Here is a 72,089-nt window from a genome sequence, read left to right as displayed (position 1 = left end):
TGATGTATTTAGATGAACAAGATAGCAGACTTTGTGTTCCCTGTGAAATGAAAGCTACATGGTCATTATATATACTGCTGGCTTGAGATTTCTTACAAGTGTTAAGTTTTCCCCTCTTAGACCAGAGTATATAAACAAGTAAACAAAAGTAAGGGTAACTCTGGCAAAATTTAAATTGGCTCAAGACCTGTCACCTCCAAAATGATATTATGGTTATCTTCCAAGATCAAGTTTGGTTATTATTAGTGCCGTCTCAGCATAGCAAAGAGGTAAAACAAAAGGACAATTTGTCTCACCATGTACACTCTTAGATTACCTCTTCCCAACTGACCTACCCCCTCCCCCCACTTCACAACCCCCACCCACCTAACTACCATTGCTCAATGGACAATGAAGTGACATTTCACACCCATGCATTCACCTTATACAGATTCAAGAGTTTTAATTGTTCTTCACTGTGTTCAGAAACTTGTATAAAAATTTTGAATACACAGAATTTCACGGTGGAATGTGAGACCTCCCCCTGCGTTCAAAAGATTGTAGTTACACATCGGCAGGAACTATTTTTTTAACAGGTTGTTAAAGGATTGTGTACACATAGCTAGCTGCAGTCAGTTCTACAGCCCCTAACAAGCTTTACATTTTACATACACTGATAATGGTCGCTACGTTTACCTACATTCTAGTTACACATCAGTTATTTGAACTTATAGGATTTTAATTTTTCTGGCAAATATGTATAAGATTTAAAATATCCTTCTTTCTCCCACTCGCATATAGACTTTTCAATGACAGTATGTATGACAATTCAAAATTTTATCTCTTTAAAATGTCAGCTAGGCCTTTGATCATGCAGTCTTTTCTTTTATTTAAAAAAAAAAACCTCATAGACATAAAAACAAAAAGAGCACATTCAATAAACTATATATATAATTCTGAATTTCTTTCTCATTTGATCTCTGCAGTCTATTTTCAATAATTATCCTCAATGTAATAATATCTATGGGGGAAAATGCTGTGCTTTCACATCTCGAATCAAATATACATAATTATTCAAACCTGTATGCCTGCACATTTAAAGATAAAAAAAAATTGTTTGATTGAAAAAATTAAATGCAAATATGTCTTGTCATTATAATGCACATTACTTTTGATTTTTTCTACTGCATAAAGAACATGTTATTGAGTCAGAATGATGCGTCATTATACAGATTTACCTTGATGTCAAGTTCACCTCAACCACACATAACAGCTGGACCCAATACACCCCCCTTCCTCTACCTATTACACACTCTACAGATAATCTAAGTGACACTTACCCAGTAATGCAGATATACATGTCTACGGGAATCACAGGAAAAATCCACGGTCAGGACACCCTGGCATCCATTGGAACACGCGGGGAGAATATCCGACTTTATCCAGACACTGCAGCATCCCACGTTGGATTCGTCACTGGAGTTATTGATTCTTGTTGACACGAGTAAAATATATTATTGCACCGAATCAATCCGCAGAGAACGGATCAATTGAAGGCCTTCCTTAGGTGTATCCTGTATTATAACCTTAGAAATCTCCCTGTCTTCAATATACTCCCCTTGTAAATTATACATGGACTTGTAACGCTGGCAAGACAATTTTTTTTTTTTATCCACAAAATAAATACACCATTACACAGAGTCTGTCAAAATAAAGTTCTACGGAAAAAAGTCAGCACTGGGTTATTTTGGTTTCAGGAGATAAGAAGAAACTTAAAAATCCCTCATTCCATCAAGAAGCACTTTCATCCAAATCAATTTCAATAAATCAACTAAACCAGCCTCCTGACATTGAAGAGCTCTACTGTGTTACAGCAGTCTTACACAAGGGAGACAAACCATGTAACGAGATCTGCCCTGGGGGCACAGAATAAACACTCCGGCTGGGTTAGTTAATCAAGTGGAGACTGCAGTATGCAGGGAAAGCTTTCAAGCTGAATCCTCTAAGGGGAAAGTAGGACTCCTCACATAAATAAAACACAAAGTCTAAACATCATTCATTAAGGCCAAACAGGACCGACTCCATTTACATCTCTGATATTAATGGCTACTGCTCCCAGCTGTGACAAGTTGCCTCCCTTGTACAGGGAACTCTCCTGTAAACTGCGTCCTCCTTGTTACAGAGATGTTGTGTTTTTATTACAACAAACACTTATCACGGGATTGTTTTATGATAAAGAATTATAATCAGCTTGGACTTGGGAGGGTTTCAGATAATTCCCCGTCAATTTTTATTGTCCTGGTTCAAGATAAATCAGTAATCAGGCCCTTCACTGTATCCCTGACCCAGCACAAGATGACCCTGGCAACATTCCCAGCTTTCTGATGACACTTTCAATAATTCCACACTGCATTTATCTGTTATTCCATCTGTCTATCCCCCTGTAACTTTCTGTTTCTCTGACTGGCTGACTCGGGAGAACTGAGGACACTTTACACCGGACAATTAAACACTGAAGTCTCCTTCTTTGTTAAATCATCTGTTTATGTTTTTTCACCTTGTTATATTTGAGGAAACATCTGCCATTATTACCTGCCCCACACCTGCTCCTGAGGACTCCCCCCACTGCTCCTGTCACCAAGGTAAACAACACAGCCGGCCTGATCTTTACTCAGGGAGATATACCGCCAGTCTGGCCATTATCTACCAATCACAAAGCAGTTCTGACCATACAATGGTCCATTGTCACCTCATTTACTTACAGTCACCCAATACACAACACAGCGGACACAATAGGCGAGGGGGAGGGTCGCAAAAGCTGGCTTTCACAGATCAACAATGGCTAGATAAATGATGTTACAATGGACAGGGAGAGAAAGAATCAGAAATGGCTGGATAAATGATGTCTCTCTCTCTCTCTCTCTCTCTCTCCACTCACAGCTGAACACAGAAGAAAAGGTGTAAGAAATTGCTACATTCCTGACTTCACAGAGTCTGAGTGAGTCTGACTGGAGTCCAATGATGGATGTCAATTAGCTGCAGCCTTATCAGCTCCCTGGAGTTCACAAAGGTCTTTGTTTATTGTCCAGACACCTGGGACAGGAATTTGTTGCCCTCTCTCTCCACTCACACACTGACTTCCTCAACTTTCACTCCTTTCTCAACTTTCAATTCCCGTATGAAAGATCCCTTCTACCCTCCACTGAAGGCCAGTTCTTTGTCTCTGTTTTGTAAATTTTATCCCCAAAACATGTTACATGGGACCCTGAGAGTTTATGAAACTTTATATTTCAGATGTAAACACCCGTAAACAGAATCCCCAAATACAGACTAGAAATATCAACACACTGGGGTTTTTATGTCCGCCAGCTGACTGGAGAAAGGGAGGGGGGTCATTATCCTCACCCCCAGAGGAGGTGTCACTTTCTACAGATGCCTACTGTAGCATCCAACAGAAAATGTCTTCCTCACAGACACTAAAATTCCAAAGGTCCAAAGGTCCACTGACAATTCTTTTTATCACACAGTTTATCCCCGATGTCCCATCACACACAAATAGCTCTGGTCAGGTTTTTAAGATTGCCTCCACTAACTAGAATTAAATGACCCAGCTGATCTTTATAAATACTGTGTATATTTACCACTGGTCAACCACCAATGAAGTCTCAAAGGTCAGCCCCATTATCCATATTGCTGTTGGAATCAATGCATCAATTTCAACATCCACACCAGACTTCATTTATCACGGTAAAATACTGCTCCATATGTCATTTGCATGTGCATAAACCTTTGAATTACCAATTCAAAATACCTCACACTTAATTCTGTTCTTTGAATTAAATAAGATTTAAAGCTCCACACAATCAGCTGATCCTACCATCATCCTGCACCATAAACTGTCTTTTAATTCTTCTCTAATTAGATTCTGAATCTTTTGACAAGCTGGGAGGCATCACCCTGCTCTGTTTAATCTATATATGTCTCCTCCTCTATCCTTCCCCTGATTTACATACTAATTGTCCACCAGTTTATGCTTGCTCCACAATTTGAACATTAAGATATCCTCACAGTTTAAATTCACCTAAAAATTTTTATTCTTTATATTAGTCCTGAACTGGCAGAGTGACAATCTCCAGTAAAATCCACACACACAAATAAACACCTTTCTTTATATCATCTTCTGCTTCAAGTAGATTTGTAAATCCGAGCTCGATTGATTTACCTACACAATCATTAATACACCTCCGGTGATATGTCTGCATGTGTGTAAGTCTCCTTACCGATTTAAACGTAATGCAATAAAGTTTTCACTGTGTCATGTTGTGTTTCTAAACAGCTGATGCCACGACCGACAAGAAACTGCCGTGTCACCCTGAGGAGAACTCACCCCCCAAGTCTACGCGGTCACTGAGGCTGAGAGAGAATTTTCACTGATCAACCACAACTTTGACAAAAATTCTGCATGTATGGTGCAATGGAATGCTAATTACATACATTGGCAAAGTGTCCAGGTATTTAGTAATCAAATCTTTGGCAACTTTGATTCCTAAGCTGACTAAAAATTTTAAATTAAAAAAAAAATAAAATCAACTAAAGTATAATTAATAAAGAATCAAAAAATTTGAGAAAAACAAATTTGGTATTTGTAATTTGAGACTTCAAACAAACTCCAGGTGATTCTGTTTAGTATTTAAAATATGTGAAACAATTTAATCAATGAAAACTGGGCTGGATCATATAAACTTTGACAGTATCAAGAAATAAACTTTAAACTTTAATGTCATACAAAACTGCATTTAATAAAACAGACAGATTTGGAAACATGCGAAAATCTAGCATAGATCTAGCATAGCACAACTGGTTTATAAAAAAAAATGGACAAAATGATGGAAGTACCATTTAATTTGAATAATCCTTTCAGAGGTGAAATAAAATCAATGGAATATAATGGATACTGGAATCTAAACAGAAATGACAAACAGGAGAAACAAAAATTATTGATTATAAACCTGATCCTACACCACAGTCAATGGAACAATGAGCAGAAATCAGTGGTCCTTCCTGACAAATACCAAACACGCAAAAGTTATTTAAAATGGAAAGTAGGTTTAATACAAATTTCTTAGATGGGAATACTGATTTACTCCTTGAACATTGTGCAAGGACAATGGCAGTCAAGCCCTTATCAAAAGCTTTCATCTCTAGCATGCCTCTCTCATTTTCTTTGTTTATTGATTACTGGACGACTGTTTGTAATGATGACTCTGTATAAAGGGGAATAACTCCCAGAAAGCACACAGCCTTGAGCTCATTAACAATGCAGTTATTAGAAAGAAAGAAATTATAATGTACGGTTCATTCAGCAAATATAAAAACAAATGCACAAAAATTCTTGGTTTTTAATTGTCAATACAATGAAAAGAAGAAAGCAGAATTTGGCATGTTAAGGGATATCAACAATATAATAAGTTTTATCTGCAGTTGTGTCAAGGGGAGTAACTCTTATAAAGCTCTCCTGATCAGAGTCAGCACAAAACTTTGACATTTAGCATTCTCTCCTCACTGTCTGACGGTCACAATGATTTATTTGATGATACAGCAACTACATGTATAATAAAAGCTAAGCAAAAAAGATTACGTTTCCAATTTAAAGAGATGCAAAGTCAGGCTAGTACTGCTGTTTTGTCTATAGAAGAGAAATTCAAAGATGATGATGATTATGGAAATGTGTATTTTTGAAACTTAATTTATTTCCAAATCAATGTTTGATAAATAAATAATGTTCTGGTAAATACATTAACAAAAATTGATTAAATCATCCCCAAGTCTATGGGCCGTGAGCGGTATTTGCAGTAGCACTGAATTGACAGTCCCATCACACACATAAACATGAGGGTGTGCCTTTACACCTGACGATCAATACCTTGTTACCCTACCCTACACAACGTGTCAACGACTGCACAGACACAGGAAAGTCAGGGGACTAAGCTCATATTTCATGTTATCAAATATATGTTTGAACTCTTTTACAGGATAAACAAAGCTGTCCTGGCACCTTACATGTGACCTAAACTAGATTCCTGGGAAACCTCTAGATAGGGGTTCCTGTCCCAATACACAAATCCCCCCATCCGCTCTGTTTACTCTCTGACAATGTAACAATGGGGATTTTCCGCCGACAAAGAAGCCCTGCCTGGGTTATTGGATACTGTTTTCTTACAATGTACATAAGTAGTCGACATGTTGACAAAGATTAATTTAAACATTCAACAAAGAGCTGTCCTCAAATCTTCAATAAGCGGAGAGAAAATAGGATTAGCGTAGACCATTCGCTCGGAAATCTTGAAAAGATCGAAAGGCAGACAGAACCACTTCTAACACTACATAAGCAATAATGCTCCACGTACTTGGTTTTTAAATGAATTTCTCGTATAAATTTTAAATACGGTACAGTTCACATGTATCAAAATATTTAACTGTCAATCTTATTAAAATAGTCCACTTAAAAACATGGAATCAATCTCTCTCTCTCTCTCTCTCTCTCTCTCTCTCTCTCTCTCTCTCTCTCTCTCTCTCTCTCTCTCTCTCTCTCTCTCTCTAAAATATCTATACTTCACAGACTTTGGCAGGTGCCTGTGTTTTTTTTCTGCCATTACGTTTTAAATCAATGCGTTTAATTCTCAGAGACCCCTGACAATCAACTCAGGGAATCAATTAAATTCCACACAGCTTCTGTCAAATTCACATTAAAAAAAACACTTAAGGACTAATATTATGCAACCGTGTAAGTTTAACCAAGATTAAGACGTTTCAGATATACTGATACATTTGTTTGTTTTTAAGGAAGGGGGGGGGGGGTAGGTTTTTTATGGGGGGATTTAGGGGGAAGGTTGGAGGAGGGGGCGTTTATGGGGAACAACATTCAATGGTTTTAATGTTTTCTCCGCTGGGGTAAAAGTTTGTCCTTCAACAATATTTACCAACTTTCCACTAGCTTTTGATTTCTACATAAGCGGCACATATTTTGATAACTGGAGTGATGGAGATAGTTGTAGGTCTCTATGTTGTTGCTGAAGGGTCACTCTTAGCTTCTACAAATCAGCTACAGAGCCACACTTCACTGTTGCATCTGACTTATTAGGGGAGTTTTTTATGCTTTGAGTCATACCATTCATCTACCAGAGAACCCAATATCAGACACAGCAAACTTATCATCCTTTCTTTGGATTATTGCAGACGACTGCATCAGAGTTATTATACATGGATCTCAACAATACCATTATTGATTTTCTTATGGATAAACGTAAAGAAAAAAACTTGACTTCGTTACTGAGGGCTGGTGAAGGCCCAAGAAGAAGATGAGACTACGGATATGAGTGTCCGTTACTTACATCATTCAATCCTCAGGCGGACCCACTGACAGATAGTCAATGCTGCGGCTCACTCGCGGTTATAGGAGGGAACTGTAAAAAACTACTGCCCCGCTGAAGATTAAAGACTTATCAAGTTATTCTACTTCTGCTCAACTTTTTGGCAAAATAACAGGCATCAAACATCAATTTTTTTCTTGAATAAGGCATATTATCTGAAATATATATATCAACAGAGACATATATTGCCTCTCCTTAGGTTTGAACTTGGGTCCTTTGGCGTACAAATCCAGTGCTCTACCGACTGAGCTAAAAGATTAACCCACAAACAACAGGGCTATTAGGGATATCTGTTATCCGATTCAGCCACATATAGTTATATGAATAAATGAGACTTAATAATTTGATTATAATTTTATAGAGTCATAGCCAGGTAGCTAGATGTATAATTTTTGTACCATCTATATTGAAAATTTCAAGTGTTTTAAGTCAATAGACTTACGAGTCCTGCTCAGTATTTGGTAGCTATACAAATGGCCTCAGACTACCAAATTTTTTACTTAAAGCCTGCATTAATTAAGACTTAAAATGTTTAAAGTGTGTTTAACTGAAATAAAAGGTCTTCGAGGCATTTAATACTGCAGATTTATATGCACATTTAAAAGACTGCACAGACTGCAAACATCACGAATATGCTGAACAAAAGAAGGTCAGATTTCATCTGGATTGACGATTTAACAAATAAATAAACCCTCGGAACATGCCTTCGTTCAGCAGGTGACAGCGTCAAAGCTTCACCATTTAGAAAATGGCTCCATTCCACCGAAAAACAGCCCGAAGAAACGGCAACAAAAAACCTCCAGCGTAACACCGTCTCTGTTTGTTTACTTTTGTAAATGAACATTTAATCTTTCAATCTCTGTGGCGTACATAAGATACATGGACTTAAGTCTTCAAAGAATTTAATTCAATGTCAGCGGACTGTCAGACCAGATTTCATTAGAATTAAGAAATGTTCTGTAATTAAAACACTGGCTTTTATCTGCCTGTCAGAGTTCGGAGCGGTCCTGACATTAGCTCTGCTCTCTATCTGCATTGGAGGGGAACACTTTGACAGGGCTTTACAGATACTGTCATATATAAATGGTAGCTGTACTGAGTACACCTTTTTACAAATATTCTTGTAGGTCAGTCAAAATTCACCACCAAAACTTAGTAGAAAAATACTGATTTGCAGCACCTAAAATTATAAAATTCACCCCCTCCCTCTCCTACAAATTACTACTGGTCCACACCACCCAAATATTAAACTTCATCCCTCTCCCCCCTCCTGCACCCCACCCCCCGACACCACCTAGAAACTACTGGTCCATGCCACATTAATAAGAATTAAAGTAAGTAAGAATTCACCCCCACCCCCAGTAGAAACTACTGAATTGCACCACCCAAAATTTTTAAAATTTGTCCCCTTTCTACCTAAAAACTACTGATTTGAATTACCCAAAAGTAAGAATTCACCTCCACCCAAATAACACAGATTCTCTGACCCCCAAAAGAACAAAACACCGGGCAATGAGTCAATGACAAGGGTGGGGTTACCTGGGTAACATAAGCGGTTAACAATTTTTCAAACCTTACAAGCTGACTTCTAAATTAAGTCACTATCTGCATCCCTACAACAAGCGAAACACTGAGGTCTGATACGATTAAGATATTATAAAACTTGCTCTGTAATCGGGAGCTGCCCTGTTCTATTCCGATTAGTTCAGACACAGACTCATTTAGCGTAATCTCTGTACACTCAATCCAAGACGCCACCTTCTGGAGCATTCTGGGAGTGACCAAATTTTGAAAATTAACATTTTATATAATGAATCTGAATTAAAAACCAATCAGAATTGCATCTATCGATCATTTTAAATAATTACTCAGACCAAACAATCCTGAAAATGATTTTTTTTTCATTAAAAATTATTAATATTAATATGCAATCTACATAGATTATGATATTGATTTGCTATAATTAATTACATCGTGTCTTTCATATCTATCTTTATAAGTATCAATTTGCAGAGTTTCAAGGCAATATCAATTCTGATATCTATTATATAAAATATACATGTAAATTAATATATTTAATCACAACAATACATGTATTGTGATAATCAAACCAGGTGAATTTTGAAACTGAAGACAAAACTGGCAACAAACAAAGGATAGCAGTAACTGTAAAGCCTGACCAGGATTTTGTCGTTTGATCGCGAGGCGGCTTACGTCACCGTCAAGGAAATATGTGTACGTCATTATGTTGATCCTCTGATGTCGACTCTCACACGTACCTTGTTTACACGAATTATACAGACACTTGCATTTCACACTTTATACTAACTATTTACAAAAATAGACCAGCTAGGATGAATCAGAAATACATCAATCAAGACGCAAATGAAACAGAAATCAACAAGATAAACACAGTCTTTACTGATGGAATTCAACAAACAAGATGGAGTTCAACAATCCAGCAAGGGAAAATTGGGGGGGGGGGGGGGGGGAGTGATTGGAGGGTAGGGGGTGAAGAGGAATCAGAGGACAGATAAAAAAAAAAAGTTGTACACATATAACACTGTGTTAATTATTCTAGTATTTTAGACAACAATATTGTCCTATTGGTCTCAACATGCTTATTCTAAAAATTCATTTTTTTATCAAAATTGTGACTTTACATATTGTGACCTTGGAATCAGTGTATGGATAAACTGCATTAGTTGTTCTAGTATTTGGTGACAGTTCCAAAGTACATGTAATGGTTTTACCATGCTCAATCTTTACAAAGACTTACTATTGTTATGAAATTGCGACTTTGCAGAGAGTGGTATGGCGTCTGTACTTGACAGATTCAGGAGCTGAAATCTTGCTTCCTGGACTGACTTAGTGAGAACAAGTACCGTAGTTATGTCACGCGTTGTAGGTCAGCGTTTGATGACGACCAGGAATCAGCCAGAATTTACGTGGACATTCGATCACCACACGGCAATAACAACAAGGATATATATACTCGGTGTTTGTCTTAATACACAGTGATGTTCTTAACCATTTGATTCACCATCACTCTCTTTCATATGACACAAGATACTGTGTATTAAATTCATAGGCCTATATAGTTGACGCATGAATTTCCAATATGCGTCTTCCATTATTAAATTATTAATAATATATACATGTATTTAGAAAAAATATTTTACACAGACATTAACGTGCTAATGAGAGCCACGTTTGAAACCATGTGAAGCTAAAATGGTTCTTGTGACTAAATCAAAAGATTGTAATGAACATAGAAATTAATTTGGTGTAACTTTTTTCAACGGGCCATTACAGAGGCTGCCAGGGACATTTAATTCTTCACTTTCGTCCTCTGCTGTCAAGATAATTAAAAGTCCCTCGGTACAGTGGAGTGCATACATTATTGCAACAGACAGCCAATTAAGGAAACTTTTTTTTTTTTTTCACTTTGGGGTAAAATTATTTTATCTGGCCGTACAGTAGCAGAGGGTTTGTTGATACGAGTCTGTGTCTGTAGTTCTAATGAAGAAGATGTGCCCTGATAAGACTACAGGCTTTAATTGAACATATGTGCTCGACATCACAAAGTATTGTCAGTTTGAAACAAGATAAAAATCTGTTTGAGGAGGACTACAGTGGTTCCATACCATGTTAAACCAACATAACATCACACGCAGGAGCATTCCCAATACACCAATACACAAAAAGAAAAAATGTAGCTTTTTTTTAGGGGGGGGGGTTAAAGTGTGTTTGCCTTTTTTTTGCAAATCTCATAGAATATATAAACTGCACATGTGAAACTTTATCTATAGCTCTAAACCTAAATTCTGAAAGAGAAACATTTCAATATACGCAGGTGGGATGACTAACTAAAAACAGGGAATTCTTCCCACTCCTCTGTATACAGGTACATATAATGTGTCACCATAATGCCACTGGAGACCCAGGGCCATATCTTCATGTAACCATATACACAATCAAATCTAGCTTACCTGCCTTCCCCTGAGAGATGGATGCTGGCGTTCTGAAGAATGTCATCTTTCTCTTTCCTGAGATTTTCGACCTGGTCCGTCAAAGTTTGAATGACGGATCTCTGCTGTTGGATTTCACGGTCTCTCTCCTCAAGGAGAGCTATCAGTGCACCCTGGGACAGGTGCCCGTACCCCTCTGTGACGTCACACATTTCCCCACCTACCAACAGGGAACAAGGCTGGGAAATTTAGTCCTGGCTACCAAAATATTGACAGCCATGTTAAAATCCTCATGTACATTTCTCACTGAAGTCAAATCTAAACGTGCTCCAGTAAAACAGGATAAAATCGATGACACAATTCCTGGCTGGTTGTACACTCTCCCTAAGCACCGCACTTATCGCCAAATATTTTCCACATCTGCTTTTTGTGATAAAATCCCTGAATTTCGTTTTTTAAGCTATAAATGTTATACCTTCACGTTTAGCGAGTTTATCTTTCGATGTCCGGAAGTTGATACCTGGTGACGTCACGTAGTTTCAGAAATGGGGGTGGATCATAGATTTTCTTATTTTAATGAAATAAAGTCAAAAATGGAAACGTATTTAGACCTATACACGTGTGTTCCACTTGTTTTTCTTACATACCCGTTATAATGATTTTAATTTAGGGTGCAAAATAGGTCTGGTTGTTTGCATGTGTGTATGTGTGTGTGTGTGTGTGTGTGTGTGTTGGGGGGGGGGGGGGGTGTGACTTAAGGTCAAGATCTAGTCAATGAAAGGTGCCTACGGGTTTGTAAGATTTGAGATATAAATTCTTTCGCTGATGCCTCATAACAATAGCTTTGTTTGATAAGGTGTAAACTGTAATTTTCAATGAAATATGAAGGAAATAAGGAACAAACAGCGTTTTGTCCATTTTTGACTGATAAATGTATCTAGAATGCCTAGTCTCTCCAAAAACGGAATTAAATAAGATCTTGAAAAAAGCTTGACCTCCTCTTTAAAATGATGTTAAATTGAATATAGGTATTGGGATTACTTTTCATGTGATTTAATATAGAATGTCTAGAAATTGTTTACTTTTCTACATAACTCCTTTAAAGACGTATAGTACGGGGAAAAGATTCTTCAAATCAATAATGATCGACTTCATAATGGTTCCAGCACCAATAATACACTATGGAATCCTTTACTATATATAGATCTTGACCTTTTAAAATCGATTCTATGTAAGAATCACTGATTTATAAAAGGGTCTGGCCACGCATATAGTAACCGATTTTCTTTATATTTCATACATGGACACTCCTAGGTGTAAAATGCAAAAAGACACTAATAGTTGGGTGCTGGGGGTAACCGTTGCCATAGAAACTGAGGCTAAAGATGGAAAATAGCAAAACGTACCTACTTTAAAGCCATATTAGAAGGTTTTGCCCACTAATGTAAACTATCAAAGACATTAACAATCTTTGTCCAATTGTCAATTCTGATTTCATAGAAGAAAAAACTGATGGAGAAACCAATACTTTTAGAATGTTCCCATGGAAACCGAATTTTTTGAAATTGGTCTCTTGTGTTTTTTTATTAACTAAAATGGTAAATTATTTTTTTTTTCATATTCTTATCAATGCCCATGCAATATACATTTTATTTATGAAAATTGACACCCATTGCTATGGCAACAAGGCCAAGAAACAGAAAAAACTGAAAAGTTTTTTATCAAATAAAATGAAGAAATCATATTTTGAAATTTCTCTTTAGTTACCATGGAAACACTTTAAAAATATGCGTTTCTCTATAAATTTTTTTCTTTTTCTTGAAAAATGACAATTTTGTTTAATGATACACTGTATATCCTACCCTAGAGGCCCTAAGTTGTGCACATTACAATATGTTCTCAAATAAGCATTAAAATGTCATTTTTACACTATGTTAGAATGACAATAGGACAACATAGCAACAAATAAATGATGTTAACCTTTTTCATTCAACAAAGTCTTTCAAATTGTAAAGTATGAGGAAAATCCGTGACTATATGCGTGGCCACCGAATTTTGATTCTTAAATAGAATTGACCTTAATAGCTTTAATGGAGGAGGGGGTAACAGGGGTTTAATATGTAAAACTCATTTATAGGGCATGGTAGCGGTGGTGATGAAGTGGGAATGGGATTAAATTGTTTGGGGGGGGGGGGGGGTAATTGTTTTTTTGGGGGGCTGTTTTTGTTGTGTTTTGTTTTTGGTATTTTGGGGGTTGTGTTTGTTTGGGTTTGTTTTTATTGTTTTGGGGTTTTTTTTGGTGGGGGGGGGGGGGGGCAGGACGAGCACTGGACAGATATCGTATTTCTTTCACATTTTAGGAAACTAAATAAATATACATTAAAAGGTAAGAAACATCTGTATAAATATAAACACCGATTGGCTTATGCACGGATTTACAAATACATGTATATGTAGGATGGGGTCGGGGAGTCGGGATTTGGACCCTCCCGCCACCCCCGGAAAATTCACATGTAATTTGCTGATTACTAATTTTACTGAAAGCGGAATGATCATGTGGGCCGATCATCAGAATATGCCTACACATTTTTTTCTTTAAATTACCTTTAAATATTATACAATGGCGAGAATATGCTTTCTTAAATTTCTACAACTAGACCACTTTCATTCTACAAACACCATCTATTATTTAGATGATGACTGATGAGTTACTAGTATTAAGAAACCAATGATATTTATTGATTTTCAATTATATATTCTATTGTTCAAACGTTTGACCCCCCCCCCCCCCAAAAAAAAAAACAAAAAAAAAAAAACAAAAAAAAAACCAAAAAAACAACAACAACAGCAACAAACAAAAAACAAAAAAAAAACAAAAAAAAAACCCAAACTAAAAAAACTGACATATAATTTGTTATATATATATACTTATGTATAAACACAGTCAAACATATTAATAATGGACGACCCACCCATAATGTTACGATCATTTAATTGCTTTGAACACGTTGTATTGTATATACAAATTATTCAGGTACAAATTCACTCAACTTACGAGATTGTAACCCTAAAATCAAACATACTGAACTAAAGCTTACAAAAATTATTGTCAGAAAAAATGATTGTTTATTATATGTATACATTACACTAACATTGTATCTACGGTATGGCTATCCGTCTGTCTATATATATTTGTCTGTTTGTCCGTCCGTCCATCTGTTTGCCTGTCTGTTCATATATACCCTTCCAATACATCTGACCCAAAAGCATGGTTCAAGGTCACTGCAAAACACTTTATATAAAGTATGATCCAGATAGGGCCAGGTTAGAAGAATGGGTAGTCCTGACAAGAATTTTTAACGAGGGCCAATATGACCTAAATCTGTTTGACCTAGAAACTTAGGTCAAGGTCACTGCTCACCCTTTGACTAATGGCATTCATTCTGTTTTAAAGAACGAGCAAGATTTGGCCCAGGGGAGAGAGTATAATTATGATCTAACTAATGACTTAATTTACACACAATTCTGCTACAATGTGTGACCCTAACCTTCGACCTACAGACGTGGTTCAAGGTCACTGACTATCCTTTATCCAAGGACACTCTGGGTGAAGTATAAGCCAGGTAGGCTATAGGGAGACACACAGACTCGTATCTGCATGTGGGACGCTCACAGAGACGGACCCCGATAAACATGATAAATATGCAAAATTATGTTGACTAACAAATGAAATCTTAATTTAAATAGCATAGTACTACCAAAAATAAATCATTGAAAAACAAAATTTTATACCGAATTTTCTCTGTTTAGCTTAAAGTCCAATTTTATTCGAGCCTATCATTAAATTGCATAATATAGTAAAGATATCAAATGTTATGATTTATGTCAATAATTATTCATTTCATTGATACTTTTTGTGTTCAGAACAAATTTTATTAATGACATTGAACTTTATATAATAATTCGCATTTGAGAACCCAAACCCTGAGTAAAAAATGTCCTAAAGTATAACTCCGCCTTCTCTACATCATTGGTCAGCACAATTACATTTTAACGGCCAAACAATAAATCCCATCCCATGTTTAAAAATAAGGTTGGAATTCGAACACTTGGAAGGGTATATATAATGAAAGCAATCTACAATAGGTATATATGAGGAAAATCAGGTTGGTCCGTGCGGTTTGGAGTTGGACCACAATTGGATCTAGATCTGGGTCCAATTCACACAAAAAAAGAAAAAGTATTCTTAGCTTCAAGGAAACTGAAGCTGTCGTTTATGAATGACACTGAAGCAAGCCAATATTTATTTTAATCCATAACGCTATCATATCAGAGAGGGGGCGCCGTTTGAGGTTGAGTGTCTAGTTTAACATGGAAGAAATCATCTGATAAAAATTAAAATTATGAAGGCTGTATTGGAATGAAATTGACGACAATCTAGTGTGAAGATAATAAGGATGCGTGGGTTTATAATTTCGTGATCAATCGAAACTAGCTACATCACTGTACTTGAAAAGACGGAATTGAATGCACGCGTACAGACTACATGATGTCAGCCTTCTAAACCACAGACAGTACCTTATAAAAATGCATTAAAGAGAATCGATGAGTCGTGTAAATATATACATATAACAAGTGGTTTTTAGGGGGTGTGTTTCATGCGAATTTTTAAGGCAGCAATCATCTGAAGCAAGCTTTGTATATTTCATGGTTGATACATGTACCTTCATACCAGTATGAACCACTGTAGAAAGAGATATTATATATGTATTTTACATTGTACATGTATATGAATTTATTAAATGCTTATCAGTTCTCGTATTGAGTACAAAAAATTGTTTGGAAAGAGGATGAAAAAAATTCATTAAGAATTTTGAGACATATATATTTAATGAAAATGTGTAATCTACATTTCCATTGCATTTTATTTCATATATATGTATAGTTCAAATTAGTTAATTGTAGCAAGATACTTAGTCTAAAGATTCAGGTTAGCGATGTGGTCCATAAGCCTTTTCGAATTGACAAGAAATATACAGTCAACTAAATAAATAAACTCAGAAATTCAGACAAAGATATTTTAATATAAAATCGAAGAATTGAGTTTATTGAAAAAACTTAATATGTATTGAACTGAATATATTCAAAATATATTTGTAAAGGAGATGTGTATCTCTGTAAAATTAAGAGAACATTTAATGGAAATATTCTAAACGATTGAGAATATGTACAAAATTTTATTTGTCTTACTCCTGGGAACAGGGTACAATGTATTTACTCCAGTCGTTTTACAGTAATTAATGTATTTTGCCTCAAATTAAAATCAACATTAAATAGTTCATACACAGTATTATAATATCTGCAGCTTTATTGCGGGAAGGTTGACGCACCAATGGTGCAATGAGGGTTTTTTTCCCTGGTGTCTATTGACTGCAGTTCATGGTGATATGCAAGTTATCGCATATGTGACATTTCTTTAGAAAATTATATAATTTTTTATTTATTTTAGGGATGAACTGTAAATTTTTATTCTAGCCTTATCCTGATATTCCAGTTGGTAAATGAACAAACTTGAATTGATAATACTTTTTAAGAACAATATCTTAAAAATTTGGCTGGGAAAAAATTCCAATTTACAAGATTATTTTTATACCCTTCACCGAGTTTTTATCATTTTCTTATTATTATCAATATCTCCATCAGGTGGCCATGACTAGGTTTAACAAAAGTACTTACAACAAATCGTAAAGTTTTCCAGTCTACTGGCATGATCCCCAATGAACAAAATGTAAACAAAACTTTCAATAAGTATTTTTAATGAAATATGAATTTAGTTCAATCATTAGGCAGTGTCATGTACAAATTTTGATTCCCAATAATCTATTTTTTTTTGTAAAGGACAGATTATCGTGTCAAACATTTTACTTCTATTTATTTTCTTTTTCTTCTTAAGTTTAGTGTGATTTTAATCAAAATACTTTCTCATGGTTCGAATATGATTATTGTTAGGAAAGGCTTTTGTTAGGTTCAAATGTTGGTTAATCTCATTTACTCGTTTATCTAAATTCAAGATACTAAAAACGTCAAATGTTTTAGGGTTTTAGATAATTGAATTTCCTCACCCGCCATCTTTATTTTGCTAAAATCACTTACAAGTATTAAATTTTTCAAAGGGAATTAATTGGCTCTGTAATTTACTTAGGGATTAACTCAGGTGTCTTGGTCTGAGCTATTATTCATTTATCGTTTTAGACATGGTACATAATTTTTGTTTTATGTAAGGAATAAGGAATCATTCTTTGAGTATTATGAGGTGATAATTTCGGTCGGGGCGAGATCAAATCCAATAAAGCCCGAAGGGCTCTATGATAGATTTGATCACGCCCCGACCGAAATTATCACCTCATAATATTCAAAGAATTATTCCTTATTACTTATATTTATATAATTTTAAACCATCATACGATTATATTAAGCAAACCCCGCTGGCGCCTCAATTTGCCTTTATGAGTTATATAGTACAAAATCGATACGTAGTGTTATCACAGGCAAAGACACTGGAAAATGTAAATATATACGATTAAAATTAAAGTCGGAATCGGACAGCCGTCCCGATATCATCGATCTGTATCCAACTACTGTCAGATCCTTAATAAATGTTGAAACGCTGATTGGACTTTACTCGGTTACTTTTACCAAACTGAGGGCTACCACCCGAGTGTTGATCGGGTTATAGTACAGCCGAGTGTCGATCGAGTTGTACAGTGGTCCTCATTGGTGGTGCTAATTTTATTATCGGTAATCGTCCCAAAACTTTCTGGACTGGACGTTGCCGGAAAAAATCATAACGGACATTCCGGGAAAATGGATAATTAGTTGTCATGTACAAATTTTGATTCACAATAATCTAAATTTTTGTGAAGGACAGTAGCTTAAAGTAACATCAAAATTTTGGCATAAGCTGCAAATTCTTCAGTATAATGCAGCCCTGGCCCTTTTAGTTAATTTTATCTTAATTGTCATCATGAATATACTTGCTAAGTGATATACCTAGCTCAGCAGTACTATAGAAAATGTCAACTATTTAGAGGCTTTGGATAGGCAGAGAAATTGACTACTTTTACTTTCGGTTCAGGTAAGCCAAAAATCATATTTTTGTGACGTAGGAAAGTTATGTTAAAGGGGCATGGTCACGATTTCGGCCAAATTCCATTTTTCATTATTAACAATGCTTCAGGAACGCATTTCTAATGACCAAATGAATTTTGAGAGTAAATCGTAGAGTTATAAGCAAGATACAGGGCTCACAATTCTTTGTGATGTAAACAAGGCCTGTGCCCTGTTTTTGTTTACATAGGTTCAAAATACCAGTAAAAAATATTTTTCAAGCTGATTTGTCTATCTCCTTATTAACTTTAAGCATAGATAAACAGTACCTAACGTTTAACACATTCATTTTAGGCCTAAAACTGGAATTTTCACTTCAACATTCAAAATGTAAACAAAAGCTTTGTTTACATAGCGAAGAATGGTAAGCTCTGTAACTCGCTTATATCTCAACGAATGACACTCAAATTTTTGTTGTCTATTAAAAATGCCTTACTGAAGCTGAAGATTTTTAAGTATAGCCTATCAAAAAGGATGTTACAATTAAATTGCTTTAACATGAATTGTCAGCATGTCAAAAGATGCACTCCAACTTCTACACTGCATGTTGAACCTGAACTTTCATAAGTAAGTTCTACAACTTATATTAATATCTCTCGTTGGCACGGATGTTAGCGCGAGGGGGTCATTTGTGTGGGAAGAAGCCGGAGTACCCGGAGAGAACCCACGTGTCCAAGTGGGCGACCGCCATACCCTACACATACTTAATATTTTCCGCGGTACGGAGATTAGCGGAAAATAATTGTCTTGTTCACCCCTGCGAATGTGTTCGGAATGTTTTCTTTATCGTTGCTAAGTATGTAATAAATCCAGAGGTTCTCGAATGAAAGTTCACAAGACTTCACCGAGATTTGTTCAGTTCCTGTGAAATTTCGAGCGGAAGTATAAGTGTTCGGATAATATTCTCAAAATAGTAAGTACTGGTCGATTTTCATATCATATCCTACTTTGATTTATGTTAAAACATCAACATCTTTTAAGATGTATGTCTTATTTCACCATCTAGCGTTTTTTAAAAATTAAACGATGATATTCGAAACAGAGTTATCGTTTGTGTTCAACCACGTGTAGAGTGGTTGATAATGTAAACATTGGGTTGCTTAATAAAATCATAGCCATGTTTGATGCTTGTGGTGTGCAATACCATGTTTTTAAAAAAAATAATGGGTGAATGTTTTGCATAAAAACTTAGTATATCGAGCCATTTTCAAGGAACATTCTGCATAAAATAGTACAGTCTGTTTCACTATTAGTGTTATTACTAGGTAAGGCGCGGATCGAAAATAAACTAGTAAGCTAATTGTTCGAGAACAATTAGAGGTCTTTCCACCTAATATTTTAATGAATTGCTAGATTGCTCTATAAGATTTACAAAACATTACTATACCTATGATATATGTTGTACTATAAAATGGGAAAACCACAAGGCCATTAATTGATAAATGGTTTTAAAAGAGATTTTTTATTTTTATTATTATCAAGCCATTTTTTTTTTAAATTCCATGTTGTATATAACGGTAAAGATTTATCTAATTACTTTTCTGAATTTTTTTCCACTTACTATGAACAAAACTGAGCCAAGTGAATATTCTTTACACAATCGTATAAACAGTAAAGCTAACAATAGAAGAGAGTGTTCTACAGGCTAGCTGTCTTTGTACAAAATGAATAACAAGTTCCACCTGAGTAACCACAGGACTTGATGTGATACCTGGCTGACCCAATTGAATACCTTATTGCGCAATCCAGCAAGCTATTGAAACCTTTACTATAATTCTGTATTTCAAATGATATGAAAATTCATCAATTAAAAGACTTCTAAATGACGTTGACCTTTGACCTTTATGTCATTTTGTTTGGCCAAGGTAGACGCTTCTATTCCAAGTGGTCCGAAGTCTGTACGACAAATAATAAAAAAGTTGGAAATGATTTTATAGAAAATTAAAAACTTTCAGGGGGAATAACTACTAGAAGAGGGCCTCAGATCCTTTCGGTATGAATAGATTGAAGAACCCTCTAAGTATACTGAATACATTGGTAAAAATTCCAAGTCTTCATCTCTTATGGTTTCAGAGGAGTAGCGATTACAAGCATTTCGTACAATAGGGGCTATAACTCTGTAATTATTCAAAGGTGTGAGCCAAGGGGCTATATTTTAAAATGTCTTAAGATGTCCTACTACATCCATAAAAATGTTTTTCTCTACCACCCTAAACAAAAGAGATAGAAAAACTCGTTAATTAACAGCTTCTCAAATGACCTTGACCTTTGACCTTTATGTCATTTTGTTCGGCCAAGGTAGACTCTTCCATCCCAAGTGGTCCGAAGTCTCTATGATAAATAATAAAAAAGTTAGAAGTGATTTTATGGAAATTTAAATACTTTCAGGGGCAATAACTACTACAAGGGGGCCTCAAATCCTTTTGGTATGAATAGATTGAAGAACCATCTAAGTGTAATGAAGACATTGGTAAAAGTTCCAAATCCGTATCTCTTATGGTTTCAGAGGAGTAGCGATAACAAGCATTTTCTTCTCAAAGGGCAATAACTCTGTAAGTTCTGGGAGTTCTTTGACACAGGGTCAATTGGTACCATAACTTTTAATGAGCAATTACATAAAGTTTAAATTGTTTGGATAACTCTAATAATAAAAAAGTCACCCCGAGCTAAATAGAAAAAAAGAAGAAGAAGAAAAAACTAGTAGACTAATTGTTCTCGAACAATTAGAGGTCTTTCCACCTCATTGTTTTTTTATGTTTGAAATAAGATTGCTTCAATAGAATAAAGTATTTTTTCTGCGTTACTTCATAAAAAAGTGTCAAACGATTAAGTTTGCAATTTTTTATTGCTTGACCTTGACCTTTGACCTTTATGTCATTTTCATCTGACAAGGAAGACGATTCAATACCAAGTGTCCGATGTATCTAGGATCATTGATTCAAAAGTTATTTGTGTTTTTATTGAATGTTCGAAACTTTCAGGGGCAATAACTGCTAAAAAGGGACTTTGGACCCTGTCGGTATGATAGATTGAAGAAGCGTCTTAGTATACTGAATACATTAGTAAAAGTTTCAAGTCTTTATCTCTAACGGTTAATGAGGAGTAGCGATAACAAGCATTTAGTACAATAGGGGCAATAACTCTATAATTGTTACATGGTAAGGGTCAAAGGGCTATATTTTTAAATGTCTTAAGATGTCCTATTACATCCATGAAAAAGTTTTTCTTTACTACACTAATCAAAAGAGATATAAAAACTCATTGATTAAGAGATTTCCAAATGACCTTGACCTTTGACCTTTATGTCATTTTGTTCGGCCAAGGTAGACGCTTCCTTCCCAAGTAGTCCGAAGTCTTTATGATAAGTAATAAAAAAGTTGGAAGTGATTTTATTGAAATGTAAATACTTTCAGGGGAAATAACTACTAGAAGGGGGGCTCAGATCCTTTCGGTATGAATAAATTGAAGAACCCTCTAAGTGTACTGAAGACATTGGTAAAAGTTCCATGTTTCTATCTCTTATGGTTTCAGAGGAGTAGCGATAACAAGCTTTACATACAAAAGGGGCAATAACTCTGTTTCTATTTAAAAGAAGGAGCCAAGGGGCTATATTTTAAAATGTCTTAAGATGTCCTATTACATCCATTAAAAAGTTTTTCTTTACTACACTAAACAAAAGAGATCTTAAAAGTCATTAATTAAGAGATTTTCAGATGACCTTGACCTTTGACCTTTAGGTCATTTTGTTCGGCCAAGGAAGACGCTTCCATCCCAAGTGGTCCGAAGTCTCTATGATAAATAATAAAAAAATTGGAAGTGGTTTTATGGAAATTCAAATACTTTCAGGGGCAATAACTGATAGAAGGGGGGCTCGGATCCTTTCGGTATTAGTAGATTGAAGAACTCTTTAAGTGTACTGAAGACATTGGTAAAAGTTCCAAGTCTCTATCTCTTATGGTTTCAGAGGAGTAGCGATAACAAGCTTTTCGTACACAAGGGCAATAACTTTGTAAGTTCTGGGAGTTATCGAGCAAAGGGTCATTTGGTACCATAACTTTTAATGGCCAATAACATAAAGAAAAAATTGTTTCAATATCTCTTGAAATAAAAAAGTTGTCCCAAGGAAAATAGAAAAGAAAAATTATAAGAATAATAAAAAACATAAGAAATACAAAAGGTCTTTCACCTGAAAGGTGGAAAGACCTAATAATAATAAAAAACATAAGAAAAACAAAAGGTCTTTCACCTGAAAGGTGGAAAGACCTAAAAACATAAAGAAAACAAGAGGTCTTTCACCTGAAAGGTGGAAAGACCTAATTAAAGGGCAGGGGGAAGTCTACTACGCATGTTAATTGTCGCAACAGCAGAAAAAAAAATTATTTTTGTATTGTCAAATTTATTTCTAGGACACATTTTACCCACCAATTAATGAAGAAAAAGTTTAAAATCAATAAACCTCTAGAATTTATATTTGACTACAAGTACCTAGATTCTCTAGAATAGACTATGAACACGAGGCACGATTTTTACTGCGAAACTGAAAGGGTCAAATAAAACCACGTGATTTAAAATTTAAATGACAATAACATTCGCAGGGGTGTTGTTGATTCGAGTAGAAAATTGTGTCCAATGAAATTCATAGTTACGAGTCACGTGGTGACGAGTGTATGATTGGTGTTCGATTAGCACGAGAAATCAGTTCTAGCCCGTCTTCTTACAAAGACGCATCAAATTTTCATCAATGAATTTTTTTTTTTTTATTTATATACTATAATTTAGAAGCTTAAAATTTTCATATTTTTGTTGCAAAGTCCCTGTACTACCCTGGAGATGGCGCGCATTTGCGACTTTGACATGGTTTGGGACACAGGTGTCCAGAGATTTTTCTACTTAATAGTTTCTTATTTCTGTTTTTTTTCTGGCCGGTCACGTCGTCGATGAAAGGTTCAAATATTTGTTAAAAAAGGGTGAGGCAGTGATTTTTTATATTACATTATATGTACATGATACAATTTTGTATTGTTCAGCTTAAAATAAACTTCCGGCTCCCCCGTATGCATTCTGGGCTAGTCGGCAAATATATACTTGCTTGTCATTTTTGTAAGAATAGATAAGACCACCACTGTCGATCACGATGATCGAACTCGGGTCGCGGCAGTGACTAGCGAGTACATTGTCCACTACGCTACTTGGACTTCTACACTGTTAGCTCTTGTATCAAAAATGAACCCACTTTTAAAATAATGAGTTTCTCCGGTACACTCCCTTGCATCAATATGGCCAAGTTTTAACATTATTTTATGATCAAATACTGTAGATTCTTAAGTAAACGGGAGGAAATAATTTCCGCGTAAAATCGCGATAAGCAACCCCCGCGAATTTTAAAATCTCGCTTTTATTTTCAGACAGTTTTGAACTATAGGAAATTATAACAAAAAATTGGGGATCGCGGTTTTATATTCTCGAGATTTGATACAAAACTGCGGAATGGCGGAATTACGTACTCGCGTAGAATATTATAACATCAAACAATGAAAACAAACCTTTTTTTTTTTGCTTTTCATTATAACAATCTATACATTTATCTTAACAATTTACAACATAAACATCGATTTGTAAATTAAAATAGAAGCTTGGAAATAAAACATGAGACTCATTTCCCAAAATAAACAAACAGCAGGTTTGTAAATAAACAAACAGCAGGTTTGTAAATAAACAAACAGCTGGTTTGTAAATAAACAAAAAAATAGTATATACATGTAAAATAAATAAAATGTATATTCACGTACATAAAATCAACTAACAGTACGTAAAAAACTAATAAAACAAAAAATGAAGTTTGTTCAGCAAGTAGCACGGAATTTTATGCATTTTTTGCGCAGATACATCAACAAAAAATATTTCAATAAAAAATAACAGAAATAAAAACAAATTAATGAACGTTGTTTTGATGCTTTAATATTTTTTGAACTTCCCTGGACAGCTATAAAGATGTAGGAAATGGGAAAAAAAATCATTAATTTTACAGACGTTGATTAAATCTAACTGCATTGATGGCATTAATGTTAATGTTGTTAGTAACAGTCATCCTCCTTATAAAAAGTTCCACGGAATTTTAATATTTTTTAATTAGAGATTCACAGAAAAAATTAATCAAATTTAAAAACTTTAACATTAAAAAAAAAGGAAAGAGAGAAATCAAGGGAAAAAACCACGAACAATATACACTGTTTTATACATAATGGTGATGGCACAAGTAACACCCCCTGATTAGCCCAGGAATCTGACCAATGGCAGGACAAAGACTTCTCCTTCTCTGACCCACAGGTTCCCGGGAGGGGATGTCTTTGGATTTGATCAGATTAACAATTACTGTAATTATGAACTAGCTATATGTTTTTGGCAGTGAACAAAATAATTTTTGAAAATAAGATTATCATTTAAAATAAAATAGGGGGTGGGTGTCAATGACCATTGAACACTAATTGGAGAAATAAACACAAAATATAAATTAAGTACTAATTGCATCAAGATTCTGCACCAAATGACATTGCTAAGTATTCTACAACAATATACACACTGTAGAAGTTTTCTAAGTTCTTTTATACAGAGAACTTTTAGTCTCTAGTCTGTGACTTAAGAAACCTTGTTACATATGTACATGTTTTTTTAAAAAAAAACCCTGGAAAATGCCACAAAATTCAGGAGGGAGACATACAACCATACAGATTCAAACTTTATTTGAGTGGGGGGTGGGGGCGGTTTGGAGACAATGCTGGCCACCATAGCATACACCAGGTAATAATAATTACCTGTATGTATACAAGTATACAAATGTCATTTCTACAGATAATAAAGGTGGAGGGGATATAGCCATGACAATACACATTGCATTGTAATCTATTTAACACTGAAATAAACAACACGATATATCCGTAATTATTTTTGTATAATTTCAAAAAAATTTGAAACACTACTCCCCCACCTAAAAAAAATTGAAAAAAAATGTAAGGATAATATAAAAACAAAAAGTACATCGATGAACATCTTTTCACCTACCGTAAAAACAAAATGTTAAAGCAATATGAGCTGAATTTTTTTTTTTACTAAAATGTTCTTTTCTACTAAAATAATAAAAAAAAAATCATGGTTTTTAAATTTCTGTTAGCCATAATTTTGTGGAAAAGGCCGTTAAGAAGCCTTATATGGAGCAAAATTGAATAATTGTCGTCCTGTACAAAATTTGATTTGCTATATATTCCTTAGAAGAGAAATATTTCCTTTGACAAAAATTAATGATTTTTTCAAATTTTATCTATCATAAAGTTTAATTCATATGCAGACTTATCATACTAGCAGGTTTTTGCAGCAAAATAAAATTCTAAAAAATACAGCTCATATTGCCTTAAACAATTAAAACAAAAACCGGACACACAGAACAGTACTACATATACAGGCGCTGTATACATGGTACATACACATAATATGCATAATTACAGTATATTTACATGCGAGACCTCCCTCTATCCTGTGTCCAGAACATAGTGCTTGGATATTGTAAATCTAAATGTGATAAAATTTAGACATGCACTTGTTAACCAAATTTAATAGGTCGATTCAGTTTCAATATCTTGTATTAAGGGGAATAACTCCATTTCTATTTTGAAATTTACATGTAGCTTTTCCCATCATTAAATTAAAACAATATTTCTTACAGAAGTTTAAAGGTACAGTTATGTGTTGAGAAAATATTATTCCCAGTTTTTGTATTTTCATTAGAGTAAGAATCAGATAAAGGTCTGAAAATTCTGTTTAATTACGGAGATGCTGAACTTTTGCTTTCACAATAAAACAAAAATCATGTCTACATCAAGAAAATTTTCAGCATGCAAAAATAAAGACTATTGTTTTGGCCAGAAATGCACTTCACAGAATTTAATGTAATAAGTGGTTAGATTGTCTATCTATTGTCACACAGCATGTTGAGGCATATAAAGCTTTGCTTTTGCTCAGCTTGGGAACATGTTAGGATATGAGTTGAGAGACTAAACTAGTTTACGACCTTGGAATTTTGAAAGTTTACATATTTTGGCATGTCTGCTATGGCACATTTCTTATTACCTACCCACAAGATATCATCATAAGCAAATATATATTGCTAATGTAAAAAAAATATGATTTTTTTCCCAGGCCAAAATTTTCAAATTATAATGCGACAGACAGGTATTTTATTTTTTGATTTTTGTGTTGGGGCTTGAGAACCAATCCATTTCCTATTATTATTATTTTTTTATTTGCCTTTTAAACGTTTCTAAATTTTCTGAACATGCAGAGCTGAGTAAGGTTTCTATAACAGGAAGACGTGATTTATGGTGCTAATACATTGAACTAAAACAAACATAATCTAACTGCCTCAAAGGATCACAACATTTCTTAAGCAACATGAGGGGATACAATAGAGGAACAATCTTAAGTTTATGTCTTTTGCAGTTTTTGAACGACTCAAGACAGAGCGCTAACCTGTCTGGACTTCTTCCTGATCATTGGGCGGGGGATGATTACACTTCACAATTTGTATTCAATGTCTCAATATTGCACTTAATGGTGTATGAGATATAACTCTCACAACGGAATGTTTCTAATACTGCAAGCAACTAAAAAAATGTTAAAGCACCTCCATATTTATGGGTATTGTTGCATGTAAAACACACAATGAAACGAGTACATTTAAGTTGCTTAAAACATAACATAAAATTACAAAAACATTAATTTCTAAACAAGTACAGCTTTTATAATAAAATGCACTATCTAACGGTAAAAAATACTGACACATATTGGATGGCATACACAGTGAAGGTTTAATTTCAATTATGCACCCTTCAGTTTCATTTGGGACTTTTATCAATTAATGTACAGTGTATATAGTTGTCTAATCAACTCCATGCTAGCTACATGTACATAGCAAACATTCCCTCATTATATGGCCGATTTCCCCCAGCACTTGACTGATTTCCCCCAGCACTTCACCGATTTCCCCCAGCACTTGACCGATTTCCCCCAGCACTTGACTGATTTCCCCCGGCTACGTGGCTGATTTCCCCCGGCTACGTGGCTGATTTCCCCCAGCTACGTAGCTGATTTTCCTTGGGAACAAGCCTTTTGTATCTTCTGCACCAACTGTTTACATAGCGGAGGAAACGGTGTGCCATCCCTCAGGTGTAAAATGGCCTTCTGTATGAAATTATACGTGTGGTTCAATGTCCGGGGGTACTGCATGTTAAACACCCAGTATGCCGAAAACAGCGTCCCCAGCGCGATCGTAAACTCCTCAAACTCTTGCACCACTTCTTCCTCGATGATCAGCACAAACTCGTCACTCTTGAATATCGAGCCCTTGGAGATGAGGATGGGGACAATTTTCCCCCGGGGGTCCACCTCTTCCTCCGGCCCGACTTCCCTCACCATCTCCACCAGGTTCTCCTTCAGTAGCAGGGGAATCAGGCACAGAGCGGTCACCATGTCCCAGTACTGCTTCAGGGCGAGATTCTGTTGTCTGACTGACTCAGCCTGTTTGAGTAGACCCCCGGAGCCCGGAGTCTGTCGCCCCAGGCTGATTACAGTGGACGCGTACTTCACGCAGTACTCTTGTATCAGGTGATCGATGTCCAGCCCCGTGATTCTCTGGAACTCTGCCAACATTTGTCTCCCTTTAAACAGCTGTGGGAAATGTTCTCGGAGAATTAAAATGGTTGGCATTTCCTCCGTCACAAACGCACGCCTGCCTTCGAACGTGTCGTCCAAGTACCTTTGCATCTCTTCTTCCGTCTCTTCCTTTGTGGAGGCCGAGTCACCTTTTTCGGAGACTTTTGGCTTTTTCTCCTGCGGGGCTAGTAGCTCTGACTTTGCGACTTCCTTCGCAACTTGAGTGGAGGATCCTGGGACAACCTCCGCAGTCATCATGGCCGCTTTACGCTTTGGTTTTTGTGACATGTTTCACTCTGTAAATCCCTGCTGTAATAAATAAAAAAAATTACTTTTTATTTCTTTATTCTTAGCTTCAGTTGTTATTTATAAACAATATTTTGTCACTAGAACATTATACAAAATCTGCCATTTAAATAAGCATTTGTCGGAAAGTCAAAACAGTAAGCATGACAGAAAACCATGAAACAACCCTCAGTGCAGTGATGATATCTATCTACAGCAATGACCAACCTGATATAACAGTGCTTCTAATTGGCCAACCAACCTGTGAGGGACGTATAGATCTAATATAATTGGCCAATTCAAATACTATTCCACACAAGTACAAATGTACATAATGATTCTTTTACAGTCTGTTCCAGGTTACTGTTTTCGTCACTTTTTGATGAATTTAAACAAGAATACACATACCTGTCAAAGAAGTATATATTGAAATTGATACAGGGAAAAAATCCAATATTTCTTCGTAGACATTTCATCTATTTTTACATGGAGAAACTAACTTAAACAAAAACAAATTTCTTACAGATATTAATAATATATGCACTCTTCACAGCCACCAACTCGAATAGGTTACAACAGCGAAATATCTAGGTGTTTCAATAACATCAGATATTAAGTGGAACCAGCACACATCGAACATCTGCAAGAAAGCTATCAAACAATTAACACCTTAAGCTTTCTAAAACCTAACCTCAACATCAGAAAGGCAAATATAAAAGAGAAAGCCTAGAAGACACTTGTATGACCTACGCTAGAATACTTGGGACCCATTTTTGAAGGATCATAAACACAAGATCGAGATGTTACAACGTCAGGCCGCCAGATATGTGACCAACCGATGTCACAACACCTCATCAGTAACCAACATGATTCACTCCCTAGAATGGCAAACTCTGGAGGTGAGGAGAAAGCGAGCCAGGCTGACTCTCATGTATAAGAACAAAAACGGACTAGTGAAAATTGAAACATCAGACAAACTAGTGACACCATCAAGACTTTGCCGAAACATGGAAGTACATTCCTTCCAAATACCATCGAGTTACACAGAAGTAAGGAAGGAATCATTCTACCCTCGTACCATCAGGGACTGGAATGCTCTGCCCACTGACAACACTACATCCCTGAGCCTCGAAATATTCAAGGCTCGCTTAAGTATCTGATTAATTTAATCAAGTTGTTTTTACTTGCACACTTTTTGATACTATTCAGCACTTATTTTTATTTTCTAAAATTTGGTATGCGCACCAAAGTGGCAGTGTCATCAGTGATTGATGGTGGCCGCAATCTGGTAGAAGTAGAATTGCCTTAAGCCTGTGTTTTGTTTACATCCTTTAACCTAAATTACCCCCCCCCCCAACCCCAAGTTATCGATTTCAGTACGTGATAATTGCAAATGGGCAAACAAAAGAGGCAAGATGGAGGGTTTAAAAATGACTTTAAAGCAACACATCTGTCAAGACATCAAATGGACCTCGCCGTTTACCTGTTAATGTGTTATGATTGAAAATGACAGCCGGTATTTAAATATTTTGCCGATTTGTTTCTGCGGTGTACCCCAACATCGAACTGCCGACTGTCACTGAATATAGTCATAAAAGTCGAAAATAAAACCACACACCTTTCAGTCACAGCTTTCCAGGTCGTGAAATTGCATCTGACGCAGTTGTCATCTCATTCAACTTCGGCCATCTTCCCTAAATTTTCATCTTTCTGCTCCGACACACGTGGGTGAATTCTTCGGTTTCAAACATTGAAAATATTACAGCCCGGATAAAAACGGAAATATCTAATAATAGGTCCATCAAAGATAATACAATTTATTTAGTTCTACACTTTACCCACGTTTATTTAAATTCTGTCACACAAAAACCAGAAAGGGAAATACGTGATCTCTTTCTAAAATCAAAGTACTGGAAGTACTGTACTGAGAAGAGAAGAAAGATACACAGTTTAATTGATCGTGTTTTACATGTAAAATGTAATAGGAAAGGAGGAACATTGAAAACATATGGCTGAACGAGGAATCATACCCGGGACCCCTGCAACTCTAGTTAGGAGCCCTACCATCCACGGTCCATATAGCCCCAACTACTACATTCCTCCCTCCTTAATTAGGCTAAATGATCTTCGCGGCCCTCGAAGATCACCCCAGGTTCTTCCCCTGGCAGGAGTTAACCTGTCAGTTCCAGGGGCAGGACATAACACAAAATGTAATAGGAAAGGAGGAATATTGAAAACTTTTGGCTTGACCGGGAATCGAACCCGGAACCCCTAGCTGCAACTCTAGTCAAGGGCTCTATCACTGACCCAGGCCGATCGATATTCACGGTCCATAAAGTCCCAACTATTACAACAAAAACATATGCAATCGCTTAAGGATTTTAACGTTACGTTGTCAATTAATTTATTATATCAATTTACATGTAAATATGCACATGCTTTTTTTAATTACTTAGCAAGGGAAACGTATTTTGACTCCTGACTCCGTGTGGGGACTTGATGTACATGCACATTGCACGCCTTTCTAGGTATATACATGTAAATACATGTACATGTATAACGTTAGCAGTTATTGTCTAAAGCAACACAAGATTTCTCTGGGCTGAGTAACTGAGTTCTATAAGATTTTATTTGCAGAATTCTATAAAGATATAAAATGTTCATCCACTGACAAAAAAAAAACCAAAAACCAAAAAAAACACCAAACCCCCCCAAACATACCCCCCCCCCCCCAAAAAAAAACAAAAACAAAAACAAAACAAAACAAAAAACAATGTATCATTTCTTTGGTTGTTCATGCAAACATGAATGAATACACCGAACATTGGAGAAAAAAAAAATTAATGTGATATATAATAATAGTATTTTACGACTGTGCCATTTTTTCTACGATTTATGTCTCGTATAAACTAGCAAAGAAAGAGTTTTTAAAATTACTTTTTTCATCTTCCTTTGAACTATCTTAGATGAATATATAAACTGAGTAAAAGCGCGTGAATGATCTTATACGTTGATCAACCAAACACGCATTGCAAACCTGTATTAACAGTACTAAGACACCAATTTTCAGTGTAAACATTGATTAATTAAATAGTATTTTTTATAGTATATTGTCACTTAATGAATTGAACACGGCTAGATAACGTGTTTGTAGGTCAATCTGATTAAAATCGGATCTTTGATCCCCCCCGACAAATTCGATGTCACTCTACGTAGCGAAATCGAATTTGTCGGAGCGGATCAAAGACCATAATCAGATTGGTTTGTGGCAGTTTCATCTGCAGATGCTGTATGAGGTCAATGCTTTAATTATTAGTGATTCCAAATAAAATTTATGGATTATCAATTGAAGAATTTCATAAATTTTGTGAGAAGATTGTGGTGGGAGTCTAGGTAGGGGGAGTTAACTCCTTCCTTTCTGGTTGTTTCGGTTCGAAATAGACGTCAGCATTGTTGCGCGGTCTGCTGAAGATGAGGTAGGCACATTCTTAGGTTATATTGAAGAAGAGTAGCAGGCTTGGGTAAAGGAAGAGGTAAAGGGTCACGATGAGTTGTATGATGAAATATAGGAAGATGCTGAGTTTTAGGAAGAGGTATAGAATCATGCTGAGTTGAAGGAAGAGGTAAAGGATTATGCTGATTTTTAGAAATAGGTATAGGATCATACTAGGCTGTAGGAGGAGGTATAAGATAATGTTGAGTTGTGGGATAAGGTATAGAATAATGATGAGTTGTAGAATGGAGTATAGAATCATGCTGAGTGTATGAAGAGCTATAGGATCATGCTGAGCTTTAGGAGGAGGTATGTACTCATGCTGAGTTGAAGGAAGAGGTAAAGGATCTTGCTGAGTTGTAGGAAGAGCTATAGGATCGTGCTGAGTTGTAGGATGAGGTATGGACTCATGCTGTGTTGTAGGAAGAGGTATGGACTCATGCTGAGTTGTAGGAAGAGGTATGGACTCATGCTGAGTTGTAGGAAGAGGTATAGGATCATGCTAGGTTGTAGGAAGAAGTATTAGATAATGTTAAGTTTTGGGATGAGGTATAGAATTATGCTGAGTTGTAGAATGGAGTATAGGAAGAGCTATAGGATCATGCTGAGCTTTATGAGGAGGTATGTACTCATACCGAGTTGTAGGAAGAGGTATAAATTCATGCTGAGATTTAGGAGGAGGTATAGGATCATGCTGAGTTGTAGGGAAAGGTATGACATCATGCTGAGTTGATGGATGAGGTATAGAATCATGTTGAGTTGTAGGAATGATATAGAATCATGTTGAGTTGTAGGATGGGTATAAGATCATGCTTAGTTGTAGGATGAAATATAAAATCATGCCGAGTTGCAGGAAAAGGATAAGGTATATGCACCTGCTGAGATGTAGGATGAGATTTAGGACAATATATACTGAGTTGTATGAGATTTAGGACAATATATACTGAGATGTAGGATGAGATTTAGGACAATTTATACTGAGTTGTATGATAATTTGCTTTTACAGCTCATTATGGCCAGAAACACCAACGCAGCTGTGGTTGTTAATAAAAAGAATATACATGTACACACCGTGTAAACCTTATTTCAGGCAAGTATAGACTGAAATTGCAGATTGAACGTCTTAACATTCAAATTAAAAATCTTTCCTACAGCATATCCTTAATATTAATAAGTTCCCGTTCATGTGTTGTAAAATTTTCAAATTTACTGGGTAATATCTACAATGTCACACGTATGTCATGGGAATACTGCTAGTGCATAATCCATGTTTGGTAATTGCATTGGTCAATACAGACTTAATCTAAATAATCTATGTTCCAAGATATTTATGCAGCATTTATCAGGATTAGAACTTTTTACTAGAAAGAAGATACAGTAACTAATTTGAAACGCCCCTATCTTGACACTTGACAGATTATAATATATAAAAGAATGCAGGGACTTTGTAACTTTGTATTACAAGTGGAACGTATTGCTCCCTGGGCAATTTAAGAAAATATTCAAATTAGCTTCACATTTTTCAATCAAATATTTTACTCAATAATAGCAACAACATCCCACTGTATCATGGAGTGCGCGCGTTCCTATCAACCCTGACAACTATTACTATGTATTACTAGTACATTGTCAATATAAATCAAGTTCGAAAGCCTTATGCAGGCACGTAAGACTTATCCTATTATCAAGGATTTGTCCTAACCTAGTTTTAAGCGACCGTCTTCGACGTCTCAACTGACCACAACCTCCGCTTTTGCCGCTTATACTTAGTATACGCTTACAACCCACGTTATCAACGTCAACCGGAAGTGCTTATTACTCAGCGTTAGTAGACAGAATTGAAAAGAAAATGAATTAAATTTCGACATCTGTTTTTTTAATCAAAATATTTACATTTGCAAATAAGCTTCCTTATATGAACCTATATAATAGCGGAAACGTTTAATTCTGTATGAACGTTTTCGTGACGTCTTAACAGGTTCTTCGGCCCGTCGGGCTTCACAGGATTTGATCACGTGACCAACAAAGTTCATATCCCAGGGAACTTTTTAAATTGCTGTTTATTTCTTAAATCAAAATTGTTTTCACAATAAACTGATATAAAAACCTGATAAATACGGTAATATACATGTAACAACAGATGGCTTATCCAAAAAACCTAGTAACATGAATTCATATCATCAAACATACAAAGGGAGGCTGAGTGCATGATCAAATGTTTTAATGTGTAAAAATATAATCTGACGTTGAAGTCAAGGAAAACTGTTACAAACAACATTGAATAGAAATTCATTAAATATTAGGTCAACATGCATATAACTAATTCTGTACATTTGTATTGATTAAAACTTCTGTCATATTGAATCAATTTTCTTTTGAAATTGCTCATCAGAACTATATATTTCTATATAGGTTATCCAGGTGGCGCGTCTATCTGCGGGGGCATACAGTGTTTGGTACTGTCCACCTACATCTATCTCCTCCCAGGAACGAGCGCCGGCGGGAACAGTATCCCTGTCGGAACCGACAGTCGTATTCATTCTCCGTGATCACGCACTTGTCCCCGGGGGGCACTGTGCTCCCTTGGAGTGGCTGTTGAGGAAGATCAATCTCAACCTGAAATTGATAAAAAATATGATATATGAAAGCTGTGTGTACTGAGTATCATTAATCAGCGAATCTCGGGGGGAGGGTGATAGTGCCTAAACTCTCTCCTTGGAAAATTCAAACCTGTTTATTTCACAAATTTACATAAAGCTATCGAAAATAGGCTTCGATCCCCCCTCCCCCACCTTCTACCATACCCTGCCCCGACAAACGATATTATCCCTTGGTTCCAACTTCCTAGAACAAAATTCTGGGTCCGCGCATGATATGCCTAATCACTGTGTTGCGAATAACATGTATGTATAGGCAAACAAATCAGTATTACATCATTAAATATCCTAATGACATAATTTAATAATCTTGATGACGGGAAATAACTTTCTTTAATGACATGCCGTCTTGATGACGGGAAAAAATTAATGTGTCCAAACACATATTGTATTGATCTACAATCTATATTGAAACCTTTTACAACAGCTATCGATGATCTTACCTCACAAGAGCAGTCGTAATTAGTTATGCTGTTAAGCTGGACCAGGTTAAAATCGTGATGTTCATGAATTACATAACGTGGTGCTTCATCCGGGAACTCACTACGGCCGACTGAAAAGGAAAGACAACTCTGTGAATTGCAAAGCTCGGTGAATGATAAGTTTTATTCATCTGATTTAGAGATGGCTCGATCGTGAACCATATCAATGGCTCAAACCGTGTTGAAGCAACAAATGTCAAATTTTTGCGATATGCGTTCAGGATGCCTTTATTCAAATTAACCAAAATCATTATAAAGCGTGACCATTAACCATACTTTTTAGGTTATACCCTTGTTGTTTTCTGTAAGCAACCGAAATACTGTTCATATAGAGTGGCGACCTTCCTTTAAGCGGTGGTTTAGAGCCGTTTTAGCAAGAGCTTGGACTTTGAGCAGTACGTGACTAGCTCCGATTTGATGAAGGCGGGATCTATTCATGGTAATTGTTTAGTCATTGGCTGATGGATATGAATACATTGAACGACACTTGTCCGACTTCATCCAGGGCTGTATATTTCAGTTGAAACAGCGTCAATTTCACACAACAAAGCAGATCTTGAGAAAAAAAACTTCCCGATTTTGACAGTCATTGTATGAGTATAAATGAGCTTCTCTTAGTTAGCGAATTAGAAGCAAGGATATCAGATTGTTTTAATGAGCTAACTAGATATTCACATCCCACCAACAGTCCAAGCTCTTGTCAAATTGGCTCTGATCGTCATTTACCGTATATGATATGACCCTGGAGACGGTTTAGTCGGTGGGGTCCACAAGAGTTCGCAGATCCCCTACCATATATAGTAAGCAGTTGTCCGGGTAGAGCTATCCGACCCTAGGGGAACAACGTAATGGGCATTAGAAGTATTTCGAAACACCAGTACCGTATGAAAAACATATACTGGAATTTCCTTATACTAGTATTACGCGAGTACTTAATTCCGCGATCCCGCTGTTTTGAATCAAATCGCGAGAATATAAAATCGCGAACGCGGATCCTTTCTCCATATTTCTTATAGTTCCAAACACTCAGAAAATAATGGCGAGGTTTTAAAATCCGCGATGGGTGCTTCTCGCGATTTTACGCGGATATAAATTCCTCGCGTTTAATTAGGAATTTACAGTAACCAAGGACGGTTAGGGTAGAAAACTGTCTGATATTTCTTTTTCCTCATACAGAAGAGTAAGAGGCTTAAAGCATATTTAAAAATAAATTTCATTAATTGAACTGTTGATGTACCTGAGGGAGATCGATTTTTAAGGAGGCTGGGTGGTCTACAAATGGCCCATCATGTCGGCCTTCAAGTTTCACTTATAATATTTTAGGGCCATAAATAAACATTTATAGTCAAGAAAAATCCAAACTTTTAAACTTAAGAATTGATGTTAATATATAAATAGTGCCTGTTTGGGAGGGTAACTGTTGAAATTGACACCCCGAGACAACCATTGTCAACCGACGCCAAGCGGAGGTTGCCAATTAATGGTTTTCGAGGGGTGTCAATTTCAACAGTTACCCTCCCAAACAGGCACTATTTATTTTATTATACTGAATGTCTTGATTTTAAAGAGAATTTTATTGCTTTTATATAGAAATGACGTGAATTCTACGGCGAACCGTACGCGCATAATTTACATGCGCGTAAATTATGCGCGTACGGTTCGCCGTAGAATTCACGTCATTTCTATATAAAAGCAATATAAAAATTCTCTAAAATTTAAACATTCAGTATAATAAAATAAATATTGCCTGTTCAGGAGGATACCAGTTGAAATTGACACCCCTCGAAAACCATTGTCAGCCTCCGCTTCGCGTCGGTTGACAATGGTTTCCTCGGGGTGTCAATTTCAACTGGTACCCTCCCAAACAGGCACTATTTATATAATGTTACCCATTGCCAAGTGTGTTGCTAACGCTGAGGGTAATATAACTGATTACCAACTTCGTCTAAACCAATCAGATTTCAGTATTTAACATGAAAGTATAATAAATACACTGTATAATTATATTTGTAGAGAGCTATAAAATCACCATGGCTACCGCGGCCCTCTTGGGAATGCCAGTACTGCAATAAGTTTAATTCAAAGTTTAATATCAAACTTACGCTTAGCGAGTTTTAAAACCGTAAAAACGATGGCAGTGTTTTAATTGGCGGGTCTGTGTATTATTTCACAAACAACAATGAAGGTGAGTAAAGAAAGAAAAAAAAATTCGATAAAAAGAGATAACAAAACAATCCTATCCCACCTTTAGATTTGAAGTAAGCTGAATCAGAAAAACAGACTCCATTTCTCTCTCTGTGGACTGTAGAACGAATCCAGTGAACGCTGAAAAAAACCCAAAATTAATCTATGTACTTTCATAGATAAATACCATTCAAAAAATGATGTATAGGTGTAATGAATATAGGTAGAATGATAAAAGAATAAAATAATATTGGTCTAATTCTCACCTAAGTCGGACCGGCAAAATCTGTTTTGGTCATGCTGTATAAAAGGCCCACATCCGAGAGCAAAACTCGTCAGATTTAGTCCAAGCAAACTAGCGAGAAGCAACATTATGCCATCCACTCATCTAACTTTTTATTCTACGAAATGACTGATGGTTTTATACATGTACACTTGCGATAAGAATTCATTTTTCGAAATAGCTAGATAATCATCAGAATTTTGAGATACGAGGTTTTGACAAGTGCGGTGCATGTTTTACGGTCCACGGTTCCTCATTGTGACGTCAGAGAGACGCACCGCTCCAGGTACGGAGGATCGCTACAGCTATAACTTCAAGCTTTAGTCATAAGGGTCTCCGATCCTCAGCCGCAAAATATTTTTTTCATCATAAAAATGTTCTTTGTCCTTCAAATTTTAAAAATAAAATGGAATAAAACCAAATTTACTGATGGTATAATGGAATACGTATACAATTTTAAGTTGGGATCAAATTAAAAACAAAAACAGTTGCACCAGTGCATCAGTGGCTCGAACCCCTTTACCTTTATGTAGAAGATCTCCGCGGAACCACTCAGCCGAGCAGTTCGTAGAAAAGGTGTTTGTAATATTAACACTACAAGGCTTATTAAATTTGTCTATATGAAAGACAGATTTATTGTACGAATAAAAAAATTCCGGATAATTTAGAGTTATCGAGCATTTCTGAGGGCTGGACGGTCGCGGCAATTTTTTGACTATTAATTATTAATTAATTATTATTATTGATTAGTATTATACTTATCTATTTTTGTTAAAGAGCTTTGTATGTACAGATATAGGAAAATGTTCATATTTTAGACAGTTAGTATTATAATGTTCTTTTTACCACACGGAATTTATCCAATCTAATTAAAATTAGATCTTTGATCCGCTCCTAATAGATCGCTACACAAAGAAGCGATCTAATAGGAGCGGATCAAAGATCTGATTTTAATTAGACTGGAATTTATCCACACGAAATAAATCAAAATTCTTATTTCCTATGTAGGAAGTAATGATATTATATTTTCTTTTTATCAAATTCTGCTATTTATTGAACAAGAGCCAATGGGCAACATCGCTCACATGAACAACAGTTCCTTGCATAATTATATTGCAGTTTTTAATAGTTTCACCATAAATTAAATTAAACTTTAACCCCCCCCCCCCGAGAGGCCCCTGTAATAGTCAGGGGACACAATTTAAACAATGCTCTAAACAGTTATCTCACAAATTGTAGCATTCTAGTTCTTGAGAAGAAGATTGTTATACATTTTCCCCATTCTGTGGACCCTTCTTGTTTCCCCATTATTAGTGTTGGGGTCACGATTTTGACAATTTAGAATGTAGATTTTAAAGGATGCTTGCATAGTAATTTCACAAACTGTAGCAACGTATGTAGGTCTAAAGAAGAGGACTTTTAAACATTTTCCCTATTTATATATTTCTATGTTTAACTTTAAACTCCTCTTAGGGCCCCAGTAATGGTCCAGGGGTCACGATTTAGCAATTCAGAATTGTCTCTATATTTTCAAGCTTTGGTGTAAATATTGGCGTTTCTGGTGCAGTGGTTATTGAGAAGAAGACTTTTACTGTTTTGCAATTATCTTCCTTTTTATCAAAATCTTTAGAGTTTCCTTCCGATAAGAATGCTTTATATCATACATGATGAACCTTAACTGAATATTAACTGAAAGGCCTGGGAAGGTGACTGAATGACACACCTAGGTAAATAAAGTAAATAAAGTAGGCCATTGCAAGTACTGTAATTTTTGTATTATAATATAGTTACATTGTATCAATTATTTAATTTTTGAAATCACAAAAAAGAAAAAAATTATTATGATACACTTGATTTCTGGATTTGTTTTCTTTTTTTGTGAATGATGATATTAATTATTCATAAATTCCCTTCCCGGCTCCCATAGAGCACGGATCACGTGTAAGCACGTTTTAAACAACTTACGATATGTTGAGAAATTAATAATTTTGCAAGGGAATATAAGGTTCATTTCAATTTGTCAAATGTCATCCGAAATATTATTATAATAATACCTTTATTTGACATATTTATTGTCCACTTAAAGAATAAATTTTTAAGTAAATTGCGCACAATCGTTAACATTACATAAAATTCTGTAAAGTACAGGTAATGAACTTTGTGTTTTATTTGTTGAGATATACGCGTATAGATTTTAGTTCGGTTAACGCCTCTAAATAAAGAGTTAGCTAATGTTTATCTACCAACACAATGTAACTATCCCCAACTCTTAGGTTCAGTTACTGTAATCCTCTTTGTAATTTGTTTTGTAACTTATAAATCTGGTGTTATATACACAATACAAATAAATAAATAAAAAATAAATAGATAAATAAATAAATAAATGAATAAATAAATTGAATAAATAAATAAATGAATGAAAATCAGCAATTGATTATTGAAGGACTACGCTTTAACTCCATCAGATACAAGATGGTGACAAACTGGCAAAGGGAACATGGATTCTTCTATGCATTAAGGTTCTTCACAGGAATAATTTACGGAAAAAGATTTATGTTTATTTTATTATGTTTTTTACAAAAAAATGTACAGATGATTAGTTAACCATTTTGACTAGTTCGGTGTTTGTTTTGACTAAAGAACTATTAAATAGTTGACATATTTAAAAATACCCATGTGTAAGGGTATCAAAGTATGAACGTACTGTTGATTCTTCAAACAACAGTTGCAAAAGGAATATGATTGTTTTCAGCATATCAGGTTTCGTTTTCATTTTGAATTTACATGCAATGAATCGTAAAAACTTGTAACTTTGTGTGTATAGGAAGGAAAAATGCAACTTGAATTGGTACATGTAATACCGTTTTATTAAAAAGTACATTTTTATCGTTGTGCACGTAATAAAAATAAGTCTGATGGGCTTTGGAGACAAGGCCACTAAGTAAAAGTTTTTCCATTTATTTAAGCTGTCAAGAAGGTCGATTGATTTTTTAAAATATCAAAACACAAAATGTCGTGAATATCATTTTATCATTAATTACATTGAAAAAAATTGTTCTGAAAAATGCGAATGTTGGGTTTTATATAAAACCTGCAATAGAATAGCGAAAAATCAATGTAAAAATTATCGTTGTATGGATAGCTTTTAGTTAGTATTTTCTTATTGCCTACCTATAGGGGCACGATTTTGGTCAAAAAGTATTTTTCTGATTTTAATGTTTAAAATACTTCAGTAGGGCATCTTTAATAGGCAACCAAAATGTGAGTATCATTTGTTGAGTTTTAAGCGAGTTACACAGCTCACAATCATTTGCTATGTAAACAAAGCTTTTGTTTACGTTTTGAAATTGAAAATTCCAGCTTTAGACCTAAAATGAATGTGTTAAACGTTAGAAACTGTTTATTTATGCTTGAAATAAATAAAGAGGATAGACAAATCAGCTTGAAAAAGATTTTTATTGGTATATTGAACCAAGTTAAACAAAAAACAGGGCACGAGCCTTGTTTACATGACACAGAGTTGTGAGTCTTGGGTCTTGCTCATAACTCTACGACTGACTCTCAAATTTCACTTGATCATTAGAAATACATTCATAAAGCATTGTAAATAAAAAAAATAGCACAATGGAATTTGAAGAAAATCGTGACCATGCCCCTTTAACGTGACGGGAAACAAAGGGACATTTTACTTTGACAGGTAGTGGTTAAAACATCGGTGGACTCTAACGCTAACACATCACAGCGATCAGGAAAAACTGTTCAAAGGGAAATTCATATCTGTGACAAAACACGGAAAGAAATAAAGAACATGCAAAATAAAATTACAATACAAATTAAACAAATACATTACAAAACAACACCCATACAAAATAATTAAAAAATAAAAAAGAAGAAAGGGATTGTGGTACTGCGAGGTATGTTAGGTATATGTGCAACTATTTGTGCGATCTCGTATTTCTAATAATCAAAGTACTGAAGTACTGACGGGAGTTTATTTTATCGATTATTATTTATCTTAAAATCATCGTATGTAAATTTGCTTGGCAAGTAGTTTATAATCTGTATTTCAATTACGCACATTTTTATAATGTGAATACTCGGACTTTTCCGACAAGAATTTCGAGAAAACCTCTAATGAATCCTGTTGTGTAATATTTAAAACATAGAATTGATTTCATCAAATTATGTATCGGTTTTCGAAATATTTCAAAAATTGTATGGACCCAACCAATAATGCACTCTCGTCTCGTTCAATCAGATGCTCGGCTATCTCCGTTAATCTCCGACAAGTAAGAGATACCAGGTCACGTGATAGCTTAATGATGCGACCTCTAAATATGGACTGACTCTCTGCTTGTCGGAGATGTACGGAGACAGCCGATGGATGCAATTCTGAAATACATTGACACAATGGAAACCAGGTAGCAAACCTTGCTATATCTAACATGAAGAACGATACAAGACTATCAACAGTCGTTTGAAGTCATCTTTTCGTAAGTTCTATGGTCAATACAACGACATTGTCAGTAAATACAATCTTCCACTGGATCGCATGCTGACTGACGTTTTTCGTTCTAATTGTTAGACCATAATTAATCACTTAAGTATCTACGGAGTTTTCCGTTTTTCCCCGATTACGACAAAAAGCACAAGGCAGGTGTGACCGGTCAGCAAAGGATGCTCACTCCTCCATCTTTTTAGAGGTCCGTGTTGCTCTGCTTTGAATTTGTATTTCGTTTTATGGATTTTTGAGATGGTTGACAGTATGTTATTGTCATTTTCCCTGAATAGTTACAAATCTAATACAAATAATCAAACATGGTTAAAATCATTTGCGATACGGTTCAAATGGCTTTTAGTTCATCACTGAGTCAAATTGCAAGGTAAAGAAGCAAGTATTATTATTAAACCTAGAAACAATCTGTTTTTTTGTCTCACAAGCATGCTTTCCGCACAGATAAAAAAAAACACAACACGTTCAATTTTGATATAAAATAATTTAATGCAAACACTTTCATCATTAAACGTTAAACTAAGGATATCAATCTATTTTACAAAGGAATTTTTCCTAAATTAGATAAATATGTTTTTAATGAAAATAAACAATCAAAATGATAGTCTTGCAATATCCCACCGATTGTTTCTTAGGCAAAATAATTTCACAATTGCCACCCATGTATCATAAATATCTTGTACATTAAAAATAAATTTAAATGTCTATTAAAGAATCTAGTTTTTCAGTTGTTGGTTCATACGGGATATGAAGATAAATAACATGATCGTCATTACACAAGAACAAATTACAAAGCGTGTATTATAATTAAACAATATTTACATTGTCAAACATGCTTTTGTATTTTTTAAATGAGTCGCCTATATCAAAACACTAAGTATGATACACAAGTTATTTTTTTTATACATGCGTATCTGAGCATTCACACCCAAAATTTTGCAGCTGACGTTTGATGTGTATTTCTTGTTTAACACAACACTGAATTTCAATGATAGTTAAAAAAATAAAGATCAAGCATTGCGTCATGTTTATATCTGTATCACGAAAGCCTTCCAATAATTAGAACAAAATCATTTCTTTTAAGTATTTAATTATAAACAACAGAATATCATGCAATATAAGTCCTAAAACAAGAACTTTAAACAAATGGCTTTTCGATTAAAATTAGTGACGTTTCATTTTTTCTTAAACCTCTTTCTTTGGAAAATTATAAAAAAAAAACAAATGGCTTTTGAATTTAAATAGTTGAATCTTGTTGGTATATTTTTCTTAAATAAACATTTTTCGATAAATATTTATATTTTTTAAAAACTTTATTTATTATAACGATTATTTATGAGTCTTTATTTATCAGCAAAGCAGTTTTGAAAATTTGTTTTTGAACATACACGAATGTTAAGAGCTTCTAAAAAGTTTAAAATAATTACATATGTCCATACGCCTCAACTTCACACAAATTCATCAGAAAACTTTTTTTTATTTTCTTGACCGTGATGCTGTTGCCACGTGTTCCAGGTGGACACAAGAAGAGGATGACGTCACGGGTACCGGTTGGACCCGGATATTTTCCTCCACATTCATGTGTGCGGTTCATCGTCTCGTCGGTAATGTTAACAACGATGTTATCTGCTAGACTTAAGGTATTGGTAAGTCCAGCGCCTAAATCGTATTCTGTAAAAGGAATTTAAAAAACATACTTGATATTATTTTTGTAGACTATAAAACAAGTGTATAATACCAGATCGGGAAATTTATAATTCTCCGAAAATGTGAATGACATTTTAACTGGAACCTACTAAGTTCGAGCAGCTTAGCGTGGATAACTATTCTTTCTATAGTGTATGTACCATCCAGCTGAATTAAAAGATGTGGTTTAAATGTGTTTCTTGAGGCAGCTGTTGAATTCTCCTCATCGCAATCTGTGTTTCCGTCCACAGCGTTGGATGAAATGTGACCTTCAAGTGTGGAGCTTAATGTGGTTGTTTTATTTCTCGCTACTGTATAAAAAACAAACAAACATTATCACTCCAAAAACCGATCGTCATCATAATGCACAAAATCATTCATTGTATAATTACTATTTGTATCATGGTAATTGTATTACTTTATACAACGAGAAAAAACAACCACAATATAAACTATTAAAAACAGATGAATAAGTAGAAAATAAAAAAATGGAGAGTGAACAAACAGTAAATGAATACTGTAGGCGGAACAAGTTCTTCACAAAACCAGAACTTGAGAACTTTAAGCAAAGGTGACATGCCTTCTTAGCGAACCTTGAATACACAATGAAACAATGAAGTTCTGTGTTGATCCTGTGTGACATTAATGTTATGGTTGTTATATTTATTTTGTTACAACTCGATCCAAAGATATTTTTTTATTTTGTATTTTAATACGTTAATTGAGGTTGATGAATAAAGATATCAAGAAGTTCATGATAATTTTCGATACAAAACATGTATCCGAATAATGATAATAACTTTATAAAATTATAAAATTAAAATCGATGATCAATTTCATAAGTAGTACTTACAATTTGTTGCAAAGTTGAATTCCTGAAAAACATATTGATGTCATAATCCAACTGTATGCATCCATGTATATTTTATTGATTTATATCTCATAGTTATAACATAAAATCTGAGTAAATTCTGCTGTTCTGAGTTCTCGTTTCCATCACAGTTAATAATCACTAAAATGACACAAAGTCGAGTATTGTATTTGGAATGTTTCCTTATGCATCTGGTAAAACGACCCAGTCAAAAAAATCTAAGGAAATTTTGCAGTGCAGATGAAACGAACCTGACTGGATGATTAAGGAATAACAATTTCCGAATGCGAACATTTTTTTTGCATCCACAATTTTGTAAGACATTTGGTTTAACTTAGTCCAATTTTTACGGGTAAATAGAAGAGAGGGCATGTCAAAGAAAACAAAATATGAGGTTTTCCTTCACATGAAATTACCCGGTTCGCAATTCACATTAAATTGAGGATGAACATGCTTTTAATCATTTTGATTGCTTCGAAAATAGGCTTGAATTTGCATCAAGAAACATTAAACCATATAGTATACTTATCCATTCAACTTTTATTATGTATTGTTAATTCTATAAAATCAAAAAATAAAACCAGAAACACACTAGTAGGTTCACGACCTCCCGGGGTCCGTTTACACATAAGAACAAAAGAACTTAAGCTACATATTTGACACATTAATTTCTCAATAAAATAAAAATTAACATTTCACTGAATTTTCTTACCTTTTCAAAATATTTACAGTCAGGCGTTTTTGTAACAGTGTACCCAACAATTTTCCTCCAATGGCAGCATATTTGACATTGAAACAAACTCTCGGACACTTTGCAGATCTGAAACCCAATGCACCGTTTGTCCTGTTCACAATAATACAAGCATTTGTGAAACAGTATCCCATAACTGTTCTCTTGTATAGAAAACAGAGGCTTGAAAGAATTTTCATTCAGTTTGCCGCTGACCTTCTTTTTAAAGTCTGTGGTCACACATTGCTGGGGAGAACTAGGAATAATGCAGAATAAAATAAGAAAACACCAACTTCTCTGCGCCTTCCTTGCTGTCATGGTGAGCTGAAGAATTTATATACACTAACTGCGTTTATATAGAGAGAGATATTGATTTACTAAGCGAATTGAATGCTGACAATTCGTGATCAACCATTTCTACTTTTATGCATTTTTTGCAATTCGTAATATTAATACAGACCAATATAACGTATCTGACCAATTCATCATTTTTAGATATTGGTTTAATATCATCACGCACATTATTACATACTAAAATATATATTAAACAAAATTTAGGGTGTGCACCGGGTTTCCAGTGCCTAGTATATAAATAAAAAAAAACATGGTTACATATAGATACATATCCAGAAATATTTAATTTGATGATCGGTGCATATTTTTTATTTTGATGATTGTGAATAAATGGCTCTGTCAAACAACTAGTTAATAGTTATTATTTAAATAGGATTATAAGGTGAAGGGTTAAAGAAGTCATCTGCATAATGCGATCAAAAAAGTTCAATGCTTATTATTTTTATACTTTATCATAAGTGTCCTTTGATAAGCACTTTGTTACGCTGGGCTCCTCGTTCTCATCAAAAGATATACTTATGACGGTAATATTTTACGCTTGGAAAACGTAAACAATGGCAAAAAAACAACAACAAAAACAGCGGAACATTTCAACAGTATCGTGTTGTTCATTGGTTCAAATAGCTAGTTATTTATGAAAATTGGATTTTATTAGGTTTAGTGTAGTCCAATATATTGAATTCTCTGTTTTCCTACTTAGGAAAAGCATTCGCCTTTTATGAAAAGAAAAATGTGCTTATTAGTTTAGAACATGGGTATTTTTTGCTTTTATTACTACATAAACTATAGCATTTAATTGATTTTCATGAAAATCAAATAATTGTATAATTTATTATACACAGTTGCCTCTAGTAAATTAATTTAATTCCTTTTCTTTCTCAGTACTTTGATAACTGAAAAGGAGTAGAAAATGCAACTAAAACAACAGAGGTCTGTCAAAGCTGTTAACGAGGCTGGGTCTAATTTGTTCTGACTTAGATTTTTTAATGACATTTTTTACAGGAATTTCTACTGAAATAATTAAGATTTTCAAATGAAAAAATCAGATATTAACACATCGTTTGTTTAAGGGTCATCTCAAAGTTGATTAATTATTAACATAGGACCTTATAGGGCTTGAAATGTATCATTCTTGTACATTTTTAACTTTTTAAAAAACTTCTGCCCTAGGGATTTCTCTTTCTGTTCTACATATGACAGTTATTGCCAGAAGGCATCAAATGGTCGAATAAAAAACACTTTTTCCTCCTAATTTGATTCTGGGGTCTTATCAAAGTTGTTTTTTGTATGCCCAATTTCCCAGATTTGTCAAATAATGGCTATTTTTTATTTAACAAAAGCAGAAAATACAGATAGGTAAAGTTAGCTACTAGTAACTGGCTACTAGTAACTGGCTACGAGAAGTAAGAAAACCTAGCCACTAGTAACAGGCTACGAGATAAAATCAAAGTTGGCTACTCGTAACTGGCTACTAGTAACTGGCTTCGGGAAGTAAGAAAAGCTAGCTACTAGTAACTGGCTACGAGATGAAAGAAACTTGGCTTCTAGTTACTTGTTACTGTCCTTGTGAGAACACATACCTAGGATTTCTATTTGTGTTCTTAAGATGTACATTGCACTATATCACGGTCAATTGTCAATATATGTCAAGTAGCTGTATATATAAATTGAAGATATATGCCAGACATGCCAATATCAACATTCTGTCAAGTAATCCACATAATATTATGACACAATTTCTCAGATATCTCTCTTTATGTAGTCAGCTACTTGTGCATTTTGTTAGAAATATTCTTATATTTTGGCGGTTTTGTCAAGATATCTCAAGTAGCTGTATATTTGAAATGAAGATATATGCCAGACCTGCTATTATCAAGATTATATCAAGTCATCCACATAATATAACGACACAATTTCTCAGAGATCTCTCTTTATGTAGTCAGCTACTAGTGCATTTTGTTACAAATATCTTTATTTTTTGGCGGTTTTGTCAAGATATTTCAAGTAGCTGTATATATAAATTGAAGATATATGCAAGTCTTGGTAAAATCAACATTCCTTCAAGTCATCCACATAATATTACGACACAATTTCTCAGATACTAGTATCTCAAATTATGTAGTCAGCTATTTGTGCATTTTGTTACAAATATCTTTATTTTTCGGCAGTTTTGTCAATGTATCTCAAGTAGCTGTATATTTAAATTGAAGATATATGCCAGACATGCTATTATCAACATTCCTTCAAGTCATCCACATAATATTACGACACAATTTCTCACATATCTCTCTTTATGTAGTCAGCTATTTGTGCATTTTGTTACAAATATCTTTATTTGTTGGCGGTTTTGGCAATTTATCTCAAGTAGCTGTATATATGAATTGAAGATATATGCCAGTCATGCTATTATCAACATTCCTTCAAGTCATCTTCATAATATTACGACACAATTTCTCAGATATCTCTCTTTATGTAGTCAGCTACTTGTGCATTTTGTTACAAATATCTTTATTTTTGGCGGTTTTGTCAATATATCTCAAGGTGCTATATATTGAAATTGAAGATATATGCCAGTCATGCTATTATCAACATTCCTTCAAGTCATCTACATAATATTACGACACAATTTCTCAGATATCTCTCTTTATGTAGTCAGCTACTTGTGCATTTTGTTACAAATATCTTTATTTTTGGCGGTTTTGTCAATATATCTCAAGGTGCTATATATTGAAATTGAAGATATATGCCAGTCATGCTATTATCAACATTCCTTCAAGTCATCTACATAATATTACGACACAATTTCTCAGATATCTCTCTTTATGTAGTCAGCTACTAGTGCATTTTGTTACAAATATCTTTATCTTTTGGCAGTTTTGGCAATATATCTCAAGTAGCTGTATATATAAAATGAAGATACATGCCAGACATGCTATTATTAACCTCCGAGGTTAAGAAATGTTGTTTGTAATATAAAAGTTGAGGCGTAATAATAATTAATGTTTGCAAACAGTGTTTACAGTCCAAAAACGAACCTAAAATTGCAAACATTTCATTGATGTAGACGGACTGATACATTATAAAATAAGTTGCGTCAAACGCAACTGATGTCCAGTTATTTTGCAAATTTTATTCTACGTCACAATGCAATGATTTACTGTTGATGCATGATTTTTTGTGTGGGACCACTGTTCGTAGGTAACCCTTGCTTACAAATTCCCAACGAATTTGGGGAATTTATTGTTTCATATTTATTGATGTTATCCCTAACTTGCTACCAAAGACTTTACGTCCCCACGAACTAAAAAAAATGTTAACTACCCACGAATATTGACCCACGCGCCTGTTCATGTACCCGGACTTTTAAAAAAAAAACATAAACAGGTTTAAATGCCAAAAAATAAGGAATACATTTCAGGAATACATTTCAGAGAAATTTTATTCAAATTTTAGCAAGTCGCGTATGACCTTTAAGAGAGGAAACATTTTTTTAAAATTACGTATAACTCAGGGAATTCTTCAACTGCAATCTTCTCCAGCATCTGATATGAAACTGACTAATGTTTACTGACTGGTACATTATGAAAATAATGTTTTATACAGAAAGCATACTTTGCTTATCTTTAATTCATAACATTTATTTCATTGCAAATTTCTGCATCATTTGTAATCTAAATTGATCAATATTCACGGGAATTGGACATTATGAAATTATTATTTTATGAAGTAATAAAATGTTTGATGTGCAACCAAAATGTTATGAAGGTTTTTTCTGAGAAATGGATTCATACAAGTGCTTATTAAATAGAGGAGTATATTGATTGCAAGCAATCCAATTTTATTTTATTCCCGTGCGGAAAATCCAGAACAGTGTTTGATGTTTTTTAAATTTTTTTTAAATTTAGGTGAGCCTTTTTATAGTCATCATCGCATGATAGGGCATCGGTGTGACTGTATTGTGACCTGTAGCCATCGAATGAACAGCTTAAACGTTTTCTGAAGGAAAACAATACTTTTTTGCATATAATCTGCATATACCAGTCTGCAAAATACGCTTAAATACGCATATGTTTTAAAATAACTGTCATACCTACGAAATACATATGTTCGAATTTCTTAATGAGAAGTGCAGTTTGTTCCAATTATTTTGCAAAAATATTGGAACAAACGTCTGAGGCAAAAAAAGAAGGTGAAATACGGCAAGAATTAAGCCTATTTGTTGCTAATAAAAACTTAACTGAATATAAAAATTGTTTCTGTATGTAAAAGAACCCAGCGATCTGAAATTGAGTTACCGTATCTTAAACTTAATGCCTGATTTTTAAAATTCTTCTTTATAAAATGAAATATCCAGCTGTTTCTTGCTCATTACTGCTAACCACTGGTAAAACATCCAAAAGCCTTGCTTGATCTGATAGGCAATGTAAACTAAACTGTTTGTTAATAAAGAGATATTTGATAACACTTACTAGACATATTATGAAGTATTTAGGAGGTTAATCTCTGATATAATCAGCATAATTATAAACTATCTTTCAGTAACAAAATTCAAATATTATAGATCTAAAATTTAAATATTTGCTATATTAAGTTCATATAGAGCTCTTCTTTTTAGAAGATTAATTTCATGGAGCCCTCTTAATGATAATTTTTGGTTATGTCATCATACACTTTTAAAAATACCACTAATCATGTCATTGGCCTTGTTATCTAACCACATGACTGTACAATCATACATGTGATTGACATTTGTTGATAAAAAAGGAGGAAGTGAACGAATTCGGGTAAGAATGTATTTCAGAGTTTGTATTTTTTGTCTGAATCTAATTGCAATTTTCAGAAAAGTAGTTTGGTAGTAAGTGCCTTTTTGCTTTGTCAAATATTTTAAAAAAGACATTCACGTCTTTAAACCTTGGGTTTGAGAATGTTAGTATTTTGTTTTTGATTTGCTTATCGATGTAATATTTTTAAAATCAACATCCGAGCATCATTATAAACATTTTATTTTTGTTTATAGCAAAGACTACACAAACGAACATCATCATCATGGTCAAATGTCAAGTGTGTGCTGCAAACAATTCTTCACCCAATACACGTGCATCCTGTGGACACTCATTTTGCCAAGAATGCGCTCCAAAAATCTTCAACGGCAAGATGCCCAATTTGCTGCCAAATGTCAACTGTTGGTAGATATGGTAGTGTATCAATATTTGGTTGATATATAGAAATAGAACCAATCTGCCAATCATCAACAGTATATGCTGTTTTGACTCATTGAATTGATTGGCCGTAAAGATACAAAATTGAGAAAAAAAAATTGTTTTTGGTTTCATATGGATATCATGAATTATAAAAAAAGAGAGAAATATACAAATGTAGGTTTGCTTTCAAATTGACATTGTTCCAATTAACGTTTAATGCCTGAGTTGTTTTGCCACGTTGGTTACTATTATTTTCTGGATAGATCTCTTTGACAAGATCAATTTCCGTTTACAGGAGCTTTAAATTAAATGTAAATAAAGAATGTCAAAATATACTGAGTATTACTTTTTATGAATCGAAATTTAAAGATGATGGTTGTATGTCAAGCAATTTAAATAAAATCTCTCTCTCTCTCTCTCTCTCTCTCTCTCTCTCTCTCTCTCTCTCTCTCTGTGAACCCCATCCACCGAATGTATTGATGAGATCAGCTCTTTAATACTCAAAGGATACTTTTTTCCCCCTTTTATTAGCCAATTAATTAACTTTGTTTCATATACATGTGTATTGTTTATGATTGATCATAATAATGACACTAGAAGACTTTGCCAACATGAAAGGCAGATATTTGGTACGAATAGTGACAAGTATTCCTTTTACAGGAATAATCGGCAATAATGTTATTACTGATACTGAAAGACGGATACTTGTCAAAGTTTTACTCAATCCCAGCCTTCATAATTGTAGAAAATTGACACAACGGTATATTATGTAAAATAAGACCACAAGGAAAAATTAAAAAGATTAGTACTAACCGGAAAAATCAAACAACTATATCAAAGTAGATAATTCAATTTTGTGATCCAAGGGAAAATCCACAAGTCGGACGGTATCCGTAATAAAAGTTTTATGAAAACCCTGAAAACTCTAAAACTGCTAAATTAACTAACAAAGTGAACATTTGTATACCGATAACAAACACAGACACCTGACGTTAGAATTTTTTTTTTTTACAATAAGATTCCAAGAACTTTGACAATAAATGATTTGTCACGGTCGCCATTTTGATTTTTAAGACCGACTTATCTGACACGATTTACTTCATTTGCGATTCATGCAAAATTAATAGGTAAAAATAAATCTGTTCGCCACTTACTACTTTTTTGTGTAAACTCGTGCATCACCTACACGAATTACGATGCAATCGTTCCTTTCATTAAAAATCATACTCCGATAATCAGAGACATAAATAACAGAGATTGTCAAAACCGCCATTAGCGTGTAAATGTTACGGGACAAACCTTACTTTGAGAACTACAAGTGCAGCAGCAATCTTGTATAAGTCATTAAATTTGAACCTGATAGTGAACATGAACACGAACCTGTAAATTTTCTAAGCATGTTTTAATTCTTAAATATTTACAAAAACTCTTTATTTAGTTTTTAAATTACTTTTTAAAAACTTATTGACTCTTCACAAAGTAATGGTAATGCATTACTTTACTCATGTAATGGTAATGTAATGAATTACTTCAAGAGAATTAGGTAATGGTATTGGTAATTTAATGCCCTAATTCATGAGGTAATGGTAATGTAATGCGTTATTTTACAATGTAATTCACCCCAAGCCTGATTCCAACTAAGCCGGAAAACATCAACATTAACGTTTAACTTGGCTCTTCAATCGATAAGATTGTATATATTATTATGATGTATGTCTTCCAAAATGTATAATCTATTATAGATTTTGCTTATAATGCATTGTTTAAAATTTAAATTCAGTTTAATCAACTAAAGAGCCAACGAACGAGAAGGCAAATTCAGACTTGTTTTTTTTCTTTGTACAAAATTCCTTTAGAGACGAACAGCAGTCATACCACAAGTAGACTGGAAGCCAATGAAACACCTATTTAATTTGTAAAACATCTGTGTATAACCCGTCCCGATTTTAACTTCGGCTTGCGCATGAAGTTTGGTAGTAATAGGGTGAAAGATTGTCAAAATAAACTTCACAACTTTTCAAAAATAGCACATTGCGTTTGGGAACTTTAATTTTGATTCCACCATCAACCTCTTCTATTGACTAATGAGCTCGTACACCAACTGAATCGTCAACGACGCTGTGCATTCAGTTACGTAACTCATTCTACATTTGAACCCGAGCAAGAATATTTTGATCAATAACATATTTGTTTATTTTCTAAATATAATTTTGTTTATACACAGAGGACTTAAAAAGATTTAATGCGTGTTTTTATAATACATATTTACTGAAATGCATGAAAACTTTCTGCACTATTATCTTACGCGTAGACTTAATTCATGTGTTCTACGCGTGCCTTCCGGTTTAAGACTTCGGCTGACAGTAAACCAATAGACGGGGTCACGACGTCTAAAAACCAATGCTAGTTACTCGTGCAATTCTGCGTCTGATGACTTGAAAAGATTGAATTAAATTAAAACTAAAAAAAAAAACCCAACAACCTGAATTTTGAATTAAACCACAAACATGTTTCATCTTAAAAATATATATCCAAATATTTTTTCAAATAGTTTGTGCGATTATTTTTCTTTTTGTGTATGCATTACTATTTTTGTTAATTAATATTCATTCCACATATTTTTGGTATGTAAGTTGTGTGAACGGCTTCGGCATCGGTACTTCAAAATACAGAGATTATGCAGAAAAGTTAAATTATAAGTTCATGACGTCACACACGTTGAACGCTGTTGTGTAACGTTACAAACGAAAATCAAAATGAACGGTAATGGTTGTAAATGTGTTTGTCCATATAAGCATTATGTTACATAAACAATAAAACAATCTTGTGTGTTTTCTTGACGTATGAAATTATCAAAAATACATTATCTGTTACTGCGAGTCTTGTATCTTTTACTTACATTTTCGATGCCATTCCGTTAAAAAAAAACAGGTAAACGACTTACTTGGCATAGACTTTAATATGCCTTTTTACCTTTATATGATTGCATTATCCTTTAAATCATACGAGTTGTTTAACGTCATTCAATTATAATTATAATTATACCTTTTTTATTCTTTTGGTAGATTCAATGATTTCCTTCTTGTCGTGGATGACAGTAATAGGTCTCCTTGCAATCCTCCAGCCGGAGCTTGCCTTCTGGCTTTGCCAAAACATCTTGTTTTATTCATTGTGGGCGATGTTTATACTCATATTGATGATTATTTTTGTCATCATTAATTTCATCACAGTTGTCATTGCTGTTATAGCCGTTATTGCTGGAACTATCTTTTTACTTTATTATGCAATCACAAATGATTGGATAACTGTAAGGTTGCAATCATCTCCAGTTTAAAGCTCTTGCTCTAAGAAATATGTAATTATATTTGATGTAGTTTTGGTTTTTTAAAGCCGAAAAAGCAAGGTACTAGTTCATTACTTCAACCTTCTAGAATGTAAATGAAAATAAGCCATAGTCTGTCTGAAGTTATTGTTTACATCCCATTTTGGACGATTTTAATAAAACTGCACTAACCTGTGCAAGAAGAGCAATTGAAATTGATGAAAGAGAAAATATCCAAGATATCTCTAGTTATCACTTTTCACAAAAAAAAAAATAAAAATAAAAATTCTAGAAACAAAATCGACTTGTGCATTTTCTGTGGGTCACAAAACTATTAACTCCAAAGTTAGCCTGGTAATGTACTGAGACCTTTTTGACAGGTTTAAAAGCCAAACATAAGGAATCAAATTCATTGAAATTTTATTCCAAACTGAAAAAGTCTCATACGTTTTTAGAAAGAGGATTTTAAAAATTTATAACTAAGGGAATTCTTTAATTGCAGAATCTGATATCTATTTGATTGATGTAGACGGGCTGGCAACTTCAGAAATGAATATTTTATACAGAAAGCATACTTTACTTATTTTTTAATTTCCAGAACGTATTTTATTTCAATTTCTGCATCATTTGTAATTAAAATTAATTAATGTTTACGGAAATTTGAGATTATAAAATGAATACTTTACGAAGAAACATGATGTTTAATTTGCAATTAAAATGTTACGAGGTATTTCTGAGAAATAAATGCATACATGTACATTATTAAATTGAGGTGTATATATAGATTAATACCAATCTGAAGAAAAACTTTTGTCATATAAGCTGCATATAACATTCTACAAAATACGCTTAAATACGTATATGCTTGAAAGTAACCGTCACATCTACGAGAAACAAATGTTACAAATTTTTTGTCAAATATAGGCAACGAACTTCTGAGACAAAATAAAGAAGAAGACTATAAAATTCGGCGGCGTTTAGAAAAAATTAAAGTTTATCGTTAATAAAGTGATAAATTTGGAGTAATCTGAAAAAAAAACCCGCCAACATTACTCCTATTTAACCGTTTAAAAATTTCCGAAATAAAGAAAAAAGCTATATGGAATTTAGTTACCGTCTCTTTAACTTCATAACTCATATTAACATGAGGCCGTTACACCTTAACGGTCACCAGAGTAGCATTTAACCTATGCACAAACTTGTTGAGGAGTCTCTTATATTCATTTAAAGTTTGATTCTGGAGTAGAAAAATTATAAATTTGTAATTACGACCACCTCCCTGCCCCTGCCTGAAATCTTTCAAAAAGGTCTAGGAACCCTATAATTTAAGCGAAGAACCTTATAAAGATCAAAGCAGAGTGCATGATCTGATATTTAAAAAGGTGCAAGACTCTGACAGAAAATAATTTTCCCTTAATTGTTAACGTTTAGAATAAGATTCACTTGAATCTAATAATTTCTGCTTTCTAGTGTTTATAACATTTGTTTTTTACATATACTGCTTATTACTGGTAATTTTGGCGGGATATTTTTACTTTACTCTTACAATTTGTTCATTTAGATACTTCAAAAACTGTTTTTCTTTCAAATGATCAAAGACTTGTATATTTTTGTTGATCATACAAATTCTTAATTATATGTCGATACAACGACCTTGTCAGCAAATACAATCCTCCACTGGGTCGCATGCTGACCATAATTAATCACTCAATTGTCAACGGACTTTTCCGGGTTTTTTCCCCCGATTACGACGAAGAGCTCACGGCTGGTGTGACCGGTCAGCAGAGAATACTCACTCCTTCTAGGCACCTGATCCTGCCTCTGGGGTTTTCTAGAGATCCGTGATTGCTCTGCTCTGGACTGTTGATTGAATACCGAATTGTCCACGGGTTTTTCTCCGTTTTTCCCGATTATGAAATTTTCCCAAAATTACGACATTTTCCCCGATAATGACATTCTTACCGATATGACATTTGGCACACGGCGGGTGTTACCGGTCCGCAGAGAATACTCACTCCTCCTAGGCACCTGATCCTACCTCTATCCATTTGGAGGTCTGTGTTGCTCTGCTTTGAGTTTGTATTTCGTTTTATGGATTTTTGGGATGGTTCACGGTTTGTTATTGTCATTTTTTTTTATTGTTCTAGATTAACGGTTTCTTATTGTCATTGTTTTTCTTTTTTGACATAATAATTAATGATGATAAACTCAGATACGATTAGTTTGATTAACAACTATATTTAATTGAGTAACAGTATTCAAATATTGTAGTTCAAAACTTTAAATATTGGTATCTCTTTATACAGAGCTCTTCTTCTTAGGAAATTAAATTAGTCTAAAAATGACCACGACCATGTAGTTTTCTTAATGATATTTTTGGATAATGTCATCAAACACTTTGAGAAATTAAACATCATCCCCCTAATAATAGAATGGCGGTTTTGAGGTAATGAAATATTTTTAAAAAAGTTACAGATTATCATGTTGTTGACCAAATGTTATTTAATCACATGACTATACATACGATAATCATACGTATGATTAACATTTGTTGATAAAAAAGGAGGAAGTGCGCGAAGCTGGGTAAGATTGTTTTTCAGAGTTTGTATTTCTTGTCTGCATCTAATTGCAATTTTCAGAAAAGTAATTTGCCAGTGCTTTTTTGCGTTGTCAAATATTTGAAAAGACATTCAGGGATATATACCTTGGATTTGAGAAGCAATGTACTAAATCATTACTTCAACCTTCTAGAATTTAAATGAAAATAAGCCATAGTCTGTTTGAAGTTATTGTTTACATCCCATTTTGGACGATTTTAATAAAACTGCACTAACCTGTACAAGAAGAGCAATTGAAATCGATGAAAGAGAAATTATCAAAGATACCTCTAGTTATCACTTTTCACCAAAAAAATTATAGAAACAAAACAAGATTTCTAACGGATATTCACAATTGGAAATGATGACAGCTTTTCTCCATTCTGAAGGCACTCGGAAGTGTTTGTTGCAATGTTAAATCCTCGCAGAGTCATTTATCTTTAGCCGTCTCAGAAATCTGCAAGGCTAGGACAGGGGAGGGTCAATAGAGAAATCTTAGAATATGTTCATTCTTTTAAATGAACATCGATTAAACCCTGAGATTTAATAAATACCAAGAATTCAATCAAAATGTGAAACGATGCTAAAAATAAAAGAATTTGAAGAAAAAAAATCATATTATTTAAACTTTTATAATTCGGAATTTTAGAAATGATTAACGACTTACCCCTAAGACTCCTGACTCAGGATCCAGAGTCAGGACAGGCAAGTGGTTCAAAATATACAGGAATGCAAAAATCTAATACCTTATATATAAACTTTAACACTGTAACGAAGGACAATAGTAACACATTTATATATTTTTGTATATTCAATTCAAAATTAAAAAATGATTGATAACTCAAAATCAGGATAATTAAAAAAAAAGATAGTTGACTGCAGAGTACGATCATGGGAATTGCCTCACATATAACAACATAACAACTCAGTAATGAAGTGACGAGCAAGACAGAATTTCAGAAAGTACAAGGTTTTTCAAAATGAGTATGTTGACAATATCAAGTGGACCATGGGCGTCCTCCTCTCTCATAAATCCCAGGAGTCACCTAATCTTGTGCATCACGTAAACCCCCTTCCATTGGTATCACACACTAACATTTGACAATGTTTATCACGATATATTTTATACCCAATTGCGTTAGTTTTTTTTAACTCACCTGAACTAAAAGTTCAAGCGCGCTTTTTGATCACTTGTTGCCCTTCGTCCGTCTGTCCGTCTGTAAACTTTTTGCATTTTTGACTTCTTCTCTAAAACCACTGGGTCAAGTGTATCTAAACTTGGTACAAATCGTCATTAGTAGAAAGTAAATTTTAAAGTGTTAAAAAAGGGCTCAGTCCTTTTAGAAGGGTTATTATTGCGAATTAGTCATTAAAGGTTGTGTGTCTTTAAAAATCCTTTTCTCAAGACCCACTGCTTTAGAAATGATAACATTTACATAAAATGTCGTAAAATCTTCAACAACTACTGCACCAGAAATGCCAATAGTTATAAAACGCATGTTGATGTAGTGAGGATTCTAAATTGTAAAAATCGTGACCCCAGATCAAAACTGGAGCCCTAGGCAGGGTTCAAAAGTTTAACATAAAAATACGTACAAAGGGTGTTTACAAATATTTTCTCACGAGGCGCTGCACCAGAAAAGCCAATAATTACATAAAAGCTTGTGTGTAAAGTGAAGATTTTAAATTATAAAAATCGCTATTGTAGATTCTAAATTGTTAAAACCGTGACCACAAGATTAAAACTGGGCTCCAATGGGGTTTAAAGTATAACTAGAAATATATATGGAAAGTGTTTGAAAATCTTCTCTAGATCTTCAGCGCAACAGTTTGTTAGAAAACTATATAAGAATTCATGGCTGTTGTAGATGTTACTTGATAAAGTTATGACCCCCGGACTAATACTGTGACCCCTAGATGGGTACAAAATTTAACATACGTAAATAGGAAAAGTGTTTAAAATCCTTTTCTCAAGAGCTACAATGCTACAATTTGTGAGATTTCTAAACATAGAACCTTTGATAATGTAGATTCAATTTTTTTATAAAGTGACCCCTGGAATAATACTGGGGACCCAAGACGGTTTTAAAATTTAACGTAGAAGAATATATTTCCTTTTAAGAACTAAAATGCTTCAATTTGTCAAATATCAAAGTGTGTCTCCTCAAATAGTGTAGATTCTAACCTTAATAAAGGTGTGATCCTTGATCTAGTATTAGGGCCCAGAAACGTTTAAAGTTTAACGTAGGAATATAGATGGACAATGTTTAAGATCCTTTTTCGTGAACTTCAATGCTTCAAAAAGTGAGATTACTATGCAGGCATCCTCTAATAATGTAGATTCTTCATTTATAAAGCTGTTCTCATTAAACTAATACTGTGGCTCAAAGAGTTGTAAAGTCAACACAACAGTCTTAGCCGCAAGTTTTGCATTTTACCTCTGATTCTCAAACACTTAACATAAGGGGCCTACATATTGCATATCAATTTCAACAAGAGACATTCCTCTAAAGATAATCATTTCACGAATTTTATTAACACTTATAAGCCTTCAAGCACAGCAACTCTCAATTTTACAAAAATATTGACAAGTACATTCACTTGCTACCTAAAGCCAACCATAAACCATGGGCCAATACTGGGGCCCCAGAAAGGGGTTCAGAGATTAAAACAAATAAAGCATATGCTATGACATAGAATGTTTCAAGGAACTGTTGCTCAGGTGAGCGATGTGGACCATAGGCCTCTTGTTCTTTCTTGGTACCGTTAATTTTACAGACTGTGATCCGATTTTACGGATTTTTCACACTCTTGGTTTATAAATCTTTGTCACCACTCTCCGAAAGAAACAACATTAAATAGATTTAAAAACATCTGTATTTTAGCGCTCTTTAAAAGAATTCGTTTTAAGATAGATTTTTTATATAAGTTAATGCCGATATTTCTGTAATGAAGCCATTTGACAAATGTATATTATTAACTAACCGACAATTCGCAACTCGTTTAATCCCATGATTCGCGCCTGGAAAGGAGAAGTGATCCCACCATTGGGATCAAGGTACTGTTATAAAGATATATATAATCCATGTGTATAAGAATGGTAAGTCTTGATAGCCAAACCTTCAGTACAGATGTTGGTGTTGAAAGAAAAATAGAATATTTCCTTTCGTAGACAATCAATTCCACAATACCGGTAAGAAAAAGCAAAATGAATAGCAATATCTGATCTGTTTGCCATCGGTGATGCTTACATGTTGTTTTAGATGCATATCTTTACAACCTGTAAAGTCGGAGCTACTAGCATGATGTGTTTTTGTTAAAGACTACAAAGATACGATTAAGTCTTTATATCTAAAAAAAAAAAAAAAAGAAGAGTATATTCAAATTTGCTGCACTTCTTAAGAATAAGATCTCTTTTTCTAAGAAATGTAAAAAAACGCCTCATAAGAACATTATACGTGATTTCAGATAATTAACAACAAAAAATAAATGACTAAACCAATAATTAAACAAACGATATACAAGTAAATAACAACTCATGGAAATTTTTGTAATGCAACTTTTGTATTTTTAATTAACATTGATTGAATGCGAGCAAAGACCGATATTTACACATTTTTCCTAGAGCAGATTAAATAGAGTATATATATATTGACGCTATATTGAAATAAAAATTAACATATAACATGAGGTTAAATTATTTATTGTTTGATAAATACATTGATTCTGCGATGTGTGTATTGACATTAAATTTTGAAAGAAAACAAAATTCGTTAGTTTTTTCGCCCAGTCCATGTAGTGGTCGACGCAGTCACTTCTTAAGCTGAAGAAAAAAGCGTATTCCCAAGAAAAAGCGTATTATGATATAGTGTAAATCTAAACCAACCAATTACTTAAAGTCTCAACAAATAAGAAACATTTTAATGTAGTAATCCAACGCATACCATATATAGTATCTTTAAATCGTATTATATTTTGTAAAATCACCTATAAACTAAAAAGTTTATCATTATTAAAGGAGAGGGTCCGGGGCTATGATACTTCGACGAGCCTACGTTTGATCAAATATTATATTTCCAGCTACACCTTGATTTCATAAAATTCTGTTAAAAACCGAAAGTTACTACAGTGTACGTTTGATGTCCGCGATGGTCGCATGTAAAACCCCCACTTTTTACTTGGATATCGATTTAACTTCACGCCAATTAAATTGTAAATTATTTCATAAATAGGTCAGTCTTCATGTAGGTAAATCTGCACGTACATGTAGATCAATTTACAATACGTCAATTTACCTGACAGGAACGTTTAGGAACAGGTAGAGGTGAACCATTTACAGGCGCCCTGTCCGAGCCTCGACCAATCCCGTCCACAGTAGCCATTCCTGACTGCGCATGTGTCAGTGACACCAGTCAACTCGCATTTGCTATTCTTTGGTACATTATTGATGACTGGTGCGGATCTTGGCAGTTTTAAGTCAATCTGGAATTAGAACAACCATTTACCATAAAACGTATGTCTTAACAATTAATACGACGTTTTCAATTTTTATGAATAAGCATATTTCCAAAATTGTTTTCATAAATGTTGTCCTTTTCAAGACTAATCACTTATGATACGCTAAAGATTTTTGTCAGAGAAAATTTTTTTATCTAATATTTTCGATTCAAAAATCAAAAAGTATTCTTTTGGAAACCATGAACGTATAAATGATTTTTAAAAGAGAGATTACAATTATAATACAACAATTCAAAAGTTGCAAACAAAAGGAATAACCTGGCAATAAAATAAAGATTAGAATATTAGTATATGGCCTCAAACGTACACATTTATGGATGTACAAACATTTATTATTCATTATATTATATACTGCAATACAAAATATACTTTTATTAGAAATGAATCTGCATCATCTGAAAGTGTTGACCACAAAAGTAATAGTTGATATGACCTACCTTACAGTAGCAGTCGTAGTTACGGAGACGCTTGGTTTGGTCCACTGAATGTAGGGCCTTAATCCTTGGTTGATTTGTCCACGGATCTTCGTTTGCTGCAAAACGTTCAAGACAAACCTGCCTTAAGGAAGCAAGATGGTCAACAATTTGCCTTAAGCTTTCAGATATTGTATTTTGGCATAAACTATGTTTAATTAAAATTATGAACATTTTTTCCATCTGCTCTTTTTGTAAGGAGGTAAATATAGTCTTAAAATGACAACGAACAACCAGCCCGCTATGGAGAACTTAAAATCTAAATTATTTGAAGTTTTTCTTCAACAAAATGATAGTTTAAAACTAGCTAAAAGTAACGATTTGTTCTTAAAGTAAATCTAAAAGTACCAAAGTAATTTCAAAAGATATCATTTAAAACTTTCATTTTGCAAACACTATTATTTATCCATTGATTTTTCCAAATTGCTCTGCACGCTGATTTTTAATCATAATTTAAAAAAGGAGCCCAAATTCTGCACTATACAAAGGAACATAAATACCGTATATCAGATATTCCTGATTCAGAGTTGCTGAGGGTGGTGCGCATGAATACATGTATCCAAAACTGTAAACATTGACGTTCTGTCTCAGTGAACTTGTTATATGTCCCTGAAACATTTCGAATGAAATGTCTCCATGTCACAATTCATTTCATAGTCAGCAATATCCTGGAAACCAACAAATAAATTCTACAATAGGAAATAAAAAGTTTAGATATAAGTATGATGTTTTAAAAAAAAGGTATCTATAGATGTTTAATGACACGTAGAAAGTTGAATATAGCAATTATAAGCCTTAAGGACATTGGATCCTGCGATCAAATGTCTTTAAGTTTTTTTAAATTATTTTTTTTTAAATGTACATACATAGATTAACCAAAATTCAAAATAGAATTTTGGGTCTTTATGCCTTTTCGGTGTTACGGTGTATTTAGTATGACCTTTCTGCACTGAAAGTGCAAATTGTACATATATCGATTTTTCCTCTGTAATTTTTTATCGGAATGAAACATGTCATCAAATACAATTTTATACAATTCAAAATGAATAAAATCAAAATAAACATAAATTAAAAAAAATACAATTTCTACACTTTATTGATATTTAGACATTTTGTACTGGCATTTACGATTCAATATGCAATGGAATTATTTAAAAGTCGCAAATTATAGTAGACTTGTCAGACAAATCTTTTAAATTCAGAAGATAAAACCAAAGTATTGGTCTTTTGAGATATGGCATGAAATATGCTGATTTAAGGCAAAATTGGAGTTCATTTTTTCTTGACTTTTATGAAATATATGTCGATAGAAATAATGAAAAATTGAAGAGGTACCAAAGCACAAATTATCTGGAAATTTGGTTTGCGCTGAAAAGGGTAAACTTAAGTTACGGTAATCTTAAACAACTAAGTTATAAAAATGTCATTTTCTTCTTAAAAACCTTCCGCCACAAAATAGGGTCCCTAACTAAAGTCTATAAATATGTTATTTTTCCTTAACTATTTTATTCAAGAGAGTGTATTTGGCATTTGAAATGAATTTACGAGTAGAACAAATACATGACGCATTATTTCCAGATAGATGTGACCCAAAATGACTAGTACCCCCCAAAAAAGAGAAACGAAGTTGTTTTCCTAATTTCTTGTAAAACGAACACACTTGACCAAAATGCAAAACAAAAATTGGTGAATAATAATGCTACTTTCGGCGCTTTGGTGCATTTAACATGACATTTCTGCACTGAGAGTGCAATTTACATGAATTAAACGGATAAATGGATAAAATTAAAATAATCATAAAGAAAAAGTTTCCAATACATCATTTAATTAATATTTCGACTTTTTAAAATAATAAAATAAAATGTTGTTTCCAGACATTAAAAATTCTACATGCAATGAAATTTTCAAAACGTCAAACATTTATATTTTGTTATACGTACTTAAAAAACCTTTTCAATTCAACGTAGGTCAATGATGTAAAGTTGTAGATACAACAAATATTTAATTTCTATCTTTGAAAACCTTCCGCCACAAAATATAGTTTCTTACTAAACTCTTTTCCCTTACATATTTTATTGAATATAAATTTAGTTAGCATTTTATAATACAAATTGTTATGTGCAATAAAGATATAATGCAGGAATATCAAACTAGATCCAAAATTTCTACTCAAAAGCAGAAAAAAGGACTTACTTAAAATTCATTTCCTAATTTGTTGTTTTTGACTTCAAAATTTTAAGAATTAACCATGAGTACGTTGAGGTATACTTGAGTGTTTACGATACCTTCAAGTTTGACGTCACAAACATCCGATACGTGGACTCCTCCGCTGATTTGTCAAATTGGGTCAAGATTCCAGTAAAAACTACAACAGTCAGTCATAATCAATAAATTATCTTTTTTATCGGTCAGGAATATACGCTTATTGCGATGTGCCAGAGACGATCAATTTCTATTCGAACAAAATCAAGTACTAAATTCAACTTTAAAAACAGTGGGACAATAGACCAATCCACACATTGCAACCTTTGATTTTCCTTTGCGGTGTCAACCCAAAGGTCAAAAAGTAAACTAACATACTAGTACAATATTTTAATGTCTTTTGTTGAAATTGCTTTGGATTCTAAGTTATTCCTCTAATTTAAGGTTGACTCCATACATACTTTTCTAAAAAAAAAAAAAAACAAAAAAAACAAAACAAAAACAAAACAGGAACAGTTGTTTGATATCAATGAAAAAGTTACAAACATGTGAGAAATATATATGGGTTTTCACCAAAAGATGGCAGTCAAGGGACATAACTTTTGTAGAATGTGGATTGGTCAATAATAGATACAACTGACTTACCATACTGGGAGTTACAGTAGACCGACTGATCGTGCCTAGGGTCAGGGCCGCAGGCGTGAACGACGTACACAAAGCTCACAAGGAGCACCAGTAGCTGATCCATCGCCATTGTGAGATGTATATTGCATTACACCATGAGTATCTGAGGCGGATTTTTATAGTGTTTTGATAATTGCGCAATGCAAAAATAGCATTATAAACTGTGGGAAGTAGAACATGTTAAATGTTATCTATAATGAGGTGTACCCACACACAGAGAATTCAAAAGAGTTTTTGTTAACAAATGATTTTAAAAATTATCTGATTTAGTTAATGCGACGAACTTATGCTAATATACTAATTTTTAATATATTGTTATCATGAACAAATCTAGGTTAACAAATCTGGCTCTATGACTCAGCGACTATAACTATGATTTTGTCTACATTAAAACGAAGTAACATTGGTTTAATTGTTAATGACTCAACAAATATGGCGTATTTGGCATTGAAACACGGAAGATGCTTTTATTTTTTAAAGTGTAAACTTGTCATTCTGTATTGATATTTAACTGACTGTATCTTGAATCTTGTGGTCAGATGGCTGTTTTTGTTTTTTGTTGAAAAGCATTAAATATTTCACCACAGTGACTGTTGATAATTAGATTAAGACGTCCGGGCTCGTATTAATGAAGAATTTTTAGTTTGTTTCTTAAAAAATCCTCAAAACCCTATTCACTGTCCTGTCGCTAACGATGATGTTAAGTTTTTCATCTCAATTTAAGAGGGCTGGACCATTTTATTTACCTTCTTTAGGTGGAGAGCAAGGTAAATGTTCTAAATAATCAGCAAAGATGTTCGGACTTTTTCTTTTCTTAATGATAGGTTGTGGCATTAAATGTCAAATTACAGCAGATCGGATGGTTTATGTATTAATCACCCAGACTCCAGATTCCGGCTGGCTGTTGCGTGGATGAAACTATAATCCGACACTGATTTTTCTTGTATTATTTTTTTGTATTTTGTCTTCGTTATGTGTTTGTTTCTGGAATCATTTATTGATTATGAACAGGAAATAATTTATGTTCGCCTGAGCGAAGCGAAAGAGAAACAAAATTCATGTTATACAATTCCATTATAACCGCCAGAATATACAAAGAGATTTCCTCACTGGCGGTGTATAATACTAATAACTTGCTCATCTCAATTTAACTCATCGGGATATTTTTTGTATTATATTGGAACCAAAAGATCTCGATCCTTTAAATATCTATACTACTTTATTAAAATAATTGACTCGAATTTTTGAGCTTTATTACCGAGAAATCGAAAGAGTACTGTGTTTTGTTTTATATATTTCAAACATCAATGGTACGTGAAAATTACCAATTTGTTTTTATTTTTTCGCAATCAAGCTTCGCTAATTTATAATCAACGAAAATTCCTAACAAATATCCGGAAATCATGTGGATTTTTGGATTTTACAATCTTGCGCATGCGCATTACATTCACGCTAAATTACGGGAGGCTCTTTAGTTTATGTTTCCACAATATAACATTTGTTTTGATAAACTCAGAAACGATAACACAAATACATGTACATTTTTATTGAAAATTTGCTATATACCGTATTCTGTCAACAAAGAAAATACGGGAAATAACTCTAACTCAGTGCAGTTAATATGAAAAAACCTGAGAGTTCTGAATGCCAACATTGTGTGTAAATATTGAAGCGAGTAAAAAACGGTTGTGAAAAGTGTTGATAAAATTTTTTTTATGAATAATTTAACTGTTATTCTCAATGCAGCTTCATTAACTTTCTCCAAAATCGTGTCCGAGCGATTCAGCAATTCTTTGCTACATAACGGGTGTGGTGAAGGCCTGTCTCGAAACACGGATTGTTCTAACTAAGCAGAGTGTAGTGAAATTAAAGCATTATTTTAGGCTTAAAGCTTGGTTATGTTAAAGTCAACAATACGCTGTGTCGATGATATTGTATCTATTTCGTTAATTTCCGATATCATAGGCAACGTCAACCCGTGCAGTCACGGGTCAAAGTCTAATATTTTAAAATAAGCCATTCCACCTGGTTTCAAATAAACTTGTTTCGGAAGTGCGATATTGTGTCGCATCAAATTCTAAAATGTAAGGAGTGGCATCATCTGTACGTAATACACTGAACTGTTCAACAGAGAGGATCCCATGGATTGCCTTCCTCTGAGTTCAACTGGTAGATGTATCTGTAAAACCGTAAACAGTTTTAAAACCATGTCAATTTCACGTGTTAGTTCCAGTCAAAACATTATGTATTGCCTCAAATTTTTATTTTTAAGAGATCAATGCGGCTGTTTCTAGCACATTTTTACTGCGTGTTTTACATAAAATATCTAACGTGTAGCAGTAATAGTCGTATTAAATTGCCCTTAAATTATTAGGAATGTGATTCAAAGATATTTTATAAATAAGTGAAGAGTATTAAAATCCTAAAAAAAAGTCTGTCGTCTGCATGTGATTCCTTTGATCGATACATATGTAAACATTACTAACAAAACCGTTGGGGTTACACGGAACACGGAACTAACACGTGAAATTGACATGGTTTTAAAACTTTTTACGGTTTGAAGCTGTACCTCCATGATCAGTGCGAGACAAATAGGTATTTCTGATCTGATAATTTACTGATGACGTTTGTTCTATATTATATAAATAGTGCCTGTTTGGTAGGGTAACAGTTGAAATTGACACCCCGGGAAAACCATTGTCAACCGACAGTGGTTTTTGAGGGGTGTCAATCTCAACTGTTATCCTCCCAAACAGGCACTATTTATTTTGTTATACTGAATGTCTTAAGTTTAAACAAAACTTAACTGCTTTTACATAGGAATAACGTGAATTCTACGGCGAACCGTACGCGCAAAATTTTCGCGCATGTAACAATTTGTATTGTTATACTTTCATGTTAAATACTGAAATCTGATTGGTTAAGACGCAGTTAATAATATTTACTATTACCCTCAGCGTAAGCAACGCACTTGGCAACGGGTAACATTAAAAAATATTACATGCGCGAAAATAATGCGCGTACGGTTCGCTGTAGAATTCACGTTATTCCTATATAAAAGCAGTAAAATTTTCTTAAAAATTTTAAAAAAGACATTCAGTATAACAAAATAAATAGTGCCTGTTTGGGAGGATAACAGTTGAAATAGACACCCCTCGAAAACCATTGTCAACCTCCGCTTCGCGTCGGTTGACAATGGTTTTCTCGGGGTGTCAATTTCAACTGTTATCCTCCCAAACAGGCACTATTTATATAATGTTACCCGTTGCTGAGTGCGTTGCTTACGCTGAGGGTAATAGAACGAATTATGAACTGCGTCTAAACCAATCATATTTCAGTATTTAACATGAAAGTATAACAATTATATAAATAGTGCCAGTTTGGGAGGGTAACAGTTGAAATTGACACCCTATGAACACCATAGTCAACCGACGCGAAGCGGAGGTTGTCAATGGTTTTCGAGGGGTGTCATTTTCCGAAGGACTTTATGATAGATTTGATAAGGCCCGACCGAAAGTATCACCTCATAATATTAAAAGAATGATTCCTTATTACTTGCATTCATATAATTTTAATCCATTGTACGATTAAATATTAAAATATAAATAAGCAAACCCCGCTGGCGCATCAACTTGGCGTCAATTGAAGTTATGGGTTATTGGCTTTTATAATATACAATCGATACGTAGTGGTAACACAGGCAACAACACTGGAAAATGTAAATATATAGAGAAAAAATTCATAAGATTTTGTTGTTCAATCGTTATGTTATGTGGTACACTCTTCATGTGCAGTTGCAAAATCCTTTTATGCAGTGCAACGTCTTAACATTAAGTGATAAGTTTATCATGTGTGTACTAATTTCATGCCGTGTTGTGCCTAAATCCTTATGTAAGGGGGCCAAACCTTTATGTGTCTTGGTGAAAACGTTACATGCAATGGTTAATCCTCTAGATTATGTGACAATTTCATTTTATGCTGCTGTCGAGTCATCACATTGTACATGATGTGGTCAGTTCTTTACATGATGTGTGAAAAAGATGCTGCGTTCATTAATTGTGACTGTGCACATTTCCTGGACGTATGTTTTATTAGAATTTTTGAATTGATTCTTAGCTTTAATTACTATCCTTTGCCAAGTTGTATTTGTGATGTTCGTAACAATCACTCCGATTTGGCGTGCGATTTATCTGGTTTTTCTTTAGCTGCTTTGCACTCTCTGGTTGACCAGGGTTATTCTGTTTTTCAATGCAATGTTAAGGTCAAGATCTAGTAAATGATTCCAGAGTGTCTTTTCGGTGCAAGAACCATTATGGCGTCATAATTGATTTTTAATTGAATCTTTTCCCGTGTTTTACGGCTTTAAAGGAATTATGTAGAAAATAAAACAATATTTTGACATTCTATATTTAATCACGTGAAAAGTAATCCCGGTACCTATATTCAATTTGACATCATTTTAAAGAGGAGGTCAAGAGCTTGTTTAATGCCGTTTTTGGAGAGACTGTAGGGATTCTAGATATATTACATAAGTCAAAAATGGACAAAAATTCGAGATTTGTTACTTTTATCCTTCATATTTCATAGAAAATGGTTGTTTAAAACATGATTTTTCGTTGAGTTTACAAAAAATGTAAGCCCCGGTACACGCTATGAAACAAAGATATTGTTATGAAGCACCATTAAAAGAATTTATACCTTGAATTTAATAAACCTATAGGCACCATTCATTTACTAGATCTTGACCTTAAAATCTGTGTATGTCTAAACGTATCTCTAGCCGCATTTGTAAAAGATAATCTTAAAATATGACGATATTTCACAAGACAAAGTAACAACAATTACTAAAAGCTCAATATATCTTTATTAGACAAAAATAGATTTTCTTCCACCTCAGGGATTTCTTTTCTTCCTCTAATCAAATAAATGTCGTCTGCGGGGAGCCTAATACCAGAGGGATTTCACCCGCTCCCAACTGACCCAAAACATATGCGCCTGCGCCAGCTAACGTCACGGCAGCGACTACAGTGGGAGTGTTAGGGAATGATGCACTAGAGGCTAAAAAATACAATTATATGTCAGCATCTAAACTCTCTCTCTCTCTCTCTCTCTCTCTCTCTCTCTCTCTCTCTCTCTCTGAGAGACTGTCTGGCTCTCTGACTACATCTGTCTGTTTTTCTTTCTCTCTCTTCTCTTTTCTTTCCCGTATCCTCCGCTTTTTCTCTACTTCATTATCCTTTCTTAATTTTTTTCCATTCCCTATACTGAATAAAGTCTGCCTTATTGAAACATCGAATTTTAAGACCAAAAAAAAAATGAAAGAAGGAGAAGAAACCCCATACCCATTGTAGCGCAGCTGGGCCCACTGAATCCGTAGTAACAGATACAGACACCATCGTACGTGATTGAGGTGATGGGGGCGGGACCTGTGACAGTGAGGTGGTCTATCAGACAGAAGCCATTGGTGTCGGCGGTACACACAGTGGTGGCCCCGGGGCTCCCAATCGCGGGAATATTACATTGGGATCCCCCAAAACCTGCTCCAACAATCGGAAGACCTGAAAATTACATATACTACTACAGTACACACAAATGACGTTGTACGCGATGCGTAAGTAGTTATATGACGTAATGACTTTAAACATTAATCTCACGTTCTGATGTTACGGTTCTATAAAAATAGCAGATTTTTTAGCATGCAAATTTTCAGAAATTCGATATGAAAATAAGTTGTTATATGATATTGGAATACACTGCAGAATGTTTCAAGTTTCTAAGCCTACTTAAAGTCAGACACGCCAGCAAAAATATGGAAACTTTGAAAACCATTGCAAGAGGCAATCTGCAAAAAACAAAACAAATATAAATAAAAAAAACCATATATATATATATATATATATATATATATATATATATATATATATATATATATGTGTGTGTGTGTGTGTGTGTGTGTGTGTGTGTGTGTGTGTGTATCTTTAAAATGTTTTTTTTTAAAGATAATAAATCAAAATTATTTCTTTCAAAGACGCACACTCAGTAATTCTTTAATTTGAAATGTGCTGCAAATGTTAGTTTTATGTGAAATCAAGCACGTTGGTAATTCTTAATCATAGACCTGTCGGCAACCCGCCAAGAAATATAATTTAAGCATTCAACCTTGAAGATATTGACTAACCTTTTGGTAACGCACTTTAAAACAGACGTCAAACGTTTATGTGTACGGCATTCACATTTACCTGTACATGTGTGGATCTAGAGAGGAGGGAGGGGGGGGGTGAAGTGTGGTCGGAGGTCGGACGCCGGTGGCAAATGCATTATAACATGTAATAAAATCAAATAGTAATATTACCGAAAATGACCCTTAGACCCCTATCACCCGGCAAATAATATTTCCCGGACACCCCCCCCCCCCCCACCATCTTGATTTTTATCTTGATCCGCGCATGTCTGAATGTACGTATACGACCTTTTTGTAACATGTTATTACTTAATTCACTATAGAGAATGCACTAAAGGTGTAGTCCATATCTACAGGTAGCGCATTCTACAGATTCCTAGATTAACTCAGACTTGGTACAAATAAATTGATGCAGAATGATATAAGGCTATTTTTGTCTACCTTGTCATTTTTTTAAAAATTAAATTATAAATGTTTACATTTAACTATCTTCCTGCCTATTCTCTCTCTCTCTCTCCCTCTCTCTCTCTCTTACAAGTTAATCAAAATGTAGACAAAGCTTATCACAATGCCTACTTACCGAAAGGTGGCAGTAGTCCGAGCAAAAGACAGCTTGTGTGTTGAGTCGCTAGCCTGATGTAAGATTCCATACATATATATACATATATACCGCAAGCGTTTCCGTTTTGGAGCTGGTTATAAGGACAATTTTGCTGATGGCAACAAAAAACCCTAACCTTTGAATGGCTTGTAATATGGAATTAGAATACCTGCGATAACTGGTGTGATACAAGGAATAACAAAACCCCGTGCTTGTCAAATGATAACTTCGGGGGGACCGATGGGTGAAAACAGCATGGGGTCAAAAAGGAGAATTAAATTATTAATATGAGAATAGCAGTAATGAGTGCATGTCAAAGAATTTAGGACCCGAGTAGAGAACGTTTTTATGTCTTTCCGAGCCCTACTTTTAAAATCCCATTACAGGGTATGTATTTCCAAAAACTGTGAAACTGTTGAATACAAATCTTTTTCAACAGATCTTAAAGCAATATTCGTTTAAGGTCTTGTCAATAATGCTCCTGAAATTTTGCAAATGTTTTTATTCATATATCTTAATTTAC

At 34.2% G+C, this 72,089-nt stretch overlaps 6 protein-coding genes across 9 annotated transcripts in view; all 6 read right to left on the bottom strand.

Moving 5' to 3' along the window:
* The window catches only part of LOC105339370 (IQ motif and SEC7 domain-containing protein 1), a 58,809-nt gene extending 46,891 nt beyond the window's left edge, over positions 1-11,918 (bottom strand). The window contains exon 1 of one of the 2 annotated variants that reach the window (XM_066083183.1): positions 11,402-11,918. In XM_066083183.1, the coding sequence (XP_065939255.1) occupies positions 11,402-11,592 (191 nt within the window). In that variant the 5' untranslated portion in view covers positions 11,593-11,918. Of the gene's footprint in view, positions 1-1,319; positions 3,339-11,401 lie in introns of those variants that run through there. The other variant, XM_066083190.1, reaches the window with a different exon arrangement.
* Positions 11,919-25,221: 13,303 nt separating this feature from the next.
* Positions 25,222-30,293, bottom strand: LOC105344925 (sterile alpha motif domain-containing protein 3). 3 transcript variants are annotated; one of them, XM_011452840.4, is made up of 2 exons: positions 30,153-30,293; positions 25,222-28,558 (listed from the first exon to the last, which is right to left on the bottom strand). In XM_011452840.4, exon 2 carries the CDS (start codon positions 28,535-28,537, stop codon positions 27,674-27,676), a length of 864 nt encoding a protein of 287 aa, XP_011451142.1. In that variant the 5' UTR covers positions 28,538-28,558; positions 30,153-30,293; the 3' UTR covers positions 25,222-27,673. The 3 variants fall into 3 exon arrangements, with proteins under 3 accessions (XP_011451142.1, XP_011451143.1, XP_065939253.1); XM_011452841.4 differs by having other exon boundaries at positions 25,222-28,555; positions 30,153-30,292; XM_066083181.1 differs by lacking the exon at positions 30,153-30,293 and adding an exon at positions 30,018-30,132.
* A 3,944-nt stretch (positions 30,294-34,237) lies between these two features.
* LOC105344926 (uncharacterized) lies at positions 34,238-37,885 on the bottom strand. Its single transcript, XM_034452091.2, has 5 exons — positions 37,617-37,885; positions 37,412-37,491; positions 35,893-35,998; positions 35,128-35,237; positions 34,238-34,643 (listed from the first exon to the last, which is right to left on the bottom strand). The coding sequence occupies exons 1-5, from the start codon at positions 37,720-37,722 to the stop codon at positions 34,458-34,460; spliced, it is 588 nt and encodes a 195-aa protein (XP_034307982.2). The 5' UTR covers positions 37,723-37,885; the 3' UTR covers positions 34,238-34,457.
* Positions 37,886-42,637: 4,752 nt separating this feature from the next.
* On the bottom strand, positions 42,638-45,814 carry LOC105344931 (uncharacterized). The gene is made up of 4 exons (XM_020073958.3): positions 45,416-45,814; positions 44,686-44,707; positions 43,943-44,143; positions 42,638-43,817 (listed from the first exon to the last, which is right to left on the bottom strand). Exons 1-4 carry the CDS (start codon positions 45,749-45,751, stop codon positions 43,570-43,572), a joined length of 807 nt encoding a protein of 268 aa, XP_019929517.3. The 5' UTR covers positions 45,752-45,814; the 3' UTR covers positions 42,638-43,569.
* Positions 45,815-60,594: 14,780 nt separating this feature from the next.
* On the bottom strand, positions 60,595-64,884 carry LOC105335683 (uncharacterized). Its single transcript, XM_011439713.4, has 6 exons — positions 64,746-64,884; positions 64,184-64,263; positions 62,399-62,507; positions 61,863-61,957; positions 61,203-61,389; positions 60,595-60,730 (listed from the first exon to the last, which is right to left on the bottom strand). The coding sequence occupies exons 1-5, from the start codon at positions 64,852-64,854 to the stop codon at positions 61,216-61,218; spliced, it is 567 nt and encodes a 188-aa protein (XP_011438015.3). The 5' UTR covers positions 64,855-64,884; the 3' UTR covers positions 60,595-60,730; positions 61,203-61,215.
* Positions 64,885-69,635: 4,751 nt separating this feature from the next.
* LOC117683167 (uncharacterized) lies at positions 69,636-71,732 on the bottom strand. Its single transcript, XM_034452094.2, has 4 exons — positions 71,546-71,732; positions 70,568-70,626; positions 70,127-70,342; positions 69,636-69,842 (listed from the first exon to the last, which is right to left on the bottom strand). The coding sequence occupies exons 1-4, from the start codon at positions 71,617-71,619 to the stop codon at positions 69,703-69,705; spliced, it is 489 nt and encodes a 162-aa protein (XP_034307985.2). The 5' UTR covers positions 71,620-71,732; the 3' UTR covers positions 69,636-69,702.
* Positions 71,733-72,089: the final 357 nt, after the last annotated feature.

The sequence above is a fragment of the Magallana gigas genome, chromosome 4 (assembly GCF_963853765.1).
Source record: "Magallana gigas chromosome 4, xbMagGiga1.1, whole genome shotgun sequence".
NCBI lineage: Eukaryota > Metazoa > Mollusca > Bivalvia > Ostreida > Ostreidae > Magallana > Magallana gigas.
The sequence above is the reverse complement of the archived record's forward strand: the minus strand, read 5'-3'. Positions and strand labels throughout refer to the sequence as shown.

Bases quoted from the DNA above. Each gene is read 5' to 3' on its own strand.
- LOC105344925 (XM_011452840.4), bottom strand. From the start codon at position 28,537: ATGTCACAAAAACCAAAGCGTAAAGCGGCCATGATGACTGCGGAGGTT.
- LOC105344926 (XM_034452091.2), bottom strand. From the start codon at position 37,722: ATGTTGCTTCTCGCTAGTTTGCTTGGACTAAATCTGACGAGTTTTGCT. The intron at 37,492-37,616 runs GTGAGAATTAGA...GGTTTTTTTCAG, and splicing joins ATTTTGCCGGTCCGACTTAG to CGTTCACTGGATTCGTTCTA. The intron at 35,238-35,892 runs GTAAATGACGAT...TTTCCTTTTCAG, and splicing joins CCAGGGTCATATCATATACG to TCGGCCGTAGTGAGTTCCCG.
- LOC105344931 (XM_020073958.3), bottom strand. From the start codon at position 45,751: ATGACAGCAAGGAAGGCGCAGAGAAGTTGGTGTTTTCTTATTTTATTC. The intron at 44,144-44,685 runs GTAAGTACTACT...TTTTTTATACAG, and splicing joins ATTCAACTTTGCAACAAATT to TAGCGAGAAATAAAACAACC. The intron at 43,818-43,942 runs GTAGGTTCCAGT...TTCCTTTTACAG, and splicing joins CGCTAAGCTGCTCGAACTTA to AATACGATTTAGGCGCTGGA.
- LOC105335683 (XM_011439713.4), bottom strand. From the start codon at position 64,854: ATGGCGATGGATCAGCTACTGGTGCTCCTTGTGAGCTTTGTGTACGTC. The intron at 64,264-64,745 runs GTAAGTCAGTTG...TGACTGTTGTAG, and splicing joins CTACTGTAACTCCCAGTATG to TTTTTACTGGAATCTTGACC. The intron at 61,390-61,862 runs GTAGGTCATATC...TTCTAATTCCAG, and splicing joins ACTACGACTGCTACTGTAAG to ATTGACTTAAAACTGCCAAG.
- LOC117683167 (XM_034452094.2), bottom strand. From the start codon at position 71,619: ATGTATGGAATCTTACATCAGGCTAGCGACTCAACACACAAGCTGTCT. The intron at 70,343-70,567 runs GTAGGCTTAGAA...TGTAATTTTCAG, and splicing joins GCTGGCGTGTCTGACTTTAA to GTCTTCCGATTGTTGGAGCA. The intron at 69,843-70,126 runs GTATGGGGTTTC...TGTATTTTTTAG, and splicing joins GCCCAGCTGCGCTACAATGG to CCTCTAGTGCATCATTCCCT.